Raw genomic sequence first — 72089 nt, forward strand, 5'->3', positions numbered from 1 at the left:
TGTTCAAAGGTCAACTGTACTTTTTAAATTTTTTTTATTTTTTTATGTGTATTTTTTAAAGTATGTAGATTTCTATTAATTTGTGTGCATGTATATATATATACGTACATATGTATATACAAGAATACATATATACGTGTATATATAATATACATTATATTTCTCCATAATACAAGAATACATATATACGTGTGTGTATATATATTCTTGTATTATGGAGATAAAAGACTGAGTAAAATGTTAATTTAATTATTTTTAAAATGGAGAGCGGCAGGCAGAGTGAGAGGGAGAAGCAGGATCCCAGCTGAGTAAGAAGCTACACAACGTGGGGATCCATCCCAGGACCTTAAGATCATGACATGAGCCGAAGGCTGATGCTTCACCGCCACCCAGGCATCCCAATATGTTTATTTTAAATTTTAATGTCAATTTTCCTTTCAAAAAGGTCCTATCACTTTTATCCCTTCCAGAAATATTTGAGATTATCCACTTCCTCATACCCATGTTACCCTTACAAATAATGGATATGATCAGTTTAACTTTTACAAATTTGATGAAAAAAGTTTCATTTCAATTTACATTTCTCTGATCACTAGAGGGGCTTAATATTTCTTCTTTTGTGAAGAAATGGACCATTTTTCCCATGTTTATTTTTCACACAATTATGATTAATTAAGTCATAGGAGCACTTAAATATTTAAACTATTTTTTTTTTTTTAAAGATTTTATTTATTTATTTGACAGACAGAGATCACAAGTAGGCAGAGAGGCAGGCAAAGAGAGAGAGAGAGAGAGAGAGAGAGGGAAGCAGGCTTCCTGCGGAGCAGGGAGCCCGATGCGGGGCTCGATCCCAGGACCCTGAGATCATGACCCGAGCCGAAGGCAGCAGCCCAAACCACTGAGCCACCCAGGCGCCCCTATTGAAACTATTTTAATCACTATGTTGACAGCAAATAATTTCTCTAAACCTTTTTAATAGGAGCTTTCACAGAGTACAGAAGTTACATATTCTTGGGTGCCTGGGTGGTCAGTGGGTTGGGCCTCTGCCTTTGGTTTAGGTCATGATCTCAGGATCCTGGGATCGAGTCCCGCATTGGGCTCTCTGCTCAGCGGGGAGCCTGCTTCCTCCCCCTCTCTGCCTGCCTCTCTGCCTACTTGTGATTTCTCTCTCTGGTGTCAAATAAATAAATAAAATCTTAAAAAAAAAAGTTACATATTCTTATGTTGATGTATCTTTAATCTTTTGGGATTTTGATAGATAACATTTAAACTGTTCATGTCCATAACTTTCAATTGTCCCACCTAAAAACACAATATGTCTTCCATTAAGTTATACTTTTTTTTAAGTCTATTACTATTTTATAGTTTTCTCTGCTAATATAAACAGGATCCTTTTTCTTATATATGTATATGTATATATACATATATGTATAAAATATATGTATTTTGAAGAAAATCTCATAGCCACTGGGTTTCATAAAATATGCATGTGAATTATTAATCTCTATTGCTCCTAATGATAAGTTTATAAGAAAAAAGAAATCTGTTCAGATATTTAAATTAATGTGAATGAAGAATGGAACACAGGAATTAAGATTAAAGAAAGAAAGCAAGGGAGTGCTCAGTAGTTTAAGCATCTCCCTTCAGCTCAGGTATGATTCTAGGGTCCTGGGATGGAGTCCTGCACTGGGCTCCCTGCTCTGCGGGGAGCTGCTTCTCCCTCTCCCCTTGCTCCTAACTCCTGCTCATGCTTTCTCTCTCTCTGTTAAATAAATAAGTAAATCTTTAGGAAAAAAAGAAGATAAAAAGCTAGAAACTATTAAAATTTTCAGTATTACTGAAACAATTAAAATATATTAAGTTAACCTAGGTCAGCCAACTTTCCTCCAAATAGATAATATAGATACTTAATGAAACAATAGTAGGTCAGGGAATTTAGCAGTGATTATACTGTGACAACTTTCAGCATTCTTTTATAAGAACAAATTTCAAATATGAAGCAACAATTAGGTATCATTTCCACAAAAATAAATACTATATATGGGAGATGAAAAATTAATGTAGCAAGTCTTTTGACATGTATAAACCATTTCACAGACAATTAAACACTCTTCTTACAAGTATTAGAAGACATTAAGGATAGTTAATGGCTTAATATTAAGTGTAGTATGTCTGAGGAATTTAGAAAATCTTTGATCTCCCCAAATTAAATGATTTTATTATTTTTAAATTTAAATTAAATTATTTTAAAATATGACATTTTATATCCAGTATGGATATATCCATGTTTTGCCAACAAAGCTTGCATTAAGAATCCTATAAAAATTAAAAATTTTGTATCATCATTGAATGGGAGAATTGGTCAGCAAATGGGGAGAGAACACACTGTTCACTAAGAGAATGATAAAAATACACAGTTAAAAGAGAAACAAGAAGAATATTAAATACAATTTTTTAGTTCCCACCGTTAGATGGTAGAATGACACACTGTTTTGTGATACTGCCCATTACGTCAGGGATGGATGGGATATGTGGAAAAAGAAAAGCCATTTAGTTTTATTGATTACAATGGAAAGAATGTAGCCACATATTACATTTTCACAATAAAGTCCAGCTGTGGCCCAAGTATACTATTTCTACTAAGGCTGTATTACATAGTTTGATTAAAAAAATTTCTTTAAAAAATTGATTTTTTATTCCACAATGATCCTACGTGATTTTGATATTTTATTTATCTATCTTCAGAAGACTAATTTTTTCTTAAAGATTTTATTTATTTGACACAGATAGAGAGATCACAAGTAGGCAGAGAGGCAGGCAAAGGGGGATGGGGAAGCAGGCTCTCCCTTGAGCAGAGAACCCGATGTGGGGCTCGATCCCAGAACCCTGAGACCATGATCTGAGCCAAAAGCAGAGGCTTAACCCACTGAGCCACCCAAGCGACCCTCTTCAGAAGACTTATTAGAAAAATATCTTTACAGGAACAGAGAGAGACTCTATCTCTGAAAGGAAACTGAGTAATCATTTGTTAGCTACAGAAATTTCACTGCTTTAGGAGACTAAAGGTCACATTCTATCACATTGTGATTTTTCTGACCAATTTAGTTTATGGAACTAAACACAGATTTATTAATTTTATTTTCCTTTTTTTAAAAAAAATTTTACTTATTTGAGAGTGAGAGAGAAAGAGAGAGCACAGGGGCAGAAGGAGAAGGGAAAGTAGACCCATGCTGACCAGGGAGCTCAAAATGGAGCTCAATCTCAGGACCCTGAGATCATGACTCAAGCTGAAGGTAGACACCCAACCAAATGAACAATCCAGACACCCCTAATCTAACAATTTTAACGTAACAGTTTCATTTCACATGGGAGGAAAATCCACCAACTTGTCAAATCACTGCATTCTTAGTTAAGACCAAAATACTCATCAAGGTCATAGAAAAATGAATACGACATATCTCCTAAGCATTTATTTTAGTTTATCAAGTTTGATTTTCAAAGCAAACGACATGTCTTATTTAAAGCTGTCTAAAAATATTTAACTATGTTCTGCAGTTTTCAGCAATGTTCTTTTAATGTGAAATTTAATTATGAAATGGTACTTTAATTCATTCACTTTCAATAGGCTGGTTCTGAAATACTTGCATTTCCAAAACTTCCATTGCCACAGTTATATATTTAGGATTAAAAACTAAAAGACTTGATTTTATCCTAGAAAACTCATTGCTTCTGAGTTGGTGCATCACAATATGGCACATTTTCTATAAGGAGCTCTCTCCTAGGGACCAATTCTGAAAGAAAAACAAAAAGAATAATAGATATCATTAAAATTAAAATAAAATGAACATAATACTTGTTCCCCCCTAAAATTTCTAACAGTAAAATACTGAATTTTAAGGTAAATCTTCCAGAAATATTTCATTTCAGTTAACTTCAAAGGTGAAGTCCTTGATTTTAAATGGAAACTGTTAACAGGATTCTCATTTCAGATTATATTAAAACATCTATGATCAACTTAACCCTTAATCATTTATTTATTAAATATAACTAATTACCTAAACAGAATTTGACTAATGTACATTATCACCTATCTGATGACAGATTGCTGATAATTAAAACAATCAACTTGAAATTTTGTTAAAGTGCTTACTAACTATATAAAAAACAAGGCCATTTTCCTTACTTAAAGACTCTAAATAAATTTTACAGAATAGTGGTTTTCATGTGGGGGTGTTTTGGGTTGTCACACCAAATGAAGAATGCTACTGGCATTTAGTGAGCAGGAGCCAGGAATGTATGGGAAGTCTGGTGCAGTGAAAAACTATGCTGTTCAAAATGTCAACAGTGCCCCACTGAGAAACCTAGTCAAACAACAACAACAACAAATAATGAGTCTTTGGTAAGACATCCTGCTGGAGCTCAAGTGAGATGCAGCTTTTAATTAAGATAAGAAATTTTGTAAACATCATTGATTTTTCCTTTTTTTCTCCAGAAGAGATGAATTCAGGTATCATGATAACTTGGATATACTCTTCAAAAATAACATGGTCAAGAAAGACAAAGACAGATTGAGGAATTGTTCCTGATTGAGGAAGACTAAAAAACATGGTGACTAAATGCTATTTGTGTGATCCTCAACCTGTTCCTAGACCAGAGGGAATTTTTTTCTTCTGCTACAGAAGACAAGTTAGGACAAATGAAAAATCTGAATGGTAGAGTTATATCAATGTTCATATTCTGGTTTTGATAATTACACTGTGGTTTTATAAGAGAATTATTTGCAAATTTAGCAAACATATATGAAAGTTTTTTTTTTTTTTTAATTTGATAGACAAAGATCACAAGTAGGCAGAGAGGCATGCTGAGAGAGAGAGGAAGGGAAGCAGGCTCCCCGCTGAGCACAGAGCCTGATGCGGGGCTCGATCCCAGAACCCTGGGATCATGACCTGAGCCGACGGCAGAAGCTTTAACCCACTGAGCCACCCAGGGGCCCTAAGTAATTATTATTTAACCATTATTTATATCTCACCTGCTTCCACCAATCTTTGGAGATACCACCAGAGAGCAAATTAGAGTTTAGGTTTTAACATATTAGCGATGGCAGTAAATTGTTTCACTTATCAAACATATATATATATGTGCTGAACATTACCTCACAAAATAAAAATGTAGAAGCAAATATAGAATAGTCTCTTCAGTACGGCATAGTGGCTGTAGTTAATAATACTGTATTGCTTATTTGAAAGCTGCTCAAGGGGTGCCTGGGTGGCTCAGTGGGTTAAAGCCTCTGCCTTTGGCTCAGGTCATGTTCCCAGGGTCCTGGGATCGAGCCCCACATCGGTCTCTCTGCTCAGCAGGGAGCCTGCTTCCTCCTCTCTTCCTTTGCCTGCCTCTCCATCTACTTATGATCTCTATCTGTCAAATAAATACATAAAATTTAAAAAATAAAAATAAAAAAGAAAGCTGCTCAAAAAGTGTATCTTAAAAGTTCCCGTCCCAAGAAAAACAATTTGTAACTACGTACGCAGACAGATATTAACTATACTTATTGTGGTAATCTATTTTGCAGTCTATACAAATATGGAATCATGTTGTACAAATGAAACTAATATAATGTCACATGTCAGTTACACCCAATAAAAAAAAGTCTATTCAACTTCAAGGAGTTTACAATCCGGTGGAAAATACAGATCAACCAAAAGTCCAACAAAAGACAGTTTAAAAAAGTAAGGGGTTTAATTTGCTCACATATCAAGAAATATAGATTAAGGCATCCTGGGCTACTGCTGGTCTTTACTACCACTAAGAAGCCAGGCTCTTTTTAAATTCCTGCTCTGCTATCCTTCATGTTTGATTTTTGTCTTTACTATTGCTATGATATCATAGCAGGCAGATGGGAAAAGGGCAAAAGGACACTGCTAGGTAGGCTTATGCCTTTTTAACTGGAAAAAACCCTTCTTACAACAACATCCAGTATACAACTGCTTAGGTGGTCAGAAAGGTGTAATGTAGTCTGAGAAGTAACTTTTTTTTTCGGCTTGGCATACTGGATCCCGAACAAAGTTTTTCAGCTGGTAAGAAGGAATGGATATTGAGGAGGTAACTAGTAATATACTCTTCTGGCTATACAACATGAATATATGCCTTCATTTCATATATAGAATATATCCATTTACTACTTGACTTCCAAGGTCCCATCCAGATGCAAACTGGGTACGTCTGGCGAATGTGCTAGCCTTCCCATCAGGACTAGCCAGCACCCACATGGTAGTTACCTACTGGACTACAGTAAAGAATAAATAGATACAGCAATGAAAACCTGGAATAGGAAGCACATGGCAGTCACTGTTCCACAGTAAATTATAAAACCTGCTGGAAGAGCAAGGAACCCTTGCTTTTGGCAAAGTAATAAATTTTTTAGTCAGACAATCTGGTAGCACATATCCCATTTTCTGGGAGACTTAAAGACCCTCTCTTGTCCACTGTTCCTCAAGGCTCCTGGTATATCCGGGGAATCCTTGTCCAGAGGTGGGCATACTGGGGAAGATGCCCTTCTTTGAGGCTCTGAAGCTTTCACAATCCCCTTTTTATTGATATGAGTTCAGGAGCCCAGGGATGGTCTTAAGAGTTAAAGCCAGGTACCCAGGCTTGGCGTTTCCTGGCAATATACTTCATTCAAAATTATTTTTTTTCTAGTCATTTTATTTTATTTTTATTTTTTTAAAGATTTTATTTATTTGACAGAGATCACAAGTAGGCAAAGAGGCAGGCAGAGAGAGAGAGGAGGAAGCAGGCTCTCCACTGAGTGGAGAGCCCGATGTGGGGCTCGATCCCAGGACCCTAGGATCATGACCTGAGCCGAAGGCAGAGGCTTTAACCCACTGAGCCACTCAGGTGCCCCTCTAGTCATTTTAATGTATAAGTAGACACAGGCAAACATCCTGATAATTTTTAAGCATGAGGATTTCCATCCTTTGGTAATGGCCTCTATATTCTGGCCTCTATATTCCCCAACCCTAAGATTAATGGATACTTTTTTTTTTTTTTTTAAGATTTTATTTATTTATTTGACAGAGAGAGAGAGACACAGCGAGAGAGGGAACACAAGCAGGGGCGAGTGGGAGAGGGAGAAGCAGGCTTCCCGCCAAGCAGGGAGCCTGATGCGGGGCTTGATCCCAGAACCCTGGGATCATGATGACCTGAGCTGAAGGCAGCTGCTTAACGACTGAGCCACTTAACAACCAGGCGCCCTTTAATGGATACTTCTTAAAGTAATGAAAAACTATAGGCCCCAGTGAGTAAGTGAATTGTATATCTCTGATTCTTGTCTGGAAAATGGGAATGGCTTGAGGCATTAATTTTATTTCATGCTGGAACTCAAAAGTGCCCTGCTTGTATTGGCTATAGGGTTAGTGGATAAGAGCAGTTCTCATTTTCAATTCTGCAAGACGCTAAATCTCAAGTATAGGACTTTCAATCAGGATGTAGACAGAAAAGTGCTCTTAGCAAAAGAGTACCTCCTTCCGTATTTGCTTTGCACCAACCAGCTTAATCTGCATTCATTCTCTTTTTCAGTATTTTGCTGAAAGCAGGAGGAAATAACCAGAACACCTGACATTCTGTTCTTTCTCTTATTGCTGTAGCTTTAGCTGGTACGTGGTCTGTGCCTCAGAAACACGATGAGGCACTGACTTTATGTTTCATCACTACATAACAAGGACCACCAGCCTAAAGACTGTAAAGGTCCAGGTCCATAACAGTCCTATCTCCCTCTGTCCTTGCCTTCTATTAAACTAATTTCACATTTTAGGCTGTGTAATTTTCAGTAACTCACTTCTGGTAACAACTTCTGTTGTTCTTAGTGAAAAGTAACAGAAGCTAATTCTGGCTAATTAGGCAGAGAAGTCATTTATTAAAAGGGTTATTAGTCTAACTCCATGCAATTATTGTGAGGGCTTAAGAATCAGGCAGGCTTAAGGCTAGGCTTTCAGCAACAATATACAAAGTCATACCACAAAATTGGCCTGATGGTGAAAACTATTGCTTCTTTTGGGCACTAGAAGAAATTGCCACCATTTCTACCACCATGGAACACAAGATGCTACATTTCAGATGCTGCTGGAAACTCAATTTTACTACATCTGCTCCTGCCACCACAACAATGCCACTTCTGAATCAGTAACTTGACTCTACATCCACGGATGTACTCTTGCCTGCAAAAGAGATTCTATGCCAACTGTCTTTTCTCAAGTTCATTTCTGATTATGAGTGAATATACTTCACCTATGTCAAGTTCTGTGCCTGACTAAAACTAACAGTCAGGAAATGACAGATGTTAGAGAGGATGCGGAGAAATGGGAACCCTCCTACACTGTTGGTGGGACTGCAAGCTGGTGCAGCCACCCTGGAAAATAGTATGGAGGTTCCTCAGAAAGTTGAAAATAGAGCTACCCTATGACTCAGGCGATTAGTGCAATTACACTAATGGGTATTTACTTGAAAGATACAACTGTAGTGATCTGAAGAGGCACGTGCACCCAAATGTTTATAGCAGCAATGTCCACAATAGCCAAACTATGGAAAGAACCTAGATGTCCATGTACAGATGAATGCATAAAGATGATGTGGGGCATATATACATATATATATGTGTGTGTGTGTGTGCACATGTGTGCATGCATACACATACACACACACGTGTGCGCGCGCACACACACACTGGAATACTATGCAGCCATCAAAACCCCCGCAATCTTGCCATTTGCAACAACAGTGGATGGAACTAGAGGGCATAGCGAAATAAGTCAATCAGAGAAAGACAATTATATGATCTCTCTAATATGAGGAATCTGAGAGGCAGGGCAGGGGCTTGTTGGGGTTAAGGAAGGGAAAAAAAATGAAGCAAGATGGGATTGGGAGGAGACAAACCATAAGAGACTCTTAATCTCAGGAAACAACCTGAGGGTTGCTGGGGAGTGGAGGAGGGAGGGATAGGGTGTCTCAGTTATGGACACTGGGGAGGGTATGTGCTATGGTGAGTACTGTGAATTGTGTAAGACTGATGATTCACAGAACTGTACCCCTGAAGTGAATAATACATTATATGTTTATCAAAAATAAAATAAAATAAAATAAACAAATTCTATGCCTGAGCTGTAAAGAAAACTGAAGAAGTGGATTTTCTATATTCTATGATGGGAATTTAGAATTCAATGAAATGGGGTGCCTGGGTGGCTCAGTGGGTTAAGCCGCTGCCTTTGGCTCCTGTCGTGATCTCAGAGTCCTGGGATCGAGCCCTGCGTCGGGCTCTCTGCTCAGCGGGGAGCCTGCTTCATCCTCTCTCTCTGCCTGCTTGTGATCTCTCTCTGTCAAATAAATAAATAAAATCTTTAAAAAAAAAAAGAATTCAATGAGATGGAAATCCCAGTAACAAAATGATCAATTCAAAGAGTGGTAATAACCAGAAAACCTATCAAATGTTCACTCCATCCCTTTACCCAATTCACCTTATTAGGTAACCTTTGGAATCACAAAGTGTCCTAAATGGGCGCCTAGGTGGCTCAGTGGGTTAAAGCCTCTGCCTTCAGCTCGGGTCGTGATTCCAGGGTTCTGGGATCGAGCCCCGCATTGGGCTCTCTGCTTGGCAGGGAGCCTGCTTCCTTCTCTCTCTCTGCCTACTTGTGATCTCTGTCAAATAAATAAAATTAAAAAAAAAAAAAAAAGGTGCCCTAAAACTGATTTTTTCTAAATTAACTTCCAGCACTTTCATTAGGCCAAATTTATCATGGGTATATTTACATGCTATATACTATTTTTCACTGCAACATTGCTTTATTGATTGTAAAGTCCCTGACTTTGCTCTCTATATTAGATGTCAATGTGTCATAACAGCGTAAGTTTATTAAAGTTGTCAGATTTTGAAAAAGAACTATACCGAGATCATGATTTATTTCCTATACTTTAGGCTCCTGAAAAACCTTATCTATTACGGTCATATGAAATGTATCACTTAAAAAGTAATTTCTTAAAATAAAAAGGCTTTATTTAATTCACTCTGGCTCAAATAAAAATGTAGGCCAAGATTAAAAATAAATAAATAAAATAGAAGAGGAAGCAGTATTTCCAAACTCATTTCATGAGGCCAGCATTACTCTGATACCAAAACCAGACAAGGACACTATAAGGAATGAAAACTAGAGACCAATATCCCTGATGAACATAGATGTGAAAATCCTCAACAAAATATTAGCAAACCAAATTCAACAATATGTGAAAAGGATCTTAAACCAAGATCAAGTGGGATTTATACCAGGAATGCAAATCAACATCTGCAAATCAATGTGATATACCACATTAACAAAATGAAGGAATAAAAAAAAAATCATAGAATCAACTCAAAAGACATAGAAAAAGCATTAAACAGAATTCAATATCTATTCATGATACAAACTTCCAGCAAAATGGGTATAGCAGAAACATAACCTCAACATAATGACTATGACAGGCCCACAATTAACATCATACTCAATGATAAAAAAACAAAGTTCATTCTCTAAGATCATGAACAAGACAAGGCTGCCCATTCTCATCACTTCTATTCAATGCAGTACTAAAAGCCCTACCCAGAACAACAAGGCAAGCAGAAGAAATAGAAGGTATCCTAATAAGAATAGAACAACGGTCTCTATTTGCAGATAATACATTATATATAGAAAACCCTAAAGATTATCAAAACTGCTAGAATAAACAAATTCTGTAAAGTTGCAGGATAAAAAAATATACATACAAAAAATCAGTTGTATGCTTATATGCTATTAACAAATCATCAAAAAGAGAAATTTTAAAGGATCCCATTTATGACTGTGGCAAAAATAATAAAATACTTAGGAATACATTTAATCAAGGAGGTGAAAGACCCATATACTCAAAACTATAAAACAGTGATGAAAGAAATAAGACAACACAAATAAATGGAAAATTATTCCATGCTAATAAGTTGGATGACTTAACGTTGTTGAAATATCCCTCATATCCTATGGAATCTACAGATTCAATGCAATCTCTATCAAAATTCCAATAGTACTTTTCACAGAAATAGAGCAAATAATCCTAAAATTTATATGGAATCCCAAAAGACCTTGAAAAGCCAGAGAAACCTTGAGAAAGGAGAACAAAGTTAGAGACCTCACACTTCTTGATTTCAAACTATACTACAAAGCTATAGTAATCAAAATAATACGGTATTTGCATAAAAACATAAGAACAGATACATAGATCAATGGAATAAAACAGAGGGCCCAGCGATAAACCATGCATATACTGTCAGTTAATTAACGACAAAGGAAATGGGAAAGGATACAACAGGAAAAGCTGGTTTCTTCAATAAATAATTCTGGGAAAACTGGACATCCACATATACAGAAAATGAAAGTGGACCCCTAACTTACACCATACACAAAAATGAACTCAAATCGGTTGAAGGTCTGAAGACCTGAAACCATAAAACTCCTAGAAAGAAACACAGGGGAATAAACTCCTTGACACTGGCCCTGACCATGACTTTTTTGGATCAGACACTGAAAACAAAGGTAATAAAAGAAAACATAAATAAGTGGGACTAAATCAAACTAAAAAGCTTCTTGTACAGCAAAGGAAATTATTAACAAAATGAAATGCAACCAATGGGATGTGAGAAAATATTTGCAAACCCTATATCTGATAAGAAACTAATATCTAAAGTGTATAAAGAACTCATATAATTCAAAAGCAAAACACCAAACATATAATTAAAAATTAAATTAAAAAATCTAATTAAAAATATGCTCAGAAGCTGAGCAGACATTTTCCCAAAGACCTATAAATGGCATAAATACACGAAAAAGTGCTCATCATCCCTAATCATCAGGGAAATGAAAAGCAAAACCATAATAAGATTGCACCTCATACCTGTCAGAATGGCTACTGTCAAAAAGACAAGAAAGGATGGCAAGTATGTGAAGAAAAGGAAACCCTTGTGCACTACTGCTAAAAATGCATGCAGTCACTACAGATAACGGTATGTAGTCTCAAAAAATTAAAATAAAACTACAATATGATCAGGGTGCCTGGGTGGCTCAGTGGGTTAAGCCTATGCCTTCGGCTCAGGTCATGATCTCAGGGTCCTGGCATCAAGCCCCGCATCTGACTCTCTGCTCGGCAAGGGCCTGCTTCTCCCTCTCCCTCTGCGTGCCTCTCTGCCTACTTGTGATCTGTCAAATAAATAAATAAAATCTTAAAAAACAAAAAACCAAAACTACAATATGATCTAGCAATTCCACTTCTGGTTATTTATCCAAAGAAAATGAAATCACTATCTTGAAAATATATCTGACCCATATGTTCACTGCAGCATTATTTATAATAGCCAACACACTGAAACTATCTAAGTGTCTACAGACACTGAATGGATAAAGAAAATGTGCTGTGTGTATATAGATAGATAGATAAATAGATAGATAGATGATGGAGTATAATTTAGCCATAACAAAGGAAGGAAATCTTGCCATTTGTGAAAACATGATGGGCTTTGAGGGTGTTATGCTAAGTGAAATAAGTTAGACAAGGACAAACACTGTATGATCTCACCTACATGGAGAATCTAAAACAAATACAATATAAAATACTGCCCTCACAGATAAAGAGAAAAGATGAGTGACTCAGAGGTGGAAAAGTATGGGGATTGGATGAAATGGGTTAAAGTGGCCAAAAATACAAACTTCCAGCTTTAAGATAAATAAACTCTGGGGATATAATATACAACATGGTGACTACAGTTAACAATACTGCATTATAGGGCAGCCTGGGTGGCTCAGTGGGTTAAAGCCTCTGCCTTCGGCTCAGGTCATGATCCCAGGGTCCTGGGATTGAGTCCCACATCGGGCTCCCTGCTCAATGGGGAGCCTGCTTCCCCCTCTCTCTGCCTGCCTCTCTGCCTACTTGTGATCTCTGTCAAATAAATAAATAAATAAAATATTTTTAAAAATACTGCATTATATATTTGAAAGATGTTAAGAAAGTAAACCTTAGCGGAGCCCTCCTGGCTCAGTTGGTAGGGCATATGACTCCTCATGTCAGGGCTGTGAGTTCAAGCCCCACATCAGGTGTAGAGATTACTTAAAGAAATAAAAATAATTTTAAAAAATCTTTTTTTAAAAAAGATTTTACTTCTTTGACAGAGAGATCACAAGTAGACAGAAAGACAGGCAGAGAGAGAGGGGGAAGCAGGCTCCCCACCAAGCAGAGAACCTGATGCAGGGCTTGATCCCAGGACCCTGAGATCATGACCTGAGCTGAAGGCAGAGGCTCAACCCATTGAGCCATCCAGGCACCACCCCCCTTTTTTTGTTTTTAAAGATTTTATTTATTTGACAGAGAGATCACAAGTAGATAGGCAGGAAGAGAGAGAGGAATAATTTTTAAAACTCTTATAAAAAAACCCAGTAAATCTTAAAATACTCATCATAAAGAAAAATATGTGTAACTATATATGGTTGTTGAAGTTAACTAAAAACTTGTAATAATTTCACCATATATAGATACATAAAATCATTATGTTACATACCTAGAACTAAGACAATGTTTTATGTTATATTTCAATTAAAAAATCTATCAGTGGCATGTTTATGAGTTTGGTAATCAGAGTGTTGTTTAGGATATAAATAAATTATAGGGCATTAAAATATTTAGAATATTTAGCTCCACAGTTCTAGAAAGATCTCTAAACATATTAAGCACACAGATATATATAAACTCAAATTAAAGAACTTGAAAAAAACCTGTTTTTTTCTAAGAACCTGTCCTGACCCACCAAATGTTGGATTTGGAACTCTGCCTATGTGTCTCAACTACACATCTGCCTCTCTTTTCATGGCACCCAAATGATTGTAATACTTAACTGTTTATCACAGCACTCTAAGTTCCATTAGGACAGGAACTGTCTTGCTAATTTTTTATTTTCAGTGCCTAACACAGTATGTATTCAATAAATGTTTGTTGGATCACATGAACTTGCCTCAGAATAAAAAAACATTAGATTGTTTTAGGCAAAGACAAATATTAAAAAAACAAAGAATAGAAGTTTAAAAATATACCTGAAATAAAGAATAGTTTCCTGGAATTTTTTTTTTTTTTTTAGATATTTATTTATTTATTTGACAGAGAGAGAGAGATCACAAGAAGGTGGAGAGGCAGGCGGAGGGGGTGGGGGGGAAGCAGGCTCCCCACTAGGCAGAGAGCCGGACCCTGGGCTCTATCCCATGACCCGGACTGAAGGCAGAAGTTTAACCCACTGAACCACCAGGCGCCCCTGGAACTTTTAGAAATGAGGTATGATTAATATATAACCACATGAAGCCCTGAGTTTTTTTTATTTTTTATTTTTTAAAGATTTTATTTATTTATTTGACAGACAGAGAACACAAGTAGGCAGAGAGGCAGTCAGAGAGAGGAGGAAGCAGGCTCCCTGCTGAGCAGAAAGCCCGATGTGGGGCTTGATCCCATAACCCTGGGATCATGACCCGAGCCAAAGGCAGAGGCTTTAACCACTGAGCCACCCAGGCGCCCCAAGCCCTGAGTTTTTGTTCACAATTTGTTCATCATACATCTTCTTATACACAGCTTTTTCTTTTTCACAAATTTGGTAACTGTCTATAAAATATATGTTTGAAAAAGGCCAACAATGAAACCAGCTGCCAATGTTCATATGAGAAAGAGGGCTGTGACAAATGTCAATAACCAATGAACAAATATAGAACAAGGGGATAATTTCAGTATTTATCTAATCATAGTTATTCTTTTTCTATATAATACTCTAATCATAGTTATTCTTTTTCTATATAATACCTAGCAAAGCTAGGCTAGACCAATGATGAAAATGGTATGAATCAAAGATTATGATTAATCCAAACTCATGTATCAGAGATACCAAAAAACAAATAAACTAGATGCACAGAAAAAAGTAGGGAATATATGGAAATAAAACGTTTCCCTAATATTTTTTTTCTCGTCCTGCCCCAGTTTCCCCAATATTTGAAAAGATTGTAAAAATAATGAATTTGGAGGGGGTTAGGGAGAGGGTGGTTGCGTTATAGACACTGGGGAGGGTATGTGCTATGATGTGTGTACCTAATGATTCACAGACCTGTACCCCTGGGGCTAATAATACATTATATGTTAATAAAAAATTAAAAAAAGACAAATAGGAAAAAAATAATGAATCAACAAAACTAAAAACCTATGGAATGGGAGAAAATATTTGCAGATGACATATCCGATAAAGGGTTAGTATCCAAATATATACAAAGAACTGATACAACTCAACACCAAAACCCCCCAAAATCTAATTAAAAATGGGCAGAAGATATGAATAGACATTTCTCCAAAGAAGATACACAGATGTCTAACAGAAACATGAGAAAATGCTCAACATCATCCATAATCAGGAAAATCAAATCAAAATCACAATGAGGTATCACCTCACACTTGCCTGAGGGCTAAAATCAAAGATAGGAAACAACAAGCGTTGGTGAAGATGTGGAGAAATAAGAACCTTTATGCACTGTTTGTGGGAATACAAACTGGTGCAGCCACTGAGGAAAACAGTATGGAGGTTCCTCAAAAAATTAAAAAACACAACTACTTTATAAGCCAGTAATTCCACTAGTGGGTATTTACCCAAAGAATAAGAAAACACTGATTTGAGAAGATACATGCACCTCTATGTTTACTGCAGCATTATTTATAATAGTCAAATTATGGAAGCAGCCCAAGTATCCACTGACAGATAAATGGATAAAGAAGATGTGGTTTTACATGTAAAAGATGGAGTATTACTCAGCAATAAAAAAGAATGTACTCTTGCAATTTCCAACAACATGGACAGATCTAGAAAGCATAATGTTAAGTGAAATAAGTTAAAGAAATAGCACATACTTTCATTCATTTGTGGAATATAAGAAACAAAACAAGTGAACAACAACAAAAAAAGAGACAAACCAAAAAACAGACTCTTAACTCTAGAGAATAAGTTGATGGTTATCAGAGGGGAGGTGGGCAAGGGGAAGGGTAAAATAGGTGAAGGAGATTAAAAATATACTTACCATGATGAGCATTGAGTAATTTATAGAATTGCTGAATCACTATATTGTATGCCTGAAACTAATACAACACTATTTTTAAAAAGATTTTATTTATTTATTTGATAGAGACACAGCGAGAGAGGGAACACAAGCAGGGGGAGTGGAAGAGGGAGAAGCAGGCTTCCTGCCAAGCACGGAGCCCAATACAGCGCTTCATCCCAGGACCCTGTGATCATGACCTGAGCCAAAGGCAGACATTTATGACTGAGCCACCCAGGTACCCCATAACATTGTATATTAACTATAATGGAATTGAGATTAAAAAATTTAAAAAAATAAAATGTTGACATTTTACAAAGTTTCAAAAAATGGGGACGCCTGGGTGGCTCAGTTGGTTGAGCAGCTGCCTTCGGCTCAGGTCATGATCCCAGCGTCCTGGGATCGAGTCTCACATCGGGCTCCTTGCTCAGCAGGGAGCCTGCTTCTCCCTCTGCCTCTGCCTGCCATTCTGTCTGCCTGTGCTCGCTCTCTCCCCCCGTCTCTCTCTGATAAATAAATAAATAAATAAATAAAAAACAAAAACGAGTTTTTTTCAAATGATGAAATTATTAGGTTTGTAATAAAGAAGCTGATAATTCTCTGCAAGGAGAGAGATGTGATTTTTTTTTTTTTAAAGGAAAAAATGAGAGGGGTGCCTGGTTGGCTCAGTCAGTAGAGCATGTGACTCTTGATTTCAGGGTTGTGAGTTCAGGCATGGTGCTTACTTAAAAAAAAATAAGAAGGAAACAATGAGAAGTTATTCAGTATAAAGAGTTCTTGGTAGGTGTTCATATTTTATTTCTACTCTAGTTATTTGAAAGAGAAGGAAAAAGAAACATGGATTTGGAATTCATGTATCTGCTTCTGAACTTGATTATTTAGTTTTATTATTTTCAGTTTCTATTATTTTTCATGTTGGGACATTATCTAATATTTTTTAGAAACACACTATCACAATTCTTGCTTTTTAGCCAAGTAGCAAAATTTTAATTCATTTCTGTATACCAGTACAGACACTACTAAAATTTATGGAGAGATTTTCTTAAAGTAATTGTAAAACAAAGATTAAAAAATCAGATTTGTTGGGCCGCCTAGGTGGCTCAGTGGGTTAAAGTCTCTGCCTTCAGCTCAGGTCATGATCCCAGGGTCCTAGGATCAAGCCCCGCATCGGGCTCTCTGCTCAGCGGGGAGCCTGCTTCCTCCTCTCTTTCTGCCTGCCTCTCTGCCTACTTGTGATCTGTCTGTCAAATAAATAAATAAATAAATAAATAAATAAATAAATAAATCTTTAAAAAAAAAAATCAGATTTGTTGGGGCGCCTGGGTGGCTCAGTGGGTTAAAGACTCTTACCTTCAGCTCAGGTCATGATTCCCAGGGTCCTGGGACAGAGCCCCAAATCAGGCTCTCTGCTCTGCAGGGATCCTGCTTCCCCCGCTATCTCTGTCTGTCTCTCTGCCTAGTTGTGATCTCTGTCTCTCAAATAAATAAATAAAATCTAAAAAAAAAAAAATCAGATTTGTTGTATCTTAGATCCACAGGAATAAATTAAGAAAAAGAGACCCATATTTCTCTTAATAGAAAGAATGGGGCCATTATTAAGGTAATACAGCATTCTATACTAATTACCATGAAAGAGTCAAAATTTCCAATCTTGTGGGAGAATTAAATTATACAGAAAACCAACAGATAAAAACAAATTTAAAGCAATACTGCTGCATCTAAAACCAGGCATCTGAAATATGGATATCAAATTTAGCTGAAATAACCTAAATTTTTATTCATATAAATAAAAATACCTTTTTTTAAATGTTAAAAATAACATTAAGCTGTGACTACCTGTATAAAATGTTGCTATACTATACAAAAGCTCTAAAGATCATTATTAAGATTAAAGATGATGACTAAAATTTGCAATTTAGATTAACTATGTTTACTGCTCTTATAAATACAACTCAGAGCTAGTACTGCCTTTTTAAAAATGTTTTATTTATTTACTTGACAGAGAGAGGAATCACAAGTAGGTAGAGAGGCAGGCAGAGAGATGGGGAAGCAAGCTCCCCGCTGAGCAGGGAGCCTGATGCAGGGCTTGATCCCAGGACCCTGAGATCATGACCTGGGCTAAAGGCAGAGGCTTAACCCACTGAGCCATCCAGGTGCCCCTAGAGCTAGTAATTTCTTTCTTTTTTTTAAAAATTAAATTTATTTATTTTCAGCATAACAGTATTCAGTATTTTTTCACCACACCCAGTGCTCCACGCAATCTGTGCCCTCTATAATACCCACCACCTGGTACCCCAACCTCCCATGCCCCCCCGCCACTTCAAACCCCTCAGATTGTTTTTCAGAGTCCACAGTCTCTCATGATTCACCTCCCCTTCCAATTTTCCCCAATTCCCCTCTCCTTTCCATCTCCCCATGTCCTCCATGCTATTAGGTTATGCTGCACAAATAAGTGAAACCATATAATAATTGACTCTCTCTGCTTGACTTATTTCACTCAGCATAATCTCTTCCAGTCCCATCCATGTTGCTACAAAAGTTGGGTATTCATCCTTTCTGATGGAGGCATAATGAGCTAGTAATTTCTGATAAATTCTCATGAACTAAAAATAACTTTAAAGCTCTATAGGACTTATACTACTAAATATCAAGATTTATTATAAGGCTGTAATAATTAAGACATTATGGGATATGATGCATGGATAGAAAAACTATACAGATTATAAAGTTCAGAAACAGATATATGCAGATATATAGTTATCTGATTTTAGAACAAAGGTGATCCTGCACTGCAGTGGGGAAAAAGGGGTCTTCTTTATAAAAGTTTTTTTTTAAAAAAATATTTTATTTATTTATTTGACAGAGAGATCACAAGTAGGCAGAGAGGCAGGCAGAGAGAGAGGAAGAGAAGCAGGCCCCCTGCAGAGCAGAGAGCCCGATGTGGGGCTTGATCCCAGGACCCTGGGATCATGACCTGAGCCGAAGGCAGAGGTTTTAACCCACTGAGCCACCCAGGTGCCCCAAGGGGTCTTCTTAATAAATGATGCTGGATTAACTGGAAATTCACATGTAAAAAAATAATTCTTGACAAAGAGCTTATGATTTCACTTTTATGTGGAACCAAACAACAACAATGAATAAAAAAGCAGAAAGAGACCTATAAATACAGAGAACAAACTGGTGGTTTCCAGAGGTGACAGTGGTGGGGGAATGGGCAAAAAGAGATAAAGGGGAGTGGGAGGTACAGGCTTTCAGTTACGGAATAAGTAAGTCACAGGGTAAAAGGTATGGAGTAGGGAATATTGTCAATGGTAGTGTAATAGTGCTGTGTAGTAACAAATGGTAGCTACACCTGGGATTAGGATAGTACTTACGGTGTTGTTGTATCACTATGTTGTGCACCAGAAACTAAAATAACACTGCGTCAACTATACTTCAATTAAAAAAAGGGGCGTCTGGGTGGCTCAGGCAGTTAAGTGTCTGCCTTGGGCTTGGGTCATGATTTCAGGGTTCTGGGATTGAGTCCTGCATCAGGCTCCCTGCAGAGTAGGTAGCCTGTTTCTCCCTCTCCCTGCCATTACCCCTGCTTGTGCACCCCCCAACCCGGCCTTCATAAATAAATAAATAAAATTGAAAAAAAATCTTCACTCCTATCTCACATCATAAACAAAAATCAACTCTAGTTGATATAAACAACCAAATGGAAAAGATCAAACAATAAAGCTTTGGGAAGAAAGCCCAAGAGAATTTCTTATGACCTTGCTTGAGATAGACAAAGGTTTCTTACAGGACTCTAAAGTACCAACTATAAACATAAAAACAGACAAACTGGATCACATTAGAATTAAGACCTTCTTATCAAAAAACATTACCAAAACAAAAAGCAAGCCATTAAGTAGAAGATTCCTATAAGACACATATGCAAGGAAGAATACATATTCAGAACATACAAATTTCTTCACATCAATAATAAACATATAAGAACATATATGTTCTTTTTTTTTTTTTTTAAAGATTTTTTACTTATTTATTTGACAGAGAGAAATGACAAGCAGGCAGAGAGGCAGGCAGAGAGAGAAGAGGTAGCAGGCTTCCTGCTGAGCAGAGAGCCCAACGCGGGGCTCGATCCCAGGACCCTGAGATCATGACCTGAGCCGAAGGCAACGGCTTAACCCACTGAGCCACCCAGGCGCCCAGAACATATATGTTCTTATATATGTTCTATATATGTTCTTATATAGAAGAACATATAATTTCTTCACATCAATAATAAAAAGGCAGATAACCCCTTGGAAAAACAGGAAGAAGACTTGAATAATTTGACAGTTCATAAAGGAGAATAACCAAATGGCCATTTAACAACTGAAAAGGTGCTAATACCTCATTGGTTACCAAAGATTTTAAGTTAAAATCACAATGCAATACCATTACACAATTATCAGAAAAGCGAAAATTAAAGATGTAGAGTACTAAGCGCTGATGAGGATGTCAAGCTACTGGAGCCAGACACTGCTGCTGGATATGTAAATTAGTCTGACCACTTTGGAAAACCAGTTAGCAGTAGCATACATTAAGATTTCTTCATAAATACAGTGGAGTACTATAAATGTCTTTTCTCTTATGATTTTAATAACATTCTCTTTTCTCCAGCTTATTTTAAGACTATAGCTTATAATACATATAACATACAAAATATGTATTAATGTACTGCTTATGTTATCAGTAAGGCTTCTCATTAAAGGTGGCTTTCAGTAGTTCAGATTTTTGGGTAGTCAAAAGTTATACATAAATTTTTTTTTTTTTTTAAGAGAGAGAGAGACTTCAAGCAGTAGGGAGGGGCAGGAGAGGGAGAGAGAATCTTAAGTAGGCTCCACGCCCAGAGATCATGGCCTGAGCCGGAATCAGTAGCTGGATGCTTAACCAGTTGAGCTAGCCAGGCACGTTATACATGAATTTTCTTTTCTTTTCTTTTTTTTTTTTTTAAAGATTTTATTTATTTATTTGACAGAGATCACAAGTAGGCAGAGAGGCAGGCAGAGAGAAAGAGGGGGAAGTAGGCTCCCCGCTGAGCAGAGAGCCTGATGTGGGGCTTGATCCCAGGACCCTGAGATCATGAGCTGAGCTGAAGGCAGAGGCTTAACCCACTGAGCCACCCAGGTGCCCCTACATGAATTTTCTAACATGCAGGAGGTCAGCAACGCTAGCCCCTCTCCTGTTCAAGGGTCAATTGTGTATATATATGTTTTATATATATGTACATACATATGTACATGTATGTGTAAATGTATGTGTACATTTCATTTTTCATATATGTACAAATTTTAAACTAAAAGGCACATCCAATAATGTTCAAAGAATCAGTATTCATTATAGTGCAGAACTAGGAGCAACTCAAATGAACAGGAAGGATAAACTGTGGTATATACAAACAATAGTCATAGAAATGTTGGTATACACAACAATATAGATGAATCTCACAAATATAATGCTGAAAGAAACTAGACAAAACAGTAATCCTATATGATTCCATTTACATGAAGTTGGAACATTTTATTATACTAAGTTTAAAATCTATAGTAGTAGTAGTATAGTGGTTTGCTTGTTGGAAGGGGGTATCTGGAAAAGACATGAGGACATGATGGATTTTGGAGATACTGGTAATATTAAATAGCTTACTGTAGATGTTGGTTACATGGATATTTCACCTTGTGAAAACTCACTGGCTGTATAGTTATAAATTGTGCACTTTTCTGTTTGTGTAATTTGGTAGCTCACTTAAAAAAAAGAAGCCTCTCAAAAATTTGAATACCATCTCTTTTGTTGTTCTTGTTGTTGTCCCCAAAGATACATTTATTTAGGCAATGCAAACAAAATATAATGTGAAATGAAAACTCTGCTGAAGCCCTAGAAGGAGTCTGGAGGTATAATGCAGGATCCTTAGCTATATCTCCATTTCTTATAACCATTTTAAAAATAACTCTATTCATAGAATAAAAGGTAAAGAACTAGACAGTTTAAGTAGGTGATAAATGATAACACGAAAGAACCCCAAATAAATATGATGAAAAGCTAGTCATACTCTCTAACTAGTCTGTAATGTAACCAGTGGTTAAGATTAAAAAGAAAACATAAATTTAAAAAAGAAAAAGAAAAAAATATAGTACAGCAAAGTTTTATAACCTGCCATTTAAAATGGTAGCCTTACAAATGTATACAAGATACATATACACTGGCAAAATCAAGCTGTTTTAATAATCAACATTAAAAGTGTTGCAATTGCTCAGTATTTTAAAATACAATGAAGTCACAAATTTTTTTTTTTAAATTTTACTTACTCAGTGTATTGTGGTCTGTGTGAATAGCTTGTATAACAGATGTTCTGAGCAACAATTCAACATCGGAACCTATTTTTATTAGCTGTTAAGAAAACCAAACAGAATAAATCCTTAAGGTATTTTTTCAATGGTCCTTATGAATGTACTGTTTTTGAAAACTGTAAGTTTACAGTTATTTCTTTTTGGGTTATACTGCCTTTAATTTTTTGTAACCATTCCAAGCATACAGAAAACTCAGACATGTGTGTACTTTTAACTTTTATCCATCTGTTCCATATTTTGTTCCAAAAGAGATTCAGAATATTTTTTGTTGGAATATATATTTTTTATGTTTAAAATGTTGTTTTCTTTGGGAGAGGGTTGAATCTTTCTTTTATAGAATTGGATGTTCTAAATACTAGAAATAATACTGAACTAGGAGTTGGAATAGCTCTATCATTAAATATAAGGCCTTGGGTTAAAAACCTACTCTAAGTTTCAGAATTTATCATATGCAAAATAAAGTGGGCTAGAACAAAGATTCTCAAAGCTGTGGACTCCTGAAGGACCTTGAGATCCTTTTAGATACCATGAAGTCAAAATGATTTTCATAATACTAAAGCTTTCTGCTCCAAGTTGTGAGAAGTAAAGCTTTCTCCATGGAATACTCTTTTATATGAATGAACAGTAGACGAACTATGATCATTCATACTTGGGTATTTGGCAAACATTTTCTTGAAAATGAACAAGTTGACTCTGTTACTTCAAGAAAACAACTAACTGTATTTGCTGACAATGATAAAATTCACATTTTCAAGAAAAAAATAGAATTCTAGGGAAACTGTATCTGCCATCATAAGCTTGACAGTTTTTCAATGCTTATGGATTTTTCTGATTAGATATTAATATTAATAAATATAACCTTAAAATATTACATACTGAATTACATTAACATTTAGAAGATATGCATTACTTGGTGAACTTCTATTTCCCAAATCAACAGTGCAAGATGTTACAAAATCATGCATGGTAAAAGATCCATTCAAAGAGAAAGGCAGATTCAACCTATTGGTCTACTAAATGAAGGCTTAAGGGCCTGCAGGAGAATAATATTCTAGAAATAAGCAAGCATAAACGCCCTGAGATAGGAAAGTTCTTGGTAAATGCAAATGCTCTCAATGCACTCAGAATGTAATAATTAAGAGGGACGGAGGGACCTGAGTGGAAGTCAACAGATGTCAGATGATACAGTCTTATAGTTCACAGTAAAGACTTTAGATTTTGCTTTGGGATGAGAAGCTATGGGGGTTGTGAATACAGGAGTGATGGCCTATGTCTTTTTATTTAAAAGTTTCAATCTGGGGCGCCTGGGTGGCTCAGTGGGTTAAAGCCTCTGCCTTCGGCTCAGGTCATCATCCCAGGGTCCTGGGATCGAGCCCCGCATTGGGTTCCCTGTTCAGAGGACAGCCTGCTTCCTCAACTCTCTCTCTGCCTGCCTCTCTGCTACTTGTGATCTCTGTCAAATAAATAAAATCTTGAAAAAAAAAAAAAAGGCTCAATGTGCCTTTAGAGGTATTGAGAATAGACTGTAGGGAGGTTAGGGAGGAAGCAGTGAGACCCACTAGGAGGCTGTTGTAACAATCAAGTGAAAGATGATGGTGGCTTGAAGTAGGAGGTAATGATGGGGAGGATGAGCAGTGGTTGAATTCCAGATATATTCTGAAGTCAAAAAAATTGGTTGACAGGTTGGATATAAGTGTGAGAGAAAGACAGCAATCAAGAAAGAGAGCACCAAGTTTTTTGGTCTGAGCAATAAAAGATGGGAGCTGCCATTAACAGACATAGAGAAGGGGTAGAAGAGCAAAGTCTCAACTCCCAACAGATCTGAGAAGGGACTTAGCAGGAGAAAGAAAGAATAAAAATGGGTCTCCTCATCCACTGGAAGTACTTAAACCTTAGACTCATAGGTCTAAGGCAGGAAACAAGGGTGATGAGTAATAAGGGATAAGGGGAAATCAGAAAGGAAGAGCAGGAGGTGGTCTGTATGAATCCTGGAGGGCTCCCCCCCACCAAAAAATCTATCTATCTCCTTACTTACCTATCTACCTCTTTCCACCCACTGGTCTAACAGATAACAGAGTTCCACAATGCAACTAACCTTGAAGGAAGTTTACTATTTGTTGAGGTGTAGTATAAAAGAATATTCACAACTTTTTTTTTTTTTTAAAGATTTTATTTATTTATTTGACAGACAGAGATCACAAGTAGGCAGAGAGGCAGGCCGAGAGAGGAGGAAGCAGGCTCCCTGCCAAGCAGAGAGCCCAATGTGGGGCTCAATCCCAGGACTCCAGGATCATGACCCGAGCCAAAGGTAGAGGCTAAACCACTGAGCCACCCAGACGGCCCAGATTCACAACTTATTTTGAAAAGACTATTATATACTCCTACTCTTTTCCAACTACTTATCTGTGCGAGGCTGAATTTTCTTCATATATTTTAACTTAAAATACACTGCACCAAATTGAATGAGGAAGCAGACAGGAGAACTGAATTGCTTTCTATTAAGCCAGACTTTAAAGAGATTTGCAAAATGGTAAAACAGTGCTCACTCTTCTTACTAAATGTCCTGAAAATAGTTATTTTCCATAAACAGTGTATTTGTTACCATGTAATGAGTTTATTATTTTTAGACAAAAAATACAAATTTCAAAAATCTCTTAATTTCAATTCCTACTAAGGAAAATATTTAAAGACACACCACATGAAATGCACTTTTTGGGGTCCTCAACTTCTAAGAAGGCAAACGGTCTTGAGACTAAACAGAGAACTGCTGGTATAAAAGATACCTGGGGCGCCTGGGTGGCTCAGTGGGTTAAACCTCTGCCTTCAGCTTGGGTCATGGGATCGAGCCCCGCGTAGGGCTCTCTGCTTTAATCTATGCAGAATTATACAAAATATACATTTGCATATAACAAATATGTCATTTCTAAACTGCTTTATGTTAAATTAGTGCTTTACAAGTAAAAGGAATTTAGAAGATTGTAGTTCATTTCCCAGTTGATATAGACATGCCAATTTAAAAATTTTTCATCATGATTTCTAAATTTAAAAATAATTACCATATTGTTATTCATCAGCCTACTGACCAGCAAATAATGCAAACTTTTGTATAGATCTTGTAACTTCTCTTCAACTTATGACTTGATTATGATGCCATCTTAACTTCTGCCATGAATAAAAACTACATGGTCCCTATTTGCCCTACCAGATTGTTAAATGAAATCTTTTCCTTTCTTTTTTATATCAGAGGAATAAAAACATTTAGGCTATCTCATTTTAACTTATTAACTTGATTATTACAGATATTTACTATTCTAAAAACAGCATTTTTCTCTACTAAAAATAAATGTATTTTTAAAAAATATTTTATTTATTTTTTTGACAGAGAGATCACAAGTAGGCAGAGCAGTAGGCAGAGAGAGAGGGGGAAGCAGGCTCTCCATTGAGCAGGGAGCTTGATGTGGGGCTTGATCCCAGGACTCTGAGATCATGACCCGAGCTGGAAGCAGAGGCTTTACCCACTGAGTCGCCCAGGTGCTCCAAAATAAATGTATTTTTATAAAAAAAATTTAACATGTAGAAATTTTATTAAACATTGAAGATTTTCTCTAATTTGTAGCTTCCTCCTTATCAAACCAATTCTTGGAATTATAACTGCTCCTGCAAATAAATTTCCATTTTTTATTTTCCTCCTAAGGGTCCTTTTCCTACATTCATACGAAGTTAGATACAGAAACACTTAAGAGGCTCAAAATAGAGACAATATGTATGTATATGCAGTATGATTTTATACAAAAACGGAATTGTGCATTTTTTTAAATGAACATGTACTGGGAGTATTAAGAAGCTCACAGATCAGTGTCAGTAGACTGACTCTTCAACTAGAGCAAGTGACCAAAAGGCGAAGCAAGAATAGTTCACAAATTGTGGCTGATTAACTTTCACTGTTGAGTTAGGAATTTAAAAAAAAAAAAAAAAAAGCTAGTCTACTTGAGCTAAATGAACAGAAATTCCTTCTGTAGTTCTAATACTCACTCTCCTTAGGCTTACTCATTTGCCTTACCTAAAGATAGAATTTCTGTGGATTTCTGGGTTGGTTCAACTGCTCTTGCTTTGACCATAGCTACATCTATGTTCTATACACTGGCAACTTGCTGTCTTAGGGGTGTAGAGGATGACCTTGAAGAGGTGAGCCATACCAAACAAGTGAAGGTTACCTATAATTGTGATGCCTTCAACCATCAAGTTATAATTTTTATTTCATATACCCCCTCTATTTTCATCATTCTCTAAGAAAATGTATAAGGGCTTTATCATAATTGAAAGACTCAATTACTATACCTCTTCTATTTTCTTGGGAGAAGTTTCACTTTTATTACTTTTGAATTCTTCATTTATCTTTATTCTGGCTGCTAGAGAAAGAAAAAAATATATAAATAAATATTTCTCTTCTAATTTATAATTCCTGTCCCAAGAATTTATATGTTATTCATTATGAATGACTACTTCACTAGTAGTCAAAATAGTTTTGCCTCAAGTGAAACTAATTATAAAAATAAGACTTTTTTTTTTTTAAACTATCCTGGAAAACTTTTGACAGGCTGGCAAATTTTTAATTAAACCTAATACACTCTAATATATTAATACTTTCATTTCTTGCTCTATACCTCCAATTCATTTGCATATCTCTAGCTATCAGATTCTAGTGAATCTCATTTAATACTTTTTTTCTATGAATCTGAAAATTTAAAATGCTTTAAAATGGCAAAACTCAATATATACAAACATGTTAAACCACCCACCCACCCACACACACACACACACACACACACACACTAAAGACAAAGTACCAAAATATACATAAAAATGGTTTGGCTGGCACTTTGTCATCATTATAGCATAATTTTAGTCTAATCTGACAACTGCCTTATTGTTATTTGAGCATGTAAAGGAACAACCCATGTAAAGTGCTTAGTAACTACACAATGTTAGCTGTTCTTATGTCACTTAATAACACCTAAAGTGCTGTTGATGGAGAACAGCCAGAAAACCCTCCTTCTATGCTTTATATATTTCAATATAAGGTGCTGAATATTTGGGATTTAAAGCCAAACTGCTTAGGATAAATCCCAGCTCTACCTCTCACTAGTATGATGTGGGTCAAATCCTTTCACATTTTATCAGTTTTCTCATTGGAAAAAATAAATTGTAACAGTAATTACCCCACAGGGATATATGAAGAATTACATGAATTTGGTAAAGCATATATAATATGATGTATATACTTTAATATTCAAGAAATTATTCTTGGTAAATTACAAAAACTTGAATTCCTAGGGACAGTAGGGATACTACCTAGGTGCCCTCCTAAAGAGTTTTAGTAATATATGAAAACAGATACTGCACATTACCAATACCTAACTTTAGCTTCAGAACTCTGACTTCTAGATACGATTAAAGCCACTTAAAACAGTGAAACACTAAATTTGTAAAACATTTGGGACAGATTCTCTTTCACAGCTGCTATCACTTCTAGAATGGCACAAGGAATTAAAAATATGAATGTATCTGTTCCTAGGGAGTGTGAAAATATGATTATATAATAGAAATAAGTTTAATGGCTTGACAAGCAATGGAGTGTGCTGAATTTTTTATCTTTTCTGGTTCTCTATAAACACTAGATGTTAAAAATATTTAAGTAGATACTCACCAAAGTAGTGTAATATAAACCAATGTTCATAAAACATAACAATATTAGGGGAGAGATAACAAAGATCACTCTCCAAGCTGGGTCTTGACTATACAAGTTCTCTTGGATATGTGAAGAACTGATTTACTCCAAAGTGGTGAAAATAAACCTACCTTCTAATGCTCTGGTATCATTTTTAAAAACTCGTTGTCTGGTCCTGTGTAATGTTTTAAAGAGCTGTAAAACCTGTACAAAAAAAATTAGAATTCAGACCTCAAAAAAAGAAAATTTACATTTTATATAATTAAAAGGATTACAAAGTATTTTACCTTTTGTTACTTTGATTATTTTTCAAAATAGCTGGTGAAAACCAGGGTTTGCCAAAATAACTTTCCCTTCTTAATTGATCTTTAAATTAAAAAAAAAATTACATTTAAAAAAATACCAAGTTCTTTTTTTTTTTTGTGAAGATTTTATTTATTTATTCGATAGAGAGAGATCACAAATAGGCAGAGAGGCAGGCAGAGAGAGAGAGGGAAGCAGGCTCCCTGCCAAGCAGAGAGCCCGATGTGGGGCTCGACCCCAGGACCCTGAGATCACAACCCAAGCTGAAGGCAGAGGCCCGACCCACTGAGCTACCCAGGTGCCCTAAAAATACCAAGTTCTTTGGGAAAAGCCAAGTATGGTTAAAAAGTTAATAATCCTCCTGCCAAAACCAGTCTGCTAGAGTAACTTTATTAGTCTGGTATGTATTCGTTCTCACTTTTCTTACCATGTTGAGACCTTCAACTGCTTTTAAAGTTTTATACACATTTATACAAACTCATGGACTTACTACATCTTAAGAGAGCCCAGAAGGAAGATGTTTCAGATAATTTAGGAAAGTATAATTGTGATTTCCCAAAGAAGTGGAACGCTGAGACTTATGAATATTCTAAGACTATGTTAAAAAAACAGAGAGAAGAGCCTGACATTTTGGTAGAAGACAGACTGTGTAGAGGCCTTAGTGTTAGGCCAAGCCTACCTCACACTTCTCAAGTTTAAAAAGTACTCAGTATTGATCACCCAATATTGTTTTTTCTCCTGTCTTTTCAATTTCAGAAACAGAAGACACTGAGTTTCTCAAGCTGGAAATCTCTAGGCAATTCTTTTAATCTATATTACTCTTCATGTGAAAATTTTAGGAATGTCTCTCTAATGTTTTGATATTCTCCATTCCTGAAAATTATTTAAGTTCAGACCCTCCCATCTCTTGCTTAGACCACTTAGACACTCTACCACTATTTCCTCCTTTCCTCCAATTCATTCACTAGATAAAATATCTAATATTTATTTACTAAGTATACTCTGTGTGCTAGGCATTGTTTTAGGTATTTACATATATTAGAAAACCTATAACATCAAAGGCAGACACCAAAGCAGAAACAGGAAACATGAAGCAGAAAACATAAAAATACAACAAAACAAAAACCAACACCACAACAAACTTCTTCAGAAACTTAAGTGACTGCAAAGATGGAATAACAACAAAAAGAAGTCACAGTAAATTAAAAAAGGAACATTCAGAAAACACCCAAGGCGCTCAGGTAACAAATGAGTGATAGCAAATATTAAGGGTAGAAAAACAGCTGGGAAGTAAAAAAAAACTCAGAAATTGAGGAGAGAAAACACAATTAAGGGAGTCCTCTAAGTGAACCAACGATTACATTAACAGGATTTCCAGGGGTGCCTGGGTGGCTCAGTGGGTTAAAGCCTCTGCCTTCGGCTCGGATCATGATCTCAGGGTTCTGGGATTGAGCCCCCATATTGGGCTCTCTCCTCAGCAGGGAGCCTAATTCCTCCTCTCTCTCTGCCTGCCTCTCTGCCTACTTGTGATCTCTGTCTGTCAAATAAATAAATAAAATCTTTAAAAAACAAAAATAAAACCAAAAAACCCAGGATTTCCAACAAGAAAGAACAGAGGGGCCCCTGGGTCCCTTAGTTGTTTAAGTGTCTGACTATTAATTTTGGTTCAGGTCATGATCTCAGGGCTTTGGGATGGAGCCCTGCATTAGCTTTTGCTCTTGGTGTGGAGTCTGCTTAAGATTCTCTCTCAACCCCTCACCATCTCTCTCTCAAACAAATAAATCTTTAAAAAAAAGGGCAGAGAAAACAGAAAAAATAAATTAAAAAGGGGAAAAATTAAGAAAATGTCACCAAGTAAGGTTAATCAGTTACTTGATTGAAAAAGCTCCAAGTGCCCAACACAAAACCCATACCATAGTACATCATGATATAGGTTCAGAACAATGCTAATAAAAAAAAAATTCAAAGATAAACAGTTTACATAAAAAGGATAGAAAATCAAAATGACACCTGACTTCTGAACAGTATTACTGTGAGAAGACAATGGTGTAAGATTTTCAAGTTAAAAAAAAAAAAATGTCCAAAGCAATTCTCTCCGGTCTCCTTCCTCTTTAGGAGCTTTGTACTATCACTTTACTATCACTTAATAAACTTCGCTGCCCACCAAAAAAAACCAAAAAAAAGTCCAGCTTAGAATACCATACATAGGGGCACCTGGGTGACTCAGTCAGTTAAAGCCTCTGACTTCGGCTTAGGTCATGATCCCAGGGTCCTGGGATTTGAGCCCTGCATGGGGCTCTCTGCTCAATAGGGAGCCTGCTTCCTCCTCTCTCTCTGCCTGCCTCTCTGTCTACCTGTGATCTCTGTCAAATAAATAAAATCTTAAAAAAAAAAAAAAAAAGAATACCATACATAGCCAGATTATCATTTAACTGCAAAGGCAAAGAGACGTTTTGAAAATACAACGTATCTTATCTGCCATATCCTTCCTTGTAAAGCTATAAAAGAGTGTGTTCCACAACAAGGGGATGAACTATAAAAGAAAAACATGGGAACCAGTGAGAAGGGTGAACCAACAAAAAGAAGGTGAAGGACAAATACAGGTCAGCATCTGTGTGGCCGGCCCACAAAGCAACTAGTCTAGACTACAGCAGAAGTTTGAACTACTCCAGAAAAAATGTTCCCAGGAAAAAACCAAACTGATAACTGATTTTGGTAACAGGTAAGTAGGAAACTAACCAATGATAATAAAAACACGGTTATTAATTTCAAGAAAAACACAATTAGAAAAAAAAAAGCAATGTAATCATATATTAGAAGACTCCGCTGTGGACAATTTTATACAGTCATAGTAGCTTAAAAAAAAATGAAAACTAATTAACCAAAATTTGTAAATGAGAGGACTAAGTTAAAATGGCGAGCTTAGTCATCAACTTGTATTGTTAAAAGTTAGTAAACAGTATCTCTCAAAAGAAAAAAAAACGAATAGCAGTTTAAATATATTCTTTAGAAACAGGGAGGTAAATGTAAGAGTAGCTAAAATGATTAAAAGCACTTATCCCTGGGGAGCAGAATTGGGAGTATGTAGAAGAAGTACACACCTATTGGTTTCTGTTTATAACACTTCGATATTTTATTTTATTTTATTTTATTTTTTTTTTTTTTAACACTTCGATATTTTAAACCTTACACATTTATCAGCTTCATGAAAACTAAAAAAAAAAAAAAAAAAAAAAAAAAGCTTTAGAAAGAGAAAGGGAAAAGGCATTATCAGAAAAGAGAAAAGACAAGCCCTAAACAGAAGAAAATATTTCCATACCATATATGTGGTAAGGGGCTGTTATTTGGAACAATTAAAGAACTTTTATAACTCTACAATAAAAACATAGAAAAAGGATTTCAATAGACATTTCACTAAAGATAGACAAATGGTCATCAAGGCCATAAAAAGATGCTCAATATGATTTGGCATCTGGGAAATAGAAATCTAAATCTCACTGAAATAAACTTAAGCCAAGCAGAATGGCTGTAACGAAAAAGAAAATCAGTAAGGAGTATTGGCGAGAATGTGGGAAAACTGAAACTCTTATACATTACTGGTGGGAATATAAAATGTTGTAACTTGTTTGGAAAACAGTTTGCCAGTTGCTCAAAAAGTCAAACATAATGTTATCACCTGATCTAGCAATTCGACACTTAAGATACACAGCCGACAGAAATGAAAACATAGGTCTACACAAAAACTTGGACATGAACGATCATAGAAGCACTATTCACAACAGTCAAAAAGGAGAAATGACTCAAACTTCTATAAATTCAGAAACACCTGTTATAGCTTGAATTGTGTTCCTCCAAAGGACATACTTAAATCTTAATTCCTAGTACTTGTAAAATATGACTTTATTTGGAAATAGGGTCTTTGCAGATGAATTAAGTTAAGATGAGGTCATTAAAGTGGGTTATAATACAATATGACTGGTATCCTTAAAAGAAGGAGGAAATGCCATGTGAACAGAGACACACAGAATGCCATGTGAAGATGGAGGCAGAGATCAGAGTGATCCAAGAGTAAGCCAACAAGCCAATGAACATCAAGGATTGATGGCTAGCATCAATACATCAAATAGAAGTAAAGATTCTACCCAGTTTCAGAGGATGCATGGCCCTGCTGGCACCTTCATTTCAGACTTCTAGCTCCAGAATTGTGGAGACAATATCTTTCTGTTGCTTTAAGCCACCTAGTTTGTGGTACATTGTTAGAACAGCCATAGGAAACTAATAGAGATGTTAGTGTTGGGAAGTGGGGTACTGCTATAATGAGTACCCAAAAATATGTAAGTGGCTTTGAAATTGAAATGTGTAGAGACTGAAAGAATTTTGAGACTGCCTTGAAAAGATTGTAGAAATATGGACTTCAAAGGTAATAGAATATCATAGAAACCCAGGCAGTTTAGTATTACAAGAGTGGTAGAAGACAAGTTACCTGGGATTAAAAGCAAAGTGGAAAGTTAAGTAAATCTAATCATTTTACGTGTTTCTCCAGGGAAAAAACTAATTTCATTAACAAAACAGCCAGCATCCCTAATTTAAGAACTAGTGTACACAAAAATAAATTCAAAATGGATTAAGGACCTTAATATGAAACATGATACCATGAAAATCCTAGAAGAGAACACAGGCAGTCACCTCTTTTACATTAACTGTAGCAACTTCTAGATATGTCTCCTGAGTCAAGGGAAACAAAAGTATAATTAAACAATTGGGACTACATCACAATAGCTTTTGCACAGCAAAGGAAACAATCAACAAAACTAAAAGGCAGCCTACAGAATGGAAAAAGATATTTGCAAATGACATATCTGATAAGGGTGTAGTACCCAAAATATACAAAGAACTTATAAAACTCAACACCCATAAAATGAATAATCCAGTTAAAAAAAGGGTAGACGACATGAATAGACATCTTTCCAAAGAAGACATACAGGTAGTCAACAAACACATGAAAAGACACTCAACATTACTCATCATCAGAGAAATGCAAATCAAAACTACATGAGATACCACCTCATACCTATCAGAATGGCTAAACTCAAAAACAAAAGAAATAACAGATATCGGTGAGGATGTGGAAGAGGAACCCTCTTGCACAGCTAGTAGGAATCAAAGTGGTACAGCCACTCTGGAAAACAGTGTGGAGGTTCCTCAAAAAGTTAAAAATAGAATTATCCTATGATCCAGCAACTGCAATACTAGGTATTTACCCACAGAATACAAAAATATTAATTCAAAGGGTTATATGCATCCTGATGTTTACAGCAAAATTACTTACAATAGCAAAATTATGGAAACAGCTCAAATGTCCATTGACTGATGAATGGATAAAGAAGTGACATAAATATACAATGGAGTATTGTTCAGCCATAAAAGAATGAAATTTTGCCATTTGCAATGATGTGGATGGAGCCAGAAAGTATGCTAAGCAAAATAAAACAGAGAAAGACAAATACCATATGATTTCACTCATATGTGGGATTTAAGAAAGAAAAAAATTAGGAAAGGGGGAAAAAAGGGAGAAGCAAACTAAGAAAGAGACTCTTTAAGTATAAGGAACAAACTAATGGTTACCAGAGTGGGGATGGATTAAACAGGTGATAGGGATTAAGGATTGCAGGTGTTGTATGGAAGTGTTGAATCACTATAGTATACACCTAAAACTAATATTACACTGTAGGTTAACTGGCATTTAAATAAAAACTTAAAACAAGAGAACTAGTATAAGAAAAAGAAAATGTCATCAATACTGTCTTGGAGCTATAAGAGCTAAAATCACCTTGGAGTTAATAAATTTTTATTAAATGCAGAAAGTAAGGTCACAGATTATCTTCTCTTCCTTATTTACTTATACTAATTGGATAATTTAGGTAATGCATTTGGAAAGTGGATTCTCTACAGATCAGTTGGAACAGGACACTGCCACTTATTATAAGCACAGACAAGTTACTCAGGCTTTTTGTCTCAATTTTCTTACATAATGGGTTAATATTAGGGGTGAATGGGAAATTTCTGAACTAGGTTTCACTTTAGATAGTTATTACTTTTCTATCTCTTCTAAGTCTGGGTTACATGCCCTTCCTGAGAACATCCATGGAATTGGGCATTTACTGCATAGTATGTGAATCAAATACATATTCGCTGTGGTCCCATACCTCCTCAAAGGCTATGTATCCTTTACACTTACCATAAGTATCTTCTATACATAGCAGGGCTCCCCAAAAGTGTTTCTGGAATGAATCTTATTTAATTACTTTTGAATTCAAGTTTTGCAAGCAACATCCCACTTCAAGGACTTTCCATATACTTTTTCCTCTTTCTGAAATATTCTTTTCCTCTCTTCTAGCTAGTTTATTTTTTCTTTTTAAAAGATTTTATTTATTTATTTCAGAGAGAGTGTGGGCATGCAAAAGCAGTGGGAGTGGCAGAGAGAGGGAGAAGAAGCAAGCTCCCTGCAGAGCCAGGGGACTGTGATGTAGGACTCGAATCCAGGACCCTGGGATCATGACTTGAGCAGAAGGCAGCGGCTTAACCAACTGAGCAATCCAGGCACCCTTTTTTAGCTAATTTCTAATCAAACTTCAGGTCTTAACTTTCAATTCTATTAAAGACTTTTTTTTCCATTTTTTTTTTAGAAGGTTTTATTTATTTGATAGAGAAAGATCACAAGTAGACAAAAAGGCAGGCAGAGAGAGAAGAGGAAGCAGGCTCCCTGCTGAGCAGAGAGCCTGATGCGGGACTCGATCCCAGGACCCTGAGATCATGACCTGAGCCGAAGGCAGAGGCTTTAACCCACTGAGCCACCCAGGCACCCTTTAATTTTTTTTTTTTTTAAATAGGCTTCATGCCCAGTGTGGAGCCCAACCACAGGGCTCCAACTCAAGATACTGACATCAAGGCCTAAGTTGAGATAAAAGCAGGATGCTCAACTGACTCAGCGACCCAGACATCCCAAGATATTATTATTATTATTATTATTATTATTACTATTTGCATCCCTCCAAATCCCAGCTATAAGCTCACAAAATACACTGTATTTTCAATTCAAAATCCCCTCCCTGCTAAATTTCTTTATGAAGTCAAAGGTGCTCTGCTTATCGTTGCATCCACTATGCCTAGACAGGTCAGGCTAAATGTTGGCTGTAAGGTATTACTGATAGCTATTATAGACACTCAATAAATTAGCTGAATAACTCTTTACAACTGTTTCTACTGATGCTGTGACATATACTAAAATCTACTGAGAACACCAAAGTCAGTCGTACAGGAGGCACCGCTTGGTGGTGCCTTATTACTGACCAACCACAAACACTGCTTTTCCTCACTCTGCTCTAACAGGCCTTTTCCCCGCTTCCACGCTTATACTGCAGCCAGTGACAGAGACTAGGGATGGCTAGCTCCTAAGAAGTGTGCGCCAGCCAGGAACGTGCATCAGTTTGACAAGAAATCAGTCGGACACCAGTTCCTCAGGGAAGCACCCGGCGGGACCATCACTTCCCAAGCTTATTCCGAGCACTCAGGTCTCATGCGTCTCTGCTCTGTCTCCGTTGGTGTTGATTTTTGGCAAGTGATTCCGCCAGGATTCAGTTTCCTCGGCTGCCATACGTTGGGGGTACCTTCCGGTTATCCGACTAAACGCCACCTCGTCGGACCTTTCACTCAGTAGATGGTTCCAGTGCAGAGCTGCCTTTGGCGTCTCGTCTACCTCTCAACCATGTGAAAAGGGTCCCTCAAACACTCGGTATGGGGATGAAACGGGGGCAGAAACTTGCACGATGTACGAACACACACTTTGGTACCCCACGAGAGGAGTAGGGAAACACGGTGCCACCCTCCCTCCTCGCACCAGCACAAATCCTCCACCGCCCTTCGCAGGTGGTCACTGGGCTCCTCAGGGGCAAAGTTCACGAGCTCCGTGAAGGGTTCTGAACCCACACCTACTGAAATTCCAGACAACCTGCAAAAGGCCGCTCGTTTTCCCTCCCCGTAGGCAACAAACCCAAACCCTCCCTGGGCCCTGTCACCTTGGTCGCCTGACCCATGTCTCTCCTCACCGCGGCGCACACAGCTCCGGCGATCGAGTCGCCCCCGCCTCTCGGCAACCAATCACTGCCCGCGTGGACTATCCAACTCCCCGAAGTCCCGTTCCTAATGTGACGCAACCAATCACCGCTCAGATTCCCCTTTGTAGCCCCGCCTTCCACAGTGAGACACTGGGGACAAGTTTGATAAATGGCTGCAGCCGGGTTACGACCGGGAGAAGCCGCCGAGCCCGAATACCAGAGAGGAGGAGAACGGAAATTACCTGGACGCCATGTTAGTTAGGGGCAAAGTCACTTCCGGTCTCTTCTGAGACAGTCAGGTGAGGAGAGTGGGTTATTTATTGGATGGCTTCGATGTTTCTACGTTATTACTTCTTGCTTGGACGTTGGGGTTATGTAATAAAGAACCTTTATATTAATGATTCCCAATCGCGACTGTCTCCTTGTGAAAGTGCGTAAGAGCCAAGTCCTAACAAATATAGCTGCCGTTGATTGGAATTCTGGCTTCCCAAAGCGCTATTTGTACATTCTCTCAATTAATTCCCGGAAAAGGCGAGGCCGAGTTACTTTGCTCAAGACCACAGGCTAGAGGGGTGCCTGGTGACTCAGTCAGTTACACTGGCAACCCTTGATTTCAGCTTAGGTCTTGATCTCTGGGTAGTGAGACTGAACCCCTCCCCTCCCTTCGGCTCCACCCTCAGCGGGGAGTAGCTTCTTTCATCCCTCTCCCTCTGCCTCTCCCCTTGCTCAGGTGCTCCCCTGCACACTTTCTCTAAAATAAATGATTTTTAAAACAAAACAAAACAAAAAAACATACTGCTGGTAAATAAAGGTCTGGGACACAAATCCCTATGCCCGACCTAGTCTTACCCTCTGCACATCCTGCTCACTCACCTTACCCTACTCTTTGGTTTTGCTGGTCAAGCAGACAGAAATGTTATTTAAGTACATTTTAATTTAGGACCTTGTAAACTTGAAGAAAAATCTCAACCTTTCCCTCATCGCATAATTGTTGTTTGCCTTCCCTATGTCACAGCCTTTCAGGTTAATTTTCAGGTAAAATTTCTTTTTACTAGGAATGAACGATTTGAAGCAAAAGATGTAAAGACCTTTTTCCTCCGTGAATTATGTCATTTTAAAAAATAATGCAAGTCATCAGACCAGCAAGATAATAGGTGCCTTCTTAAATTGTAACTCATTAGATTTGCAGATGAATGTTTAACATAACCAAGCAATTAAACCAAATATACTCGGTACTGTCTTTTATATAGGAAACAATAGATGATCTTGTGACATTGCACGATGGTGCCCTCTAATTTTTTAAGAATGATCAAAACATACTTATTTTCGTTTCCAGCTTAGAATCATTGCCCAATTTCCTGAAAATTCATAGTTTATTGTTATAATTTCAGGCTAACTAGGGTCCTGTGTTCAGTTAACCAAAACCCCGTATCTCCCAATACTTGAAAATAAAGTTCTCACAGGGCCAAAATCAGCTCAATACTGGAGCTTCTCTTCTTTTAGATAAATCTGTATGGTTCCTTCAGCTGTTCCATAAATGAGGTAATAATTTTGGTTATTCTAGGAATATGTCCTGGTTTGTTAAAATCTCAAAAGTGTCAGATCAGAACTAAACAAGAATTCCAATTTATTCCTCAAATAAGTTCATGGAGCTATAAGAAGGCAGAATAAAGGCCTCCAAAGATGTCCTTGTTTAAATCCTAGGAATTTTTGAATATGTTACCTTATATGACAAAAAGGACTTTGCAGATGTGATTAAATTAAGGCTTTTGAGATGGATTGTCTGGTGGGCCCAATGTAATCACAAGGATCCTTATAAGTGGAAGAAGGAAGCAGAGTCAGGGAGAGGTTTGAAGATGCCCTATTGCTGGTTCTGAAGATAGAGGAAGGGGCCTCAACCCAAGAAATGCAGGTAGCTTCTAGAAGGTAAGGTAAGGGAAATGTTCTTCCCTAGAGCCTCTAGAAGGAATGCAGCCCTATTAACACATGATTTCAGCCCACTGAAATTCAGACTCCTGACTTCCAGAACATTACCTGCTTGTGGTCCCTTCCATCTTGAAAGCCAACAGTAGAGGATCTTCAATCTTTGACTGTCACCTCTCCTTCCACCATCATATCTCCTCCTTCTTCTGTAGCCCTCTTTCACTTATAAGGCCTCGATGACTATATTTGCCCTATCTGGACAATCCAGGAATCTCACCCATCAGAAGATCCTTAATTTAATGACATCTGGAAATCCCTTTTACCATGTAAAGTAACATAATCATAGGCTCCAGAGATTAGGACATGGGCATCTTCTGCCTACCATACCCAGTTTAGTTGAAGCTGGTCAATAAGGTTGAAATGGAAGGAAATGAAGTAGGAGAAGCAGCCATGGACCTGATCATAAAAGAACCCTAGAATCCAAGGTAAGGATTAATTTTGTGATGAAATGCCTTACCAGCAGTAGAGTGAGATCATAATTTAAATTTTATAGAAATCACTTTGTGTGCTGAATGGCAAATTGACTACAATGGAAGCAGAACTTACCTAGGAGGCTCTCAAAGTACTCCAGGCAAGATATGACAGTGGCTTGGATTAGGGTGGTGTAGTAGAAGAGGTGAAAAAAATGATTGGATTCATGATCTGTATTGCCAAGAATAAGAGAGAAGAGTTAGGATGATTTCATAGCTTTTGACTTGTGCAACTTGGTCAATGGTATTATGGTAGATGTAGAATGCTGCAGCACTACGATTCCCCAAATGTTAACAGTTGACCACAATTACTTTATCCTTTTCTATCTCTCTATACATAAACATTTTCTTTGTATTTTTTTACTGTTTGAAAGTGAGATGCTCGGGGCGCCTGGGTGGCTCAGTGGGTTAAGCTGCTGCTTTCGGCTCAGGTCATGATCTCGAGGTCCTGGGATCGAGTCCCGCATCAGGCTCTCTGCTCAGCAGGGAGCCTGCTTCCCTTCCTCTCTCTCTGCCTGTCTCTCTGCCTACTTGTGATCTCTCTCTGTCAAATAAATAAATAAAATCTTTTAAAAAGTTAAAAAAAAAAAAAGAAAGTGAGATGCTGACATGATACTCACTCCCATACTCCTAAATACTTCGGTTTTTTTATTCTTAAAAAAAAAAAAAAAAAAAAAAAGACAGTCTCTTACATCAGTGGGCCTCAAAGTACGATTCCAGGGCAACCAGCAAATGCATCACTTGGAAACCTGTTAGAAACCTAAATTATAAGACCCTATCCCAGGGAAACTAATTTTGATAATTTTGCTGTGGTTATCTGAGAAAATTAACACAACTTTCAAAGCTACTATCTAATTGATAGGCATTATTTAGATTTTGCCAATTGTCCTAGTTATGTCTTTGACAGTAGCAAACGAATCACTTTTGAGACTCAAGGGATCCACTATCAAAAATTTTCATTGGCAGAGGACAGGACAAAACAAACTAGTAAACATTCTCATATAGGATAGTCCTGGAGCTATAGTTAATTTTTCCTAGTAAGGGCATGTGGAAATTAAATGTTAGCTAGAGAAGAAGGCCAAGAATGGAACCGATTGAGAAGTCTGGAACTGGACGCTTACTGTGAAGGAGAAATAGCATTCAAAGGGGTAGGAGACAAGACCACGAGAGCGAAAACTATTATTGAAAAGAGCAAATGGGGGCACCTGAGTGGCTCAGATCATGATCCCAGGGACCTGGGTTCTAGCCCCCGCATTGGGCTCCCTGCCCGGCGGGAAGCCCGATTCTCCCTCTCCCACTCCCCCCTGCTTGTGTTCCCTCTCTTACTGTGTCTCTCAAATAAATAAAATCTTCAAGAAAAAAAAAAAAAGAAAGGAAATGATCAACAATAGGAAATAATGCCAAGAGGTCTACTAAGATAAGAAATGGAAATGTTCACAGAATTTTGTAAGTGGAGGTCCTTAACAACATTGACAAGAGGGGAATGGGTTAAAAAAAAATGAGAAAGTAGACACAGAATAAATAAAAGTTTTAAGAAGCATTAAAGATATGAAAGGGTATGTCAAGGAAGGTGTTCTTCCTTTAAGGTGGGACATGGTTACATTATGCTGATTACTTCCGGGAAGAAGTCTTAGTTGCCCAGTGGAGGGAGATGTACAAAGTCGGATTGCTTGGGTTCCTACCCTGGAGTCTAATTTAATTGATCAAGAGTTTGGTCAGATTCAAGAGGATTTTTCAAAAGTTTCCCAAGTGATTTTAATGTGCAGTGAGAACCACTGCTAGAGGGAGAAATATCCTGGTACAAGGAGGGCTTACATACTGTAATCAAGACCTTTTGCAGCTGAGAAATTGTTAGGGTGTCTCAGACAGCAAACACGACCAGCACTGCCCGGATTATCAAATCTTTTCAGTTACAGTATCTAATTATTCCCACAACGGTCCATAAAGCAAGTGAAGAAGGACGTATACAGTAACTCCACTCACCAAGACACACTAAAGAAAAAAGACCTCGGCGTTCCTCTCTAGAGTCTCAATCAGGAACCTCTCTTCCGCCCAGGCTCCTCCGCAATTCTTGGAAACTCCCGCGCGCTCTCTGCGCTTTGAGCGCAGGTCGCCAGTGCGCACGCGCAAGGCCAGCCCGGACGCCCGAGCAGCGGTCCCCGCGCAGGCTTGGCTGTGCACGCCCGCCCTCTGCCCGCTGTCCCGGCTCCTCCCTCCTCTCGAGCTTCTGCCCGGGGCGGCCGCGCGGGAGGGAGGCCGAGATGGCAGATGAGATCGCCAAGGCTCAGGCCGCGCGGCCTGGTGGCGACACAATCTTCGGGAAGATCATTCGCAAGGAAATCCCAGCCAAAATCATTTTTGAGGATGACCAGGTAGACACGGGACGTGGCCTCCCTGGAGGGCTGAGGCAAGGGCAGTCTCCCTTGAACACGCGGGTTTCCCGCGGCCGAAAGGGAAAGGATCGGTCGGCGACGCGAAGGGAAGGGACTCGGCAGCCCCGCGGGGCCTCTGCCGCGGGCCCCCAGCCAGCGGGCAGGGCCGCGGCCGCTCCGAGGCCGCCTGCCGGCGCGTGCCGGCGCTCCGGTTACGCGTTATCAGCCCGGGGCGCGGGTCAGGCTGCCGGGCGCCTGCGGGGCCAACACTTCGGGGTCCAGGCGCGTGTAGGGGACGCGCTGGCTCATCGGCGTGGGCGCCCCCCGGCTCCGCCTCTGCCTCGGACCTCGCCCGTGTCAGGAATCTCACAATCTCGCCAGCGCTCTGCCTGACAGGGAGAAATCCGATCGCGCCCTGACTGGGGCCCAATCTCCGCGATCTCCCGCGCACAGCCTACCCGCCTGGGCTTTCCCGGGCGCCAGTCCGCTCCACTTTGTGTGAGACGGACGGGGGCCGGCAGCCTTGGAGTGAACGGCGGGGCGCGGGGGGCGGGGGGCGCGTGCGGACGCGCTGGGCCAAAGGTCCGCCTCCGCCAGGGCCTGCTAGTCAACCCCCCCCTCCGCCATCCTTTTCCGGCTGCGGACTCTGGCGGAGGGGGGTGGGTCGCCTTTTGGAATTTGCTTTCCCTTGGCCCCGCGCGGTAGCAAATTTGCTTTCCTATTTGGCAGGAAGCAGTTTTATGCCAGGGGACTAAGCACGTTTTTGTTGACTTCCTCGTAGGTGAAATTCTGTTTTAGGAGGACCAAGTAGATGTGACATCTTGTGTAAAATACTTACTGAGCGAGTTGTATTTATGGGTTTGGACCTCAGATGAAGATGGGCAGGAGATTGGGCGATTTAGACAAATTAACTGTTAAATTAATTTTAAGAAATATGGAATATAAGGGAAACACTGGTTTTACTCTCCTAGTAGCGTTCTTAGATTCAAAATGTTATCTGAGATTTAATTAGATTCCTCTAGGTGAATTTTGATGGCTTTATTTGTTACTAGCAGGGAAGTTCTTTTGCTCTAGAAAATGCGTATTTTTAAGTATTTTCACTTGCTTTTTATAAATGACAATTGAAATTCTGATGTTTGAACCACCTAAGACCCAAGAGTATGACTGCATGAAGCAGTCTAAGTGATACAGCATTTTGTGTGGAGTACTAAATAGAATTAGTCTTGAGACCGTTTAGCAGGGAGGGTTCTATATAAGCAGCTTCCACGTTTAGTAGAGAACAAGAGATAAAAATATATTCATGCGGTATGTAATTTGTCTAAATGCTTCATTAACTTCATTTCTACAAAAGACAAAAGGCAAACAGTTGAGTAAGATGGGAAGAAATAGGTATTAGTCAAAATATCAGACAAATACATAATTACTAAGCTGATCACTGCAGTAAAGGGAAAAATCCAGGAAACTGCTCAATCAGCACTCCTAACATAGGGAAGGTGGAGAGAGAAATCTGATTTCTTTCAGAAATCTTATATATGCTGGTTGCTGAGGAATGGATGTCAGGTTAAGTTAGACAGAAATTGGGCTTGAGGGGGTAGAGGACCATTGCAGTAGAGGGAAGGGCCTTTGAAAAAAGCCTGGGAGTTTGGAGAGAGATGAAAGACACTGTGATTTGATCAGGAAGAGTTGTATGAGATCAAATTGAAAAGGTGGACAAGGATTAGCATGCTTAATTTCTATTTCACTTAAATGTCCCTACCTCAGAGTGGTTTGTCTGTGAACCCCCAATCAAAATTGTTTTTTTTTTCCTTTGAAAATCATTTGTTTCACTCTTTACTTTTCCTTTGTAACATGTAGGTAAGATCGTACCTTAATTATACCTTTATTTGTTTAAGGTCAGCCTTCCCATTAGACTAAATTCTATGAAAATAGCCGTGGGATCACATGTATTGTGTACACTTCTGGTTACCTAGCATCTACTACAGTTCCTCCCATGGGGCTAGTGTGAAAGAATAAATTTAGCCTAGAAGATGATACACTAAAACAGATTTTTTCCTCCCCTTTTCTCTAGTGTCTTGCTTTCCATGACATTTCCCCTCAAGCACCAACTCATTTTCTGGTGATACCCAAGAAACATATATCCCAGATTTCTGTAGCAGAAGATGATGATGAAAGTGTAAGTAAATTTACCAACACAATTTATTTTCCTGCCTTTTTTTTTTTTTTTTTAAATTTGGGAGACTAAATTTTTACCAGAAAGTGAGGTCATATTTTTATTTTCCTGAGGGAATTATTGAGGGAAATAACCAGACAGTCCTTTGGGAGTCAGTGCAATGTAGAAATAGTTTGATTTTTTCAAAATTGAGATATAGTTGGCACATAACATTATGTTAGCTTTAGGTGTACAGCATAATGGTTTGATATATGTATATTATGAGATGATCACCATAGTCAAGTGAACATCCATCATCACCAATTCTTAAAATGGTTCCTTACAAGCAGTAGTTGGTGAGACTCATTTTTCCTCAATAAAGAAACAGTACATCATACAGGGGATGATGTGGGGGTTTTGTTTGTTTTGTTTTTGTTTTAGATTTAAAGAAAATTTATTTGACAGAGGGAGAGAGAACAAGGAGAGGGAGTGGCAGGCAGAGGGAGAGGAAGCAGGCTTTCCTGCAGAGCAGGGAGGCCAATGTGGGGCTCATTCCCAGGAATCTGGGATCATGACCTGAGCTGAAGGCAGTTGCTTAACGGAGACACCCAGGGGCCCTAATGTTTTCTATCAATTTTTTTCTATTAATGCCATTAGAGAAAAGAAAAATCACTACTTGGTTTTGCCAGATGTCTAGGCCTCAATTAAATATTTTCTTAATACTCCTTGTGGTATAATTGTTTATAAATACTGGCTCCTCTTCTTCAGGAGTGCTTTAACACTTTGTGCCTTATTGATGTCAGGCCTGGTCATGTGACTTGATTTGGCCAGGAAGTGCAAGCAGGAGTGACACATCTTGTATAAAAACTATAAGAGATGAGCAACTGGTTTGTCAAGTTCTCTCTTTCCACTGCCACTCTAGTCATACACAAACTACTCCATCAGCCTGGGTTTCAAAGTGAAAAAGATGAAGAATTTAGAGCCTAATCAATTTGTGATGAGTATGTAGTAAGCACAAGAAGTGTATCTTTGTTATAAACCAGTATTTTAGGGTGGTTTGTTACCCCAGCTTAACCAAACTTACCCTGATTGATGTACTTTTCTAGTACAAGAAAGCAAGATACATCTTGCTTTATTAATAACATTTAAATCTTTTTTTTTTTTTAAGATTTTATTTATTAATTGAGAATGAGAGAGTGAGAGAGCACGAGAGCGGAGAGGGGCAGAGGAAAAAGCGGATTCAGTCCTGGGATTCCTTTTTTTTTTTTTTTTTTTTTAAAGATTTTATTTCTTTACTTAATAGAGAGATACATAGTGAGAGAAGGAACACAAGCAGGGGAAGTGGGAGAGGGAGAAGCAGGCTTCCCACAGAGCATGGAGCCCAATGCAGGGCTCGATCCCTGGACCCTGGATCATGACCTGAGCCAAAGGCAGATGCTTAACGACTGAGCCACCCAGGCGCCCTATTAAGAACATTTAAATACCCACTTGGAAAATGATTTTAAAATTGTTTTAATTGAGGAGATTTATGTCTAATTTGTTTATTGGAATTAGTAATGAGTAAATATCTAATCTTAATGGGTTTTTAATTATGAATTGTGTTGTAATAGTATTAAGAGTTTCCAAATATTTGCCCAGAGGGATATGTTTCAACTTGATGGCCTTTTAATATTTCAGCTTGGTAGTATGTTATTTAATGGCAAGAATTTGTAAACTGCCTGTGCTTAAGAAACTTTTTTTCTTTTCCAGCTTCTTGGACATTTAATGATTGTTGGCAAGAAATGTGCTGCTGATTTGGGCCTGAAGAAGGGTTATCGAATGGTGGTGAATGAAGGTTCAGATGGGGGACAGTCTGTCTATCATGTTCATCTCCATGTTCTTGGAGGTCGGCAGATGAATTGGCCTCCTGGTTAAGCTTGTTTTAGGGTTGATTTTCCCTCCTCTAGGCAGTAGTCAATATTTCCCAGTTCTGTAGGTTAAACAATATACTTCCTTTTGCCTATGTATGGAGAGATTGAGGAAATAATTTTTAAAAGCCATACATAATAAAAGACAATGTTGCATGGTTTATAGCCTCTTTGACTCCTGTATTTGATTTAGTAAAAAAAATATTCATATGTATTTGTTGGAATGTATGATGGTAGAGTTCATAATTTGGGAGGTTTTTAGTTTTTCTTCTCAAGGAGGGTTAAACATATGTACATCGTTATAATCGTGTTACTGGTTTCTGAATACAAATTATAAGATTTCACAAATTTAGCTTTGAAATACCATTTTAGGGTAAAATATTAGTCCAGGAGAAGATTTTCTAATCTAAATCTCTCATTTTTTTAAGAACAAAGGAATATATGATGTGATTAATCCAGAAAGTGACAGGTTTGGGTCTAAAAGGAATAGTTTTTGTCTAGCCCATGTTTTACCTGGACTTTGGGATAATTTGGAAGGGATGAAAGTAGATTTATCACAGAATCTTTAATGACCATGTGAAGCTGCACATTGGCATTTCTTTTGTTATCTAAACTCTTGTCTGAATATTTATTATAATCATACTACTTAGAATTAATTTTCCAAATTGAAAACCTACTGGGTTTTTTTGAGTTTTTTTTTTTTTTAAGATTTTATTTATTTATTTGACAGAGATCACAAGTAAGCAGAGAGGCAGGCAGAGAGAGGGGGGAAATAGGCTGCCTGATGCAGGGCTCGATCTCAGGGCCCTGAGAGCATGACCTGAGCCGAAGGCAGAGGCTTAACCCACTGAGCCACCCAGGCGCCCGAAAACCTACTGTTTTCAATGTGCATTGTACACTAGCAAAAATATTTAAGTTGTACGTGGATCTGGCTATGTGGTGTTGGGGGAGTGGAATCTAGTGGTTTGAGTTCTCATGAAGACCAAACTTTTTTAGGGTTGCCATGCACCCTAGCCTTTCTGAGATGTTGTAGGGCAAGTAGTTTTTGCCTTTTGGGTTTCCTTCATGTAGGCACTTTCTGTTCTCCAAAACCTAACTTGATACTTCTGTCTGCTTTACTTTCCTCTTTGATTCTCTTTGTGCTTATGGATTCCTTCCATTATTCATCTCTAAAAGGCCAATTTAGTAAGGGTTGACATTAATTGAAAACTTTTTTTCTACATTTTAAATTATATTATTGATTTTTAAATAGCTTGGGTAGATTAGGAAAATTGGCCATTTAGATCTTAAAAATAATTTTTTCCTAATTGTCATTTTTTAAAAGAATTTTATTTCTTTATTTGAGAGAGAGCGTGCCAGCATGAGTCAGAGGGAGAGGGACTAGTAGACTCCCCACTGAGCCGGGAGCGAGCCTGATATGGGGCTCTATCCCAGGATTCTAAGATCATGACCCAAGCTGAAGAAGACTTACGCAACTAAGCCACCCAGGTGCCTCCCAGTTGTCATTTTTTAACATTTTTATAGTGTTTAAAATCTTTGTGTAGTTATGTATCAAGTTTTTAATTTATTTCATATTTTAAAAAGCCTTTCCCACCCCAGGAAGATTTTAAAAAATTATTATTTCTTCCCCCTTAATACTATAATGGCTTTATGTATGTTTTAAAAAGTAAGCTCTAGGCCTAAGGTGGGGCTTGAATTCACAACCTTGAGATCAAGAGTCCCATGCTCCATTGACTGGGCCAGTCAGGCACCCTGACTTTTTTTTTCAATGGGGAAAATGTCTGGGGATGAGTTCGGGAAGGACTTGTGCCACTATAAAAAATGTAATAATGAGAGAAGCATTTGTATTATGTGTAAGAGGATAGAGGCTGCCTTTTTAGGCACATTATCTTTCCCATTGATTTCATCAAACCAGTGCCAATAAATCAGACGACTGCTAAGTTGTCTCACTGGTTGTGTCTCTGACCTTTCTGCCTCAAACTGGGGCAGCTATTGCCCACCGACTTATTTCTGTGGATAATTGTGGGTGCAACTTTTTTTTCCAAGTTAAAGCTCCTTCCTTGTACTCATTTATGGTTCTTTATTGTACAGGTTACATTTTTTTCTATTCACATTATAACATACAAAATAACAACTAATTAAGTTTTAAAAAGCCCTTTTCTCAGACTGGGGGTTTTAGTTAAATAGAATAAAAAGTGGTTAAGCCATTCTCAAGTACTGCAGGTATGCCAAGAGTTGATTCAGACTTTTCATATCAGTCCTTTTATTAGTTTGGAAAGCAAATTTTGAGAACGCCAGCCGATGACAGTAATTGCTTCTTGAACTGCTTTCTGTGATACACAGGATCATTTAGTAAAGAGATTTGTACGCATACTGGCATACCTTGGAAATATTGCAGGTTTCTCTACTAGACCACAACAATAAAGTGAGTATCACAAAAGTCAAGCAGATGACTTCTCTGGTGACCCAATATATATAAAAATTACGTTTAGAAAAAAAATTATGTTTATACTCTACTTGTAGTCTATTAAGTATAAAATAGCATCATGTATAAAAAAAACCAACAATGTACGGGGCCTTGGTGGCTCAGTTGGTTAAGCGACTGCCTTAGGCTCAGGTCATGATCCCAGAGTCCTGGGATTGAGCCCCGCATTGGGCTCCCTGTTCAGTGGGGAGTCTGCGGCTCCCTCTGAACACCCCCGCATGCTCTCTCTTACTCTTTCTCTCTCTTGAGAAAATAAATAAAATCTTAAAAAAAAAATGTACGTACTTTGAAAAATACTTTATTTCTAAGAAAATGCTAACTATCACCTGAGCTTCCAGGGAGACTACCTTTGCTGACAGAGGGTCTTGCCTTGATGTTGACAGCTGCTGACTCAAGGTTAGGGTTGCTGTAGCAATTTCTTCAAATAAGACAACCATGAAATTATTGTACTGATGGACTCTTCATTTCATGAATGATTTCTCAGCGGCATAAAACAATGTTTGATAGCATTAGACCCACAGAACTTCTTTCAGAATTGGATTCAGTTTTCTCAAACCCTGCCACTGATCAACTAAGTAATATTCTAAGTCTTTTGTTTTCATTTCAACAATCTTCATAGCATCTTCACCAGGCACAGATTCTATCACAAGAAAGCACTTCGCTCACCCTTAAGATGCAACTCCTTATCCATTGAAATTTTATGCGATTGCAGCATTTTGGTCACATCTCAGGCTCCAGTTCTAAATTCTAGTTCTCCTGCTATTTCCATCACATATGCAGTTATTTATTCCACTGAGCTTTTGAACAGCTCGCAGTTAACCATGAGAGTTGGAAACAACTTCCAATCTTTTTTTTTTTTAAGATTTTACTTATTTGAGAGAAAGAGAGCATGAGCTGGGGGAAAGAGGGGCAGAGGGACAGACACCCCACTAAGCTGGAAGCTTGATATGGGACTCCCATCTCAGGACCCTGAGATCATGACCAGAGCCAAAGTCAGATGTTGTTTAGCCATCTGAGCCACCCAGGCACCTCAACTTCTTCCAAACTTCTGTTCATGTTGATATTTTGACCTCTTCCATGAATCATGAAGGTTCTTAATTGTATCTGGAGTGATGAATCTTTTCTAGAAAGTTTCCATTTTACTTTGCCCAGATCCATCAGACAAATCCTTTTTATGGTAGCTAGAGCTTTAGGAAATGCTTTTCTGTCTTTTCTTACATTTATTTATTTTAGAAGAGAAAAGTGAATGCACACATGGGGGTGGGGGCAAGTCAGAGGGAGAGGGAAAGAATCCTAAGCCTGACCTGGGCTTCATCTCACGGCTCAGATCATAACCTGAGCTGTAATCAAGAGTTGGACACTTAACTGACTGAGCCACCCAGGCACCTCAGGAAATGCATTTCTTTTTTTTTTTTTTTTAAATATTTTATTTATTTATTTGACAGCGAGAGATCACAAGTAGGCAGAGAGGCGGGCAGAGAGAGAGGAAGGGAAGCAGGCTACCGGCTGAGCAGAAAGCCCGATGTGGGGCTTGATCCCAGGACCCTGAGATCATGACCTGAACCGAAAGCAGCCGCTTAACCCACTGAGCCACCCAGGCGCCCCAGGAAATGCATTTCTTAAAGAGTGAGACTGGAAAGTCAAAATGACTCCTTGATCCATGGACTGCAGAATAGATTTTGTCTTAGCAGTCATGAAAACAACATTAATCTCATTGTACATCTCCATCAGAGCTCGGGTGACCAGGTACATTGTCAATGAGCAGTAATTTTTTTTTTTTTAAGATTTTTATTTATTTGACAGAAATCACAAGTAGGCAGAGAGGCAGGCAGAGAGAGAGAGAGGGAAGCAGGCTCCCCGCTGAGCAGAGAGCCCGATGCGGGACTTGATCCCAGGACCCTGAGATCATGACCTGAGCCGAAGGCAGAGGCCTAACCCACTGAGCCACCCAGGTGCCCCATGAGCAGTAATGTTTTTAAAGGACTTCCCTCCTACCCCACCCCTCCCGACTCAGCAGCAGATCTCAATATTAGGCTTAAAATACTCAGTAAATATTACTGTAAACATGTTGTAAACAGATGTGTTGTCATCCAGGCTTTGTCCCATTTATAAAGCAAATGCAGAGTAGATTTAGGTTAATTCTTAAGGACCACAGGCATTTCAAAATGGTAAATGAGCACTGGATCTACATGAAGATATCTACGAAGAACTTATCAAACTCAATACCAAAGAACAAATAGTCTAGTCAAGAAATGGGCAGACGACATGAACAGACAATTCTGCAAAGAAGACATCCAGATGGCCAACAGACACATGAAAAAGTGCTCCACATCACTTGGCATCAGGGAAATACAAATCAAAACCACAATGAGATACCACCTCACACCAGTCAGAATGGCTAAAATTAACCAGTCAGGAAATGACAGGTGTTGGCAAAGATGTGGAGAAAGGGGAACCTTCCTACATTGTTGGTGGGAATGTAAGCTGGTGCAGCCACCTCAGAAAACAGTATACAAGTTCCTCAGAAAGTTGAAAATAGAGCTACCCTATGACCTAGCAACCTCACTACTGGGTATTTACTTTAAAAATACAAATGTAGTGATCCGAAGAGGCACGTGCACCAGAATGTTTATAGCGGCAATGTCCACAATAGCCAAACTATGGAAAGAGCCTAGATGTCCATCAACAAATGAATGGATAAAGAAGATACGGTATTATATATACAATGAAATACTATGCAGCCACCAAAACCCCGAAATCTTGCCATTTGCAACAACATGGATGGAACTAGAGGGTATTATGCTTAGCGAAATAAGTCAATCAGAGAAAGACTATCAAATTATCTCTCTGATATGAGGAATTTGAGAGGCAGGGCAGGGGGTCATGGTGGGGGAAGGGGGAGAAAATGAAAAAAGATGGGACTGGGGAGGGAGACAAACCATAAGAGACTCAATCTCAGGAAACAAACTGAGGGCTGCTGAAGGGGAGGGGCTGGGGAGGGATAGGGTGGCTAGGTGATGGACATTGGGGAGGGTATGTGCTATGGTGAGTGCTGTGAATTGTGTAAGACTGATGATTCACAGACCTGTACACCTGAAACAAATAATACATTATATGTTAATTTAAAAAAAAAAAAGAACTTTTCTTTTGTCTTTACAAGTTGGCTAAGTAGTACAAGAGGCCCACCTGTCAACCTGCCTTGGCTTTTGACATGCCTTCCTCACCAAGCTTAATCATTCCTGTCTTCTGATTTAAAGCAAAAGACATGTGACTCTTCCTTTAACTTTAACACTTGGAGAACACTGTGGGGCTATTAAGTAGCATTTGCTCAGAGTATTGTATGTGTGATGGACACGTGTAATTATTGGTGTTCAGCACTTGAATGCTCTTCACATTTGAGGGATTCCTTGCCTCCCCAAAGAGAACCTGAAATGAACAGAAATCTAGTATTCTAGCTCCTCTGCCAGCTGGGATGTAGGCCCTTGAGTTAGGCTCTGCCAATCAGATACACTCATCTGGGATTTTGAATTTGAAACTAATGACACAAAGGAACAAGGACAGTGGAGACTTCTTTCTGGTGTCAGTGGCAGCAGCATCCAGTTGGCAGGCACAAGAGTGCCTGTGTTGCCAATCGTTGGATCCTGTATTGAATACCGGGGTGACAACAGCGCTCGCTGTGGTTCCTGTGTTCAGTGACGAGTAACAGTGTCTTACTAGACTAGCTCTCTGATTCTATTTTTGAGTGTGGTATCATCTGCATAGTTTATTTTATTCCTGCTATTTTCCCAGTTAATCTGTGACTAGCTACTAAATACTGTTTCAAGAAATGAACGGCTAGAGAAATTTTTTACTAGGAATGGTTATAGACAATAGATTCTCAGGGAAAGTGAGGTAGAGTGGTGGAGAGCTGAGATTAGTTGTTGGGCCTTGTTTGGGATGAAGGCAAGGTGAATCCAGTGAGTATTAAGAAACTAGATTTTCAAAGCCCATGGTAAATAGTAGCAAGATAGCTAACTAAATCATTCCATAGATCACTTGTACTGATATGCCAATTGAAGGAAAGGCTTTGGGTTTCTAGCTGCTATAGCCATAGGGTAGTATGAAGGACAGGCAGAAATCAAGGGTAATGGAGGTGTTGTGATTATTTCTAATTGCTGAGCATCTTAAAAAATGGATGACAAAGTAAGATTTCTTCTCTTTCTCTTAATTTAAAAAACTTTTAAAATTAACATATAATGTATTATTAGCCTCAGGAGTACAGGTCTGTGAATCATTAGGCTTACACACTTCACAGCACTCACCATATCACACACCCTCCCCAATGTCCATCACCCAACCACCCTCTCCCTCCTCCCTTCCCCCCGGCAACCATCAGTTTGTTTTGTGAGATTAAGAGTCTTTTATGGTTTGTCTCTTATTCCTATTTTTTTTGACAAACTAAGACTTATTTTTAAAGTTTTATAGAGAAAGAACGCATGTGTGAAAGTTTTATAGAGAAAGAACGTGTGTGGGGGGGGGCACAGAGAGGGGAGAGGAAGAGAGAGAATTCATGCAGACTTCCCACTGAGCAGGGAGCCTGATATGGGGCTCCATCCCAGGACCCTGACATCATGACCCAAACTAAAACCAACAGGAAGACAGTCAACCTACTGAGCCACCCAGGCACCCCAAGCTAAGATTTCTAAATTATTAGTTCAAGTTATCTATTGAAACCCAAGGGCTTTCTATGACTATGTTATAAAATTTGTGAGAGATTTGTTTCTTTAAGATATAAGCTTTTGCAGCTGAAGAAGTGAAACAGTTATAAGCCAAACAACATTTGATTCTTAAGGTTTCTGAATTTTGTTATTTTAATTCATATTTTTGTCTAGCCTCTTTTGAGGAAGTTATAATATCTATAAGCAAAGAATGGTATCTGAATACTTGGAATGAGCTATAACTGGACATTCTGGCTGACTCAGAGCATCCCAAATTCCCAACCTACTGAGCCTTTCTTGTCAGCTGAAGCAGCCTCTCCTCTTGTGTAAAATGTATTGGTTGCTTAAAGAAACTTCTCAATTATTTCTCTTATATACTGCAGCTATTTCTGTGCCTTACTCTTTAAAAAGAAAAGGAAACTCTCTTTCCTAAACTTCCAAGCACCTTGTGCATTTCTTTCTCTGCAATTATATCAGAAGATACCAAGAGACCTAGATGGTACATTTGGGTTCATTCTGAGAACTGTAGAAAAAGAAACTGCCAGGCAAAATGAATACTTTCTACTACTGACAGGGATGGAGGAAGGCTAACAACACCCAAGAGTTAAAAAGCTAAATGTAAATTAAAAAGATAAAAAGTAGAGTCTAAAATCCCATGCAAAGAGAGCCAAGTGAAATCAACTATGTATAAATATTAAAAACATAAACACACACAAAATATAATTAAGGTTACTTTTGAAGACAGTACATGGACTCTAGATCCTAACCAGATAAAAATTCTGAAGATAAGGACAATGGCAAAGAAATCTTGAATATTATCTCATGGGCTTGTTGTCTGCAATATAATTTGTAGCAATTTTTTTGTGTGCATCATAGGATAGAGCAAATGAGCAAAGATACTGGTGTGATTGGGAGTCAGAGTTTTCATTATAGAAGAAGGGAGATAAACATATGGAACAGGGCAAAGTGAGAAAGAACCTCATAAAGTTGTGAAGTATCAGATACAGTGATAGAAAAAACAAAGCTTAGTTTCATCCATCAGGCCTGTGACAGTAATACAACACAATGCCCACATTTTGGCCTTTAACTAGCATGTCTAACTAAAAAGTTTCTTGAAGAAAATGGCTGATGCCAGGTGTGGGGAAGGGGAAGCCCAAGGTGGGCATGGGATATCTTGTTCCTGCATGGTGGGCAGTGGGAGTGCTCAAGGACTGAGGAGGACATGTCAAAAGGACGCAGGAATTAGACTGAATGGGTTCCAGGTAGAATATAGAGAAATGTGTGAATCTACAATGATATGAGACAATGCTTTTTAAAAGTATAAGTGCCAACTAATAAATGTAAAAGAAATGATGAAATGAAAAACAATCACACTCCTCTCCCACTTCTATTCCCACTCTCGCTGACTGTGTTCCCTCTCTTCCTGTGTCTCTCTCTGTCAAATAAATAAATAAATAAAATCTTAAAAAAAAAAAAACAAAAACCACAGCTATAGAGGTACCTGGGTGGCTCAGTGGGTTAAAGTCTCTGCCTTTGTCTCAGGTCATGGTCCTGGGGTCCCGGGATCGAGCCCCACATCAGGCTCTCTACTCTGAAGAGTAGAAGCAAGAGGATCTTGCTTCTCCATCTCTCTCTGCCTGAGTCTCTGCCTACTTGTGATCTCTGTCAAGTAAATAAATAAAATCTTAAAAAAAAAGCTATAAAAGACATTCTTGGAACAATTAGGAGATTTGAATATAAACTGTATATTATTATTTTTTTGAATAAAGACTGTATATTAAATGATATTATTGAATCGTTAACTTCCCTAGGTGGGTAACTGTGTTGTCATTTTATAGGAGAATATCCTTGTTCTTAGGAGATGCATGCTAAAGTATAGAGGGATAAAGTGACGTGTAAGACTTGGGTTTTTTCTTCTAAAAAATTTGGGGTACAACTTCTTCTAATAGATCAAAATATTCCCTAAATCTAGCTCCAGGCTTGTTCTCCAGCCCAAGGAAATTCTCTGCACTTTTTTTTCCTTTATTTTCCCAACCAACTTACTTTATCAACTCCTTTTTTAGAAATTAAAAAAAAATTTTTTTTCATCTTTATAGGCATATTCCATCCCTTCTTTGTGTTTACCCTTATATATGTTTTTCATTCTTTAAAATTTTGGGAGGTAGTGTCTTCCAAGAGACCAAAATACTCCCAAAATTAAGTGGGTGACCCAGTTCTAGTCACCAGTTTAATATATATATATATATATATATATATATATATATATACTTTTCTTTTTTATATTTTTTCTTTGTTTTCTTTTTTTAATTTTTAATTTGCATTTCTTTACACCAACAACAAGACAGAAGAAAGAGAAATTAAGGAGTTCGTCCCATTTACAATTGCACCCAAAACCATAAGGTACCTAGGAATAAACCTAACCAAAGAGGCAAAGGATCTATACTAAAAAAACTATAAAGTACTCATGAAAGAAATTGAAGAAGACACAATGAAATGGAAAAATGTTCCATGCTCCTGGACTGGAAGAACAAATATTGTGAAATGTCTATGCTACCTAAAGCAATCTACACATTTAATGCAATCCCTATCAAAATGCCATCCATTTTTTTTTTCAAAGAAATGGAACAAATAATCCTAAAATTTATATGGAACCAGAAAAGACCTCAAATAGCCAGAGGAATATTGAAAAAGAAAGGCAAAGTTGGTGGCATCACAATTCCAGACTTCAAGCTCTATTACAAAGCGGTCATCATCAAGACAGTATGGTACTGGCACAAAAACAGACACATAGATCAATGGAACAGAATAGAGAGCCCAGAAATAGACCCTCAACTCTGTGGTCAACTAATCTTTGACAAAGCAGGAAAGAATGTCCAATGGAAAAAAGACAGCCTCTTCAACAAATGGTGTTGGGAAAATTGGACAGCCCCATGCAGAAAAATGAAATTGGACCATTTCCTTACACCACACACGAAAATAGACTCAAAATGGATGAAGGGCTTCAATGTGGGAAAGGAACCCATCAAAATCCTTGAGGAGAACACAGGCAGCAACCTCTTCGACCTCAGCCACAGCAACTTCTTCTTAGGAACATCACCAAAGGCAAGGGAAGCAAGGGCAAAAATGAACTATTGGGACTTCATCAAGATCAAAAGCTTCTGCACAGCAAAGGAAACAGTTAACCAAAAGACAACTGACAGAATGGGAGAAGATATTTGCAAACGACATATCAGATAAAGGGCTAGTATCCAAAATCTATAAAGAGCTTAGCAAACTCAACACCCAAAGAACAAATAATCTAACCAAGAAATGGGCAGAGGACATGAACAGACATTTCTGCAAAGAAGACATCCAGATGGCCAAAAGACACATGAAAAAATGCTCCACATCACTCCAAAGAGAAATAGAAATCAAAACCACAATGAGATACCACCTCACACCAGTCAGAATGGCTAAAATTAACAAGTCAGGAAAGGACAGATGCTGGCGAGGATGCAGAGAGAGGGGAACCCTCCTACACTGGTGGTGGGAATGCGAGCTGGTGCAGCCACTCTGGAAAACAGCATGGAGGTTCTTCAAAAAGTTGAAAATAGAGCTACCCTACAACCCAGCCATTGCACTACTGGGTCTTTACCCTAAAGATACAAATGTAGTGATCCGAAGGGGCACGTGCACCTGAATGTTTATAGCAGCAATGTCCACAATAGCCAAACTATGGATAGAGTCTAGATGTCCATCAACAGATGAATGGAAAAAGAAGAGGTGGTATATATACACAATGGAATACTATGCAGCCATCAAAAAGAATGAAATTTGCCATTTGTGATGACATGGATGGAACTAGAGGGTATTATGCTTAGCAAAATAAGTCAATCGGAGAAAGACAACTATCATATGATCTCCCAGATATGAGGAAGTCGAGAAGCAACACGGGGGGCTCTGAGGGGTAGGAAAAGAATAAATGAAACAAGATGGGATCGGGAGGGAGACAAACCATAAGAGACTCTTAATCTCACAAAACAAACTAAGGGTGGCTGTGGGGAGGGGTGTAGGGAGAGGGTAGTGAGGTTATGGACATTGGGGAGTGTATGTGCTATGGTGAGTGCTGTGAAGTGTGTAAACCTGGTGATTCACAGACCTGTACCCCTGGGGCTAATAATACATTATAAGTTTATTAAAAAAATCTAAAAATTAAAAAAAAATGATACAAAGTTAGGAAAAAATTTAAAAAAAAGTTTCGTGTAAGGATCTCCTCAATGTACCCATTAGCAGTCATGTTCCATTTCCCCCTAAACCCACTGACCCTAGGCCTGGACAATCACTATTTTCTGTCTTTATGGAGTTGCCTATTCTGGACATTTCATAAAAATACAATCATACAGACCAATCATTTGGTCTTTCGTGACTGACTTCATTAATTTAGCATCCACACTGTAGCATGTACCAATACTTCATTCCTTTTTATATGCCACATTTTGTTTTTCCATTCATCAGTTGATGGACATTTGCATTGTTTCCACATCTGGCTCTTATGAATAATGTTACCATATGATCTGCAGACAGTTTTTGTGTGGATATAGGTTTTACTTCTACTAGGCATTTACCCAAGGACTCTGAACACGAATGGAATTGCTTATATGGTTACTCATTTGGTCACATGATTAGTCTACATGTAACCTTTTGAAAATCTGCCAAAGTTGGGACTGACCCATTTTCCAATTCCATCAGCAGCATGTGAGGACTCCAGTTTCTCTACATCTAGACCAACACTGCCTTTTTTATTATAGTCATCCTAGAGGGTGTGAAGTGGTATCTTGTGGTTTTGATTTGCATTTTCGTGAAGACTGATGATTATCCTGATTATCTGTTGATCATTACTATTTTCTTTCTTTTCCTTACCATGGGTTTTGTTCTTTTTCTATTTCTTTTAGGTGTAAGGTTAGATTGTTTATTTGGTCTTTTTCTTGTTTCTTGAGGAAGGCCTGCATTGTTACATACTGCCCTCTTAGAACTACTTTGCTGTGTCCCAAAGACATTTAGACCACTATGTTTTTATTTTCACTTGTCTCTATGTATTTTTAAATTTCTTCTTTGATTGCTTCATTGACCCACTGGTTGCTTATCCTGTTGTTCAGTTTTTTGTTTCTTCCAGTTTTTTTTTTCTTATGATTTATTTCTACTTTCATACTTTGTGATTGAAAAAGATGCGTAATATGGTTTTAATCTTCTTAAATTTATTAATGCTTGCTTTATGGCCTAATATGTGACTTATTCTGGAGAATGTTCCATGTACACTTGAAAAGAATGCACATTCTGTTGTTTTTGGATGGAATGTTCTGTATGTGACTATCATGTCCATCTGGTCCAATATGCCATTCAAAGACATTGCTTCTTTATTGATTTTCTATCTAGATAATCTGCCCATTGACATAAGTAGAATGTTAAAGTCCCTTATTATTGTATTGCCATCATTTTCTCTCTTTATGTCTATTAATATTTTGTGTTTAGGTGATCCAGTGTTCAGTGCTTATTTAAGATTATTAAATCTTTTTGTTGCATTGATCCCTTTATCATTATGTAATGCACTCTTTGTCTCTTGTTGCAGTCTTTGTTTTAAAGTCCATTTTGTTTGATGTAAGTATTACTGCCCTAGCTTTTTTTTTTTTTAAACACACAAATTTTTAAGTTTGATAATGTCCAATTTACTTATCCCTTGTTACTGGTATTCATGGTGTCATCTCTAAAAAATCATTGCTTAATCAAGGCCACAACATTTTACATCTATGTTTTCTTCCGAGTTTTATAATTTTAGCTCTTATATTCAGGTCTTTAATCCATTTTAAGTTTTTGCACTTCACATTGTCCAACTTCATTGTTTTGCCTATGGCTATCTAGTTGTTCTACTACCATTTTGTTAAATGACTATTTTCCCATTTGATTGTCTTGGCACCCTCATTAAAAAATCAACTAACTATAAATATGAGGATTTGTTTCTGGGCTTTCAATTTTACTCCACTGATCTATATATTTATCCTTACACCAGTACCAGACTGTCTTGATTACTGTAGCTTTAAAAAAAAAAAAAAAGATAGTATTTATTTGAGAGAGAGAGAGAGAGCAAGTGAGAGAGAGAGCCTGAGCTGGCAGGAGAGGCAGAGGGAAAGGAGAAATAGTCTTCCCACTGAGCAGGGAGTCTGACATGTGGCTTGACCCCAGGACCCTGGGATCATGACAAAAGCCAAAGGCAGACAGTTAACTGACTAAGCCACCCAGGCACCCCTACTGTAGCTTTGTAGTAAGGTTTGAAAGTGGAAGTGTGATTCCTTCAGTCTTTTTGTTTTGTTTTTTTGTCTTTGTTTTTTAGATTAAAGTGTAGTTGACACTCCAGTGTTCTTTTTCAATTTCATTTTGACTTTTATTAGACCCTTGTATATGATTTTTGAAAAGAGACTTAATGGGGCAGCTGGGTGGCTCAGTCAGTTAAGTGTCTGACTCTTGATCTCAGTTCAGGTCTTGATCTCAGGTTCCTGAGTTCAAGCCCTGCACTGGGCTCCAGGCTGGGTATGGAGACAACTTAAAAAAAAAAAAAAAAAAAAAAAAAAAAAAAGAAAGCAAAAAAAGACTGTATGTTTTAGAGCAGTTCTAATTTCATAAAAACACTGAAGAAAAAGTTTGGGAGTTTCTATATTATCTCCTGCCCCTACATCAACATCCTGAACCAGAGTAGTATATACATATGTTACAATCAGTGAACCCACATTAACACACCATTACCATATAAAGTCATTGTTTACATTAGGGCACATTGTTGGTGTTGTACATTCTATCAATTTGAAAAAATGTATAATGACATCTATCATTATAGTACCATTAAGAATATTTTTACTGCCTTAAAAATCCTCTGTGCTCTGACTTTTCATCTATCCTTCCCCACTAACCATTGATCTTTTTATGGTCTTCATAATTTTGCCTTATTCCAAAATGTCATATAGTTGGAATAACTCAGTTTATAGCCCTTTTAGATTGGCTTTTTTCTCTTAGTAATGTGTTTTAGGGTTTCTCCATATCTTTTCATGCGTTTATACATCAATTATTATTATTTTTTAAAGATTTTATTTATTTGTTAGAGAGAGAGAGAGAGAGAGAGAGAGAGCATGAGAAGGGAGAAGGTCAGAGGGAGAAGCAGACTCCCTGTGGAGCTGGGAGCCTGATGCGGGACTCGATCCTGGGATTTTGGGATCAGGGCCTGAGCTGAAGGCAGTGGCTTAACCTACTGAGCCACCCCAGCACCCCATATAGCTCAATTCTTTTAGTGCTGAATAATATTCCATTGTCCATTGAAACAGCTTATTCATTCATTTACATACAGAAGTACATCTTGGTTTCTTCCAAATTTTGACAATTAAGGATAAAAATGCCATAAACATCTATGTGCAGGTGGTTTATGTGTGTGCGCGTGTGCGCGCATGCGCGCAAGTTTTCAACTCCTTTGGATAAAGACTAAGAAGCACAATTACTGCATCTTATAGTGAAAGTATATTTAGTTTTATAAAAAGCTGCCAAACTGTTTTCCAAAGTAGCTGTATCATTCTACATGCCCATCAACAATGAGGGAGAGTTCCTGTTGCTCCACATTCTTGCCAGCATTTGGTATTGTCAAGGTTTTGCATTTTGGGTATTCTAACAGGTGTGGAGTTATTTCTTATTGTTGTTTTAATTTGCTATTTCCTAATGACATATGATACTGAGAATTTTTATATGCTTATTTCTCATATGTATATCTTCTTTTTAGACCTTTTCAGGTCTCTTGTCAATGTTTATATTATTTATATGTTTTCTTATTCCTGATTTTGAAGAGTTATTTTTATATTTTGTATAAAAGTCCTTTATTAGGTACATCTTTTACAAATATTTTTTGTAAAAACTGAATGCATGTTGGGAGTTTTGATTGGGGTTGCAATGAATAGTTAGATCGAACTGGAAAGAATGGACATGTTGATGATACTGGGTTTTCCTGTTCATGAATATGGAAAGTGTCTCCATTAATTTGGTTCTTCTTTGAGTCCTTCATCAGAGTTTTGTAGTTTTCCTCATATAGATAGTATATACACATATTAAATTTACACCTAGGGATTTCATTTTTGGGGATACTAATGTACTAATGTATTTTTTTTAATTAAAAATTCCACTTGTTCATTGATGGTATACGGGAAAGTGACTGGTTTCTGTATATTAACCTTGTATCCCACAACCTTGTTTTAAAAGCTTTAGTTCTGTGAGCTTTTGATTTTTTTTATTCGTTCTATATTTTCACATGGAAAATCATGTCATCTGTAAATAAAGACAGTTTTATTTCTTCCTTCCTAATCTGTATATCTCTCATTTCTTTTTCTTGTCTTATTGTATTAAATAGGACTTCCAGTATGGTGCTGAAAAGAGGGGACATACTTACCTTGTTTTTGATCTTAGCAGGAAAGTGTCTAGTTTCTTGTGCTTAAGTAGGTGTAGATTTTTGTAGATATTCTTTATCAAGTTGAGGAAGTTCCCCTCTATTCCAAGTTTGCTGAGAACTTTTATCATAAATGAATGTTAGCGACTAACACCAAGAAAATAGAAACAATCATCAGAAATTATTATCAACAGCTATATGTCAATAAGTTAAGCAACCTAGAAGAAATGGATGCATTCCTGGAAACCTATAAACTTCCAAGACTGAAACAGGAAAAAATTGACAACCTGAATAGATCAATATCTAGTAACGAGATTGAAGCAGTGACCAAAAACCTCCCAAAAAACAAGAGTCCAGGAAGCTGATGGAGTCCCTGTGGATCTCTGCCAAACATTCAAAGAAGAAATAATACTATTGTCCTGAAGTTGTTTAAAAAAAGAAAGAAAGAAAGAAAGAAAGAAAGAAAGAAACAGAAGGAAAACTTCCAGACTCTTTCTATTAAGCCAGCACTACCTTGATCCCCAAACCAGGCACAGACCCCATCAAAAAGGAGAATTTCAGACCAATATCCCTGATGACTATTGATACCAAAATTCTCAATAAGATCCTAGCTAATAGGATCCAACAGTACATTAAAAACATTATCGACCATGACCTGACAGGATTTATACCTGGGATGCAAGGGTGGTTCAACATTCACAAATCAATCAGTGTGACAGAACAAATCAATGAGCCACATGGTCCTCTCAGTTGATGCAAAGCAAGCATTTGACAAAATACACCTTCCTTTCCTGATTAAAACTCTTCAAATAGGGATAGAGGGAACATTCCTCAACTTTATAAAATCCATCCATGAAAAACCCATAGCAAACATCATTCTCAATGGAGGAAAGCTGAGAGCCTTCCCATTGAGATCAGGAACACAACAAGGAGGCCCACTCTTGCCACTGTTTTTCAACATAGTACTAGGTGTCTTAGCAACAGCAATCAGACAACAAAAGAAACAAGAGGTATTCAAATTGGCAAAGAAGAAGACAAACTTCCTCTGTTCGTAAATGACATGATACTTTATGTGGAAAACCCAAAAGACTCCATCCCCAAATTACTAGAACTCATACAGCAATTCAGTAATGTGGCAGGATACAAAATCAATGCATAGAAATCAGTTGCTTTCTTATACACTAACAAAAGACTGTAGAAAGGGCAATTAGAGAATCAATTCCATTTATAATAGCACCAAAAACCATAAGATGCCTTGGGATAAATCTGACCAAAGACATAAAGAATCTATACTCAAGGAACTACAGAACACTCATGAAAGAAATTGAAGAAGACAAAAAGATGGAAAAATATTCCTTGCTCATGGATCAGAAGAATAAAAATTGTTAAAATATCTATTTTGCCCTGAGCAATCTATACTTTCAATGCCATCCCAATCATAATACCAGCAGCATTTTTCTTTCTTTTTTTTTTTTTTAAAGATTTTATTTATTTATTTGACAGAGAGAAATCACAAGTAGATGGAGAGGCAGGCAGAGAGAGAGAGAGGGAAGCAGGCTCTCTGCTGAGCAGGGAGCCCGATGTGGGACTCGATCCCAGGACTCTGAGATCATGACCTGAGCCGAAGGCAGCGGCTTAACCCACTGAGCCACCCAGGCGCCCCCAGCAGCATTTTTCAAAGTGCTGGAACAAACAATCCTAAAATTTGTATGGAACCAGAAAATACCCCAAATTGGTAAATAAATGCTGAAAAGGAAAAACAAAGCTGGGGGCATCACATTGCTTGATTGTAAGATTTATTACAAAGCTGTGATCACCAAGACAGCATAGTACTGGCACAAAAACAGACATATATGGGGCGCCTGAGTGGCTCAGTGGGTTGAGGCCTCTGCCTTCGGCTCAGGTCATGATCTCGGGGTCCTGGGATCGAACCCCACATCGGGCTTTCTGCTCTGCAGGGAGCCTGCTTCCCCTCTCTCTCTGCCTGCCTCTCTGCCTACTTGTGCTCTCTGTCTGTCTAATAAATGAATAAAAAATTAAAAAAAAAAACCAGACATATAGACCAGTGGAACAGAGTAGAGAGCCCAGATATGGACCCTCAACTCTATGGCCAAATAATCTTCTACAAAGCAGGAAAAAATATCCAGTGGAAAAAAGACAGTCTCTTCAAAAAATGGTGCCAGGAAGATTGGACAGCTATGTATAGAAGAATGAAACTTGGCCATTCTCTTATACCATACAAAAAGATAAACTCAAAATAGATGAAAGACCTCAATGTGAGACAGGAATCCATCAAAATCTTAGAGATTAACATAGGCAGTAACCTCTTTGACATTGGCCACAGCAACTTCTTTCAAAACATGTCTCCAAAGGCAAAAGAAACAAAAGCGAAAATGAACTTTTGGGACTTCATCAAGACAAAAAGCTTCTGCACAGCAAAGGAAAAAGTCAACAAAACAAAGAGGCAACCCATGGAATGGGAGAAGATACTTGCAAATGATGCTACAGACAAAAGGCTGATATCCAAGATCTATAAAGAACTTCTCAAACTCAATGCCCAAAAAACAAATAATCCTATCAAAAAATGGGCAGAAGACACGAACAGACACTCCTCCAATGAAGATATACAAACTGCTAAGAGACACATGAAAAAATCTTCGTCATCATTAGCCATCAGGGAAATTAAAATTAAAACCACATTTGAGATACCACCTTACACCAGTTAGAATGGCAAAGATTAACCAGTCAGGAAACAACAAATGTTGGAGAGAAAGTAGAGAAAGGGGAATCCTCTTACACTGTTGGTGGGAATGTAAGTTGGTGCAGCCACTCTGCAAAACAATGTGGAGATTCCTCAAAAAAATTAAAAACAGAGCTACCCTATGGCCTGGCAATTGCACTACTGGGTGTTTACTCCAAAGATACAGATGGAGTGAAAAGAAGGCCCATATGTACCCCAGCGTTCACAGCATCAATGGTCACAATAGCCAAACTGTGGAAAAAGCTGAGATGCTCCTCAACAGGCAAATGGATAAAGAAGAAGTGGTATATATACAATGGAATATTACTCAGCCATTAGAAAGGAAGAATACCCAACCTTTGGCATCAACATGGATGGGACTGGAGATTATGCTGAGTGAAATAAGTCAGTTAGAGAAAGTCAATTATCATATGGTTTCACTTACTTGTAGAACATAAGGAATAACATGGAGGACATTAGGAGAAGGAAAGGAAAAGTGAGTTGGGGGAAATTGGAAGGGGAGATGAACCATGAGAGACTGTGGACTCTAAGAAACAAACTGAGGGTTTTGGAAGGGAAGAGGGATGCGGGATGGGTGGAGAGATGGTGGGTATTAAGGAGGGCACATATTGCACGGAGCACTGGGTGTTGTTTTGCGTGTTCCAACAAATCTTGGAACACTGCATCAAAGACTAATGATGTGGGGCACCTGGGTGGCTCAGTGGGTTAAAGCCTCTGCCTTCAGCTCAGGTCATGATCTCAGGGTGCTGGGGTCAAGCCCCAAATCAGGCTGTCTATTCAGAGGGGAGCCTGCTTCCCCCTCTCTCTCCGACTGCCTCTCTGCCTCCTTGTGATCTCTCTCTCTGTCAAACAAATAAATAAAAACTTAAAAAAAAAAAAAAACTAATGATGTATTTTGTGGTGACTAACATAGTACAATAAAAACAAACAAATGAGTGTTAGATTTTGTTAGATATCTTTTCTGCATCTATTAATATTATGTGTTTCTTTTATTTTTTAGCTTGTTGACTTAATCACATTAAAAGATTTTCAAATGTTGAACTACTTCTGCAGATCTGGGATAATTCCCACTTGGTTATGGTGTATAATTCTTTTTGTACATTGGTAGAATAAATTTGTTAATAATTTGTTGGGGATTTCTGTATCTATTCACCAGAGATATTGGTCTGTAATTTTTTTTTTTTTTTTTTTTACTTTGTAATGTCTTTGTCTGGTTTTGGTTTTAGAGCAATGCTGGCCTCACAGAATGACTTACGAAGAATCCCCTCTGCCTTGTCTTCTGAAAGATATTGCAGAGTGTGATAATATTTCTTCCTTAATGTTTGGTAGTATTCACCAACAAACCCATCCGGGCCTGGTGCTTTTTCTTTCAAAAGGTTACTAATTATTAATTAAACTTTTTTAATGTATGTAGGCCTATTCAGATTGTCTATTTCTTTTAGTGTGAGTTCTGGAAGATTGTTTCTTTGAAAGAATTGGTCCATTTCATCTAGGTTATCAAATTTGTGAGCAGAGAGTTGTTCAGAGATAGTATTCCTTTGTAATACTTTTGATATTCATGGGCTCTTTAGTGATGTTCCCTCTTTCATTTTTGATATTATTAACTTGTGTCTTCTCTTTTTCTTGGATAGCTTGGATAGAAGCTATTTGGTTTTAGTGATCTTTTTAAAAAATCAGCTTTTCATTTCATTGATTTTCAGTTTTCAGTGGAGAAGTTAATTTTATTAATTTCTTCTCTAATTTTTATTATTTCTTTATTTCTGCTTATATCAAATTCAATTTGCTCTTCTTTTTTCCAGTTTTAGATTGAAGCTTAAATTAATGATTTTAGGTTTTTCTCTTCTATAACATACATTCAATGCTATAAATTTCCCCTCTAAGCATTGTTTTTGCTGTATCCCACAAATTATGTTATATTTTCACTTAGTTCATAAATTTTTCAAAATTTTCTTGAGATTTCCTTTTTGATCCATAGGTCCACATGAATTTTTGAATAAGCGTGTCACTTCCTAGAAAGAAGCCAGTTAGAATTCTTATTCTTCAACAAAAATAAAATGATTTCTAATGACAAAAAGTACCTTGGAACCACTGTAAAGGCAACTGAGGTCTATAGTAATCTCCTCCTTTATCTTCATTCTTGCTCTGAATGTGCCACTTTAAAACAGGAGTAATTTAGGGGCACCTCGGTGGTAAGTTAAGCATCTGACTCTTGGGTTTGGCTCAGGTCATGATCTCAGGGTTATGAGATCGGGTCCTGCATCAGGCTCTCTGTTCAGTAGGGAGGGGTAGGATGGGGTGGTACTCCTTGAGATTCTCTCCCTTTCCCTCTGCCCCTCGCTCCCCCATTCTCTCTCTCCCTAAAATAAAATCAATTTAAAAATCTTAAAGAAAAAAAAAACAGATATAATTGATAAATGATTCAGAATTCCTCCTAGTATTTTTTTTTAACTTTTATTTTTAAGTAATCTCTACACCCAACATGGGGCTCAAATTTACAACCTCAAGATCAAGAGTCATATGCTCCACTGACCAAGCAGCCAGGCACCCTCCTTCCAGTATTTTTGACGGCATGTTACAAAATGTATTTTATCACTATTCTTTCTCTTATTTCCTTTTTTTTTTCTGATGTATCCATCTTGCTGTGAATAGCATCAACAATTCCCAAAAATAATAGAGCCCAAAGGCCACCACTAGCTAGAAGAATGATAAGAATCCTATTCTTGAGAGCAACAGTTTATCCTTTTTAAATTTTATTTTTGTCACATCACATTAGACACTTATATTTGGCTACATAGTACAGGATGGGTTCAGGAGAGCATTAAGCTTTGCTAAGACTGCATTTTGCCCTTCAATAAAACATTTTTGTTATTAAAGAAACTTAATTGGGTTCTATTTCAAGAGGTCTTTCTTTTGATTTTTTAAATGCTCTGTTTTGTTTTGTTTTAGTATCTGCTGTAATAAAATGAGTTGCACTAATTATCCTTTCAGAATTCAGGAAATGTCTCATTCAATTATTTGTTTGCTATTAACTATTGTTAGGCAGAAACAAAGGCATGAACTCTCTTTCTGATGGAAATAATTGGTAAGTTCAGAATATAGCATATATTTTTCATTTTACACTATTTATATTCCATTGAAGTGGCTGTAAATGATTCAGCTCCACTCAGGAGACAGGGAGTGCCCGAGTCCTCGGGCAGAGAGCCCCAAGCTGGAGAAACCCACTGTCAAGAAAACCCAAATTCACAGCTACATGCAAAAGAATGAGACTGGACACTTTCATGCACCACATACAAAAATAAACTAAAAAGGGATTAAATGTTTAAATATAAGACCTGAACTATAAAAACTCCTGAAGAAAACATAGATAGTAAACTCTTAGATGTTGGTCTTAGCCATATTTTTCTTGATATGTCTCCTCAGGCAAGGGAAATGAAAACAAAATAAAACTATTGGGACTACATCAAACTAAAAAGCTTTTGCAAAGTGAAGGAAACCATCAAGAGCAATGATTGCCTGCATAAAAATGAAAGGGCAATCTACTGAATGGGAGATGTTTGCAAATGTTATATTCAATAAGGAGTTAACATCCAAAATACAGAAAGAACTCATTAAATTCAACACCATAAAAAGCAAAAAATATGACTAAAAAATGGGCAGGGGACCTACATAGACAGTTTTCTAAAGAAGATACACAGATGTCCAAAAGATGTTCAACATCACTAGCCATCAACATCACTAGCCATCAGGGAATGTAAATCAAAACCACAAAGACATCTCACCTCACACCCATCAAAAGGGCTAGTATCAAAAAGACAAGAAATGACAATAACAAGAAATGATGAGGATGTGGAAAAAAGGAACTCCTGTGCACTGTTGGCAGAAATATAAATTGATGCTGTTATTATGAAAATCAGTATGAAGTTTCTTAAAAAAAATTAAAAATAGAACTCCCAAACCATCCAGTAATTCCACTTCTGGGTGTTTACCTCAAAAGAATGAAAACACTAATTCAAAGAGATATGTACACCCCTGTGTTCACTGCAGGATTATATATAACGGCCAAAATGTGGAATCAAGTAGTCCATTGATAGATGAATGGATAAAGAAATGTGTTTTATATATATGCAATGGAACACTACTCAGAAAAAAGGGATGAAGTCTTGTCATTTGCAACAATATGGATGGATCTAGAAAGTATAATGCTAAGTGAAATAAGCCAAAGAAAGACAAATACCATAAGACTTCATTTATGTGTGGAATCCAAAAACAAATGAACAAACAACAAAAAGAGAAATAAACTGATAAATACAGAGAATAAACTGGTGGCTGTTAGAGGGGATGGGGTGGGGAGATGGGTGAAATAGGAGATTAGTGCTACAAATTATAATATAAATGAGTCACAGGAATGAAAAGTTCACATAGGGAATCTAGTCAATAATAATGTAGTAACTTTGTACAGTGATACATAGTAACAACAACTATTGTGGTGAGCGTTTCTTAGTGTATACTATGGTCAAATCACTATGTTGTACTCCTTTTTTTCCCAGGATGATCCTTGCCCTAATTGAATTTGGGGCTCAAACTCACAACATTGATTTCTTTTTTTTTTTTTTTTAAAGGATGTTACTCCTTGATTTTTTTTTTTTTTTAGATTTTATTTATTTATTTGACAGAAAGAGACACAGCTAGAGAGTGAACACAAGCAGGGGGAGTGGGAGAGGAAGAAGGCTTCCCACCAAGCAGGGAGCTAGATGTGAGACTCAATTTCCCCAAAACTCTGGGATCATGACTTGAGCCAAAGGCAGACCCTCAATGACTGAGCCACCCAGGTGCCCCACAACCTGATTTCAAGAGTCACTTGCTTTATCAACTGAGCCAGCCAAGCACCCCACTATATTGTAATCTTGAAACTACTATTTATGTCAGTCATACTTCAATTAAAAAAAACCCACATCATATCACCATATCACCATATCACCATATACTTCTCAAAACAACCCTGTAGGTCAGGTGTTCTACCTTTGCCTCTGTATTTGTAGGAGTTTTTCAGGGAAGAGCCCAATAGAATACAGACACATATAAATAGATATATATACAGATTTAGATACAGATGAGGAGATTGATCATAGGAATTGACTCACTGTGGTTATGGAGGCTGAGAAGTCCTATGATCTGTCATATGCAAGCTGGAGAACCAGGAAAGCTCTTTCTATAATTCAGTTCAAGGCCCAAGAACCACGGGACTGCTGGTGTTAAGTTCCAGAGTTTGAAGGATGGGGAACAGGAGTTCTGACATCAGATATTCAAGGGCAGAAGATGGATGTCCTAGCCCCAGATGAGAGAAAGAGACTGGGAGAGAAAATTCTCAAAAAGAACTGAATGACACCCACCCACATTTGTCAAGGAGGATCTTCTTTACTCCGGCTACTGATTTAAATGCTAATCTCTTCCTGAAACAGCTCACAAGATGCACCCAGCAATAATGTCTGATCAGCTCTCTGGTATCCCTTAGCTCAGCCAAACTGACAAATAAAAATAACTGTCAAAGCCTCCTATGCAGACACAGTATAGAAGGACACTCCATGGCTGTACTTCCTCAGCTCTGAAGTTTCTAAGCAATTGCCCAAGGTCAGTTAGTCCCCTTATCAGTTAGTCCCTTTATCAGTTAGTCCTCTCCTGTGCACAGGACTTCTCTCTCTCAATTTCAGGTTAAAATTAATCTAATTTTAATTCTGAGGACACCAGGACCCCAGGATGCTGGTAAAGGCTTAACAGCTGGCTGAGGTTGTTGGGGGGAGCCTTGATTTGTAGTGTCCACTGATTTCCGTGGCATAAATACTCCCACCAGGGCCAATTTCAAGCTGCCATCTCAAAGTGGAGAGGAGATGTGCAGTAGCACAGTATTATATAATGTTTCCACCACACAACTACACTACATATAAATATTATCAGGAATATAGATAACTGCGAACTGTAGTAAAATAATCAGGAAATTATAAATTTTGAGTATCATTAAAAAAACTTTTTATTTTTAAATTTTTATAGACTCACTAGAAATTGCAAAATAGAATAGGGAGTTTCTGTGTATCTATTTCCCAGTTTCCCCCAATGGTAATAACTTATATAATGATCATATACTACAAAAGTCAGGAAATTGAGATTTTATTGACTTTGATGTCTTTTAAAATTTTATTTATTTATTTTTTTAAGAGAGAGAGAAAACATGAGCTGGGAGGGGCAGTGGGAGAGGGAGAGAGAATTGTAAGCAGGCTCCATGTCTAGCACGGAGCCTGAGGGACTTGACCTCACGACTCTGAGGTTATGACCTTAGCTGAAATCAAGAGTTGGAGGCTTAACTGACTGAACCACCTAGTCACCCCTAAATTTTACTTTTAATTGTGGTAAAATACATGTAACATAACATTTACCATCTTAACCATTTTTCAGTGTGCAGTTCAGTATTGTTCATTCACAATGCTGTGTAATTACCTCCAGAATTTTTACCTTGCAAAAAACCGAAACTCTAAACCTACTAAATAACTCCCCACTCTTCCTATCCTCAACTCCCGGCAACCACCATTCTATTGTCTATGTCTATGAATTTGACTACTTCGGGTATCTCATATAAATGGAATCATACAATATTGTCTTTTTGAGTCTGGCTTATTTCACTTAGCACTGATGAAGGATAGCTGGAAGAAAGGCAGGCAGGGACAGGGGACCACTCTCCCCCTCCCCGACCGAGAGGAAACCACTCTTAAAAAGATTTTACACCAACCTCGAGGGAGCCCTCCAACCTTTCAAATGTGATAGATAGATGACAAAACCTGATTGGATGACAGGCCCAGGGAGGGTTAATCAGATTACAACAGCCCACCAACAAGCCCATAAAAAACCTCTAGACTTAGAAACCCAAGTGGCAACCCTCTCAGGTCCCCTCCCTCTTTGGGAGCTTTGTACTATCCTTTACTATCACTCAATAAACTTTGCTTTGCTGCCCACCGCTCTGTGTCCGGTCTCTGCATTCTTCAAAGCAGTGTGCCCAAGAACCACAGGCACTAAAGAAGAAGGAAATCCTGTAACAGCGTAATGTCCTTATGATTCTCGAATTTTGGAGCATGTGTCAAAATTTACTTCCTTTTTATGACTGAATAGTATTCCATTGTGTATATATCCCAAATTTTATTTATCCATTATTTATTGATGGACACCCTATCTTTTGGCTACAGTGAATTACGCTGCTATGAACATGAGTGTTGCCTTTGTTTTTTAAAGTAACTTGTTTGTTAGTTTGTATAATTTAATTTTTAATAATGGCTGTATTGAAAAACTGGCTTGGAAAATTCCTCAAAATCTAACAATTAGTTATTGAGCCATTCTACCAGGTCCAGCACATCAGTGGATTGGATTTACTTCAGCATGGGAAAGGGGAAAATTTGTTTTAAGACAGTGGCAGAGGGGAAGAAAAGCAGAACAACATTTCCTGTGTTGTTATGTTTTTCTCCTGCTAGGCTTCTCCCTGTTCTAGGCCAAAGCCACCATACCCCCCTGCACATACCAATTCAAATTACTTCCCCCATCAAGGATTCCTCAGGGTTTTCCCTCATTACAGACTTGGGGTCAGTCCTGGGAGAGGGAGCCAGTATTTCTGACAATTCAGCGTTTTGTCTTTCCATGTTATCTCTACCATTTGTAATGATATTTTCTTTTTCTTTTTTTTTTTTTTTTTTAAAGATTTTATTTATTTATCAGAGAGAGAGAGGGAGAGAGAGCAAGCACAGGCAGACAGAATGGCAGGCAGAGGCAGAGGGAGAAGCAGGCTCCCTGCTGAGCAAGGAGCCCGATGTGGGACTCGATCCCAAGACGCTGGGATCATGACCTGAGCCGAAGGCAGCCGCTTAACCAACTGAGCCACCCAGGCGTCCCTGTAATGATATTTTCAATGGTGAAGTGTGACAATGCCTATGTCATTTTATAGAAATATGACCTGTGAAAGCAGTGCTCCATGCTTACTGGAGCCTTATCTTGGAGGAGAGGGTATCGTGTGCCTTGAAAGCACATCTTTCTTTTCATATGCCCTGGCATTTCCAGGGGAGAGGTCTTTCGCTTGTCAACAGTGATTTTTCTCTGCTAGACAATC

General features: G+C 37.9%; 2 protein-coding genes across 3 annotated transcripts; one reads left to right on the plus strand and one right to left on the minus strand.

Moving 5' to 3' along the window:
* Positions 1-3448: 3448 nt before the first annotated feature.
* Positions 3449-36769, minus strand: LYRM7 (LYR motif containing 7). Of its 2 annotated transcripts, none has more exons than XM_032336825.1 (5): positions 36638-36769; positions 28391-28463; positions 26870-26937; positions 22490-22571; positions 3449-3791 (listed from the first exon to the last, which is right to left on the minus strand). In XM_032336825.1, exons 1-5 carry the CDS (start codon positions 36653-36655, stop codon positions 3721-3723), a joined length of 312 nt encoding a protein of 103 aa, XP_032192716.1. In that variant the 5' UTR covers positions 36656-36769; the 3' UTR covers positions 3449-3720. The 2 variants fall into 2 exon arrangements, with proteins under 2 accessions (XP_032192716.1, XP_032192715.1); XM_032336824.1 differs by having other exon boundaries at positions 26870-26940; positions 36638-36760.
* Positions 36770-41270: 4501 nt separating this feature from the next.
* HINT1 (histidine triad nucleotide binding protein 1) lies at positions 41271-45725 on the plus strand. Its single transcript, XM_032336823.1, has 3 exons — positions 41271-41501; positions 43570-43674; positions 45400-45725. Exons 1-3 carry the CDS (start codon positions 41391-41393, stop codon positions 45562-45564), a joined length of 381 nt encoding a protein of 126 aa, XP_032192714.1. The 5' UTR covers positions 41271-41390; the 3' UTR covers positions 45565-45725.
* The last annotated feature ends 26364 nt before the right edge of the window (positions 45726-72089 follow it).

This window comes from Mustela erminea, chromosome 3 (assembly GCF_009829155.1).
Source record: "Mustela erminea isolate mMusErm1 chromosome 3, mMusErm1.Pri, whole genome shotgun sequence".
In the NCBI taxonomy this organism is placed as follows: domain Eukaryota; kingdom Metazoa; phylum Chordata; class Mammalia; order Carnivora; family Mustelidae; genus Mustela; species Mustela erminea.

Bases quoted from the DNA above. Each gene is read 5' to 3' on its own strand.
- LYRM7 (XM_032336824.1), bottom strand. The intron at 26,941-28,390 runs GTAGGTTTATTT...TTCTTTCTCTAG, and splicing joins TGATACCAGAGCATTAGAAG to CAGCCAGAATAAAGATAAAT. The intron at 22,572-26,869 runs GTATAGTAATTG...TTTTCTTAACAG, and splicing joins CTCCCAAGAAAATAGAAGAG to CTAATAAAAATAGGTTCCGA.
- HINT1 (XM_032336823.1), top strand. From the start codon at position 41,391: ATGGCAGATGAGATCGCCAAGGCTCAGGCCGCGCGGCCTGGTGGCGAC. The intron at 41,502-43,569 runs GTAGACACGGGA...CCTTTTCTCTAG, and splicing joins TCATTTTTGAGGATGACCAG to TGTCTTGCTTTCCATGACAT. The intron at 43,675-45,399 runs GTAAGTAAATTT...TTTCTTTTCCAG, and splicing joins CAGAAGATGATGATGAAAGT to CTTCTTGGACATTTAATGAT.